Raw genomic sequence first — 72089 nt, 5'->3', positions numbered from 1 at the left:
GAGTGGCCATCATTACTTTAAGAAATAAAGGTCAGTCAGTCAGCCGAAAAATTGGGAAAACTTTGAAAGTAAGGGCTATTTGACCATGAAGGACCATGAAGGAGAGTGATGGGGTGCTGTGCCAGATGACCTGGCCTCCACAGTCACCGGACCTGAACCCAATCGAGATGGTTTGGGGTGAGCTGGACCGCAGAGTGATGGCAAAAGGGCCAACAAGTGCTAAGCATCTCTGAGAACTCCTTCAAGACTGTTGGAAGACCATTTCAGGGGACTACCTCTTGAAGCTCATCAAGAGAATGCCAAGAGTGTGCAAAGCAGTAATCAAAGCAAAAGGTGGCTACTTTGAAGAACCTAGAATATGACATATTTTCAGTTGTTTCACACTTGTTTGTTATGTATATAATTCAACATGTGTTAATTCATAGTTTTGATGACTTCATAGTCATGAAAATAAAGAAAACTCTGGTCTGTACTATATATAAATATAAATATATATATATATATATATATATATATATAAAATCATACTTCTGATATATATAAATGCATAATATGTGGGAAACTACTACTGATGTTTTAGCCATAATATATTTATATATATATATATATTATATATTCTAAATATATAATAATATATGTAAATATTACGGCTAAAAACTTATATATGTTTAAAGGGCTTCTGTCAGCCCACTAAACCGTTTTTTTTTTTTTTTTTAATAATAATCCCTATACTGCGATCTCTGCATACATAAGTAAAATAATAATTTTTGTTCAGTAGAATTTGATAAAACGCTATTTTTATAATATGTAAATTACCTTGCTACCAGCAAGTAGGGCGGCTACTTGCTGGTAGCAGCCGCATCCTCCAATCCTAATGACGCCCCCTCCGCATTGTGATTGACAGGGCCAGGGAACGGAATAGTTCTCTGCTGGCCCTGCCTGTTTTCATTCAATAGCTGGTGCCTGCGCCGCGGCCGTACCTATCTTCAATCTGCGCAGGCGCACTGAGAGGCGGCCACTCACTCGGCCGCTCCATCCTCAATGCGCCTGCGCCGATGACGTCACATCTACACCCGGCGCAGGCGCATTGAGGAGCGAGCGGCCGAGTGAGTGGCCGCCTCTCAGTGCGCCTGCGCAGATTGAAGATAGGTACGGCCGCGGCGCAGGCGCCAGATATTGAATGAAAACTGGCAGGGCCATTAGAGAACTATTCCGTTCCCTGGCCCTGTCAATCACAATGCGGAGGGGGCGTCATTAGGATTGGAGGATGCGGCTGCTACCAGCAAGTAGCCGCCCTACTTGCTGGTAGCAAGGTTATTTACATATTATAAAAATAGCGTTTTATCAAATACTACTGAACGAAAATTATTATTTTACTTATGTATGCAGAGATCGCAGTGTAGGGATTATTATTAAACAAAAAAAAAAAAAGGGTTTAGTGGGCTGACAGAAGCCCTTTAAATTAAATCTAGCCTCTATTTCTGATGGGATTCAAACTCACAACCTTCTACATTACAGCCCAGAATGTTAGCCACTACACTATAGAGCTGCATTGCCAGTTACAAAAAAAAATAAAAAATCTGAGACTTCTGCTGTATGGGAATACTTACTAGTAAGTATTCCTATACAGAGGAAGTCTCAGCTTTTTATATATTTTTTTTACTTCCATTGACTTCTGTAGAGCGCCCGAGCATCGGTAAGTGTTCTACTCGAGCACCAGAGCACTCAAGCACTTTGGTGCTCTACCAACACTAGTCAGCAGCATGAGGAGTCCACAGAGTAGCACGACGATGAGAGATTGTGAAGGTGGAAGCAGCATGAGGAGGCCACAGAGTAGCACAATGACCAGAGATTGTGGAGGTGGCAGCAGCGTGAGGAGGCCAAAAAACAATTTCTCTCCACCTGGAGACGAATCCTGTCAAGATTGATGCAAGTGCGGTATCGGCTGCTCATCGAGCCAGATACTCCTGGGGAACCTGCCTGGCATGAATAGGCCTCTAGTAGCTACAGACAATAAGAAGACAAAGCTTCAAGGTTGCTTAGAGACCGGAAGAGTCGCAAAGTTCATCAAGATTCAAACCATAACTACCAGCCCCTGGTCTCTTCATCAGGGAAACATCACGAGTTCCCAGTCATCATGGATGAGAAGGAGGACATCCTGTGGTGCACGGAGATGGAGAGGATCTTCGGATTCCCCCCACACTATACGGACGTCTCATAAATGAACCGCTGCTCCTGACAGAAGCTCCTGGGAAGGTCATGGAGCGTCCTGGTCATCCAACATCTATTCGCCCCACTGAAGTATTATTTTGAAAGTGTGTAGAAACCACACGGTGCCTCACTCTGCAGATTTAACCTGGAGACACTGGACTTTATAATATTACATTATTATATAAATGAAAAAAAAATTAAGCCGGCTCTTAAGTGCGATCAGCTACATCTTTATCATCATCAAGTACTGTCTGCATGTCACTGATGTCCTCCTCAACCGTGTCTGGGTCAGGAGCCTGACCGCTCGCAACACCAGCACCCATGCCACTCTCCTCATCACTACTTCCCCACCTAGTGGAGGAAAGGACAGAGGCAGGTTGAGGACAGGAGAGGGCACAGGGCCTGCTCCCGGGCCATGCCAACTAAGGGTTGTGTTTGACGAACCCACTGGCTCTTGGCTGGGGGTGTCTGATGTAAGTTGCGACGAAGAGCGAGTCAACCATTCAAGAACCGCAGGGTTGCTGGTCACGACAAGACCGCTAGCTGACACTGGGAGCTCAGGCCTCTCGAAGTGACTCCTACTGCCACGGCCCCTTACTCTGCTGCGATCTCTGCCTGTGCCAGAAACATTTAGGCCTCTGCCATTCCCCTGTGCAGGACCTGGCACTTCTCTGCCTGACAAATAACCAAATGTTAGATCAAATATTTTTTATCCTATCCTTTTCCTACACCTTGAATAATCTTTCCCTGCACTTATAAATCCTTTTTATTTTTTTTTAGCACAATGATGATTTTTTTATCACGGTCCCTAGCACCTGCAGACACATCTCTCCCTGCACTAAGTACGCTGGTGAATGGCAGAATCTAAGATGGCTGCCGTATTTATATGGCTGGGACATCACAGGGCTGGCTGGCTGCTGATTGGCTGCATGCATGTCAGTATGGGATATCCCGCCTTTCCAGACTTCCTTTCTCCATGTCCTCACACGTGCAGCAGCCATTTCAAGAAAAATGCGATTTGTTACTACGAAGCCCGAGGAAATTCACATTCAGTGCAAATCTAATTTTTCCAGAAATTCGTAACGAATTCCACTTTGTCAGCTTTGCTTCGCTCATCTCTAGATATCACCACCCCCTCTGACAGTTAGGACTTAGATTTTCAGAATCACCTTGACGTTCCTAACCCCAGGACTATAAGTGACAAAGAAATTGAATCTGGTGAAAAACAAAGACTATCTGGCCTGCCTCAGGTTTAGTCGTTTAGCCGACTCCAGGTAAGCCAGATTTTTGTCATCTGTGAACACTGTGATCGGATGAATCGCCCCTTCCAAACAGTGACGCCACTCCTCAAAAGCCAACTTAATGGCCAGCAACTCTCTGTTACCCACATCATATTTTCTCTCTGTGGCAGAGAGTTTTTTTTAGAGAAAAATGCATATGGGCGCAATTTACCAGGTGACAGGCCTTGCGATAAGACACTCCTACCCCCACCTCGGATGTGTCAACTTCCACAATGAAAAGATGTGAAACATCCGACTGCACCAATATAGGGGCAAAAGCAAAGCACTCCTTAACTGCAGAAAAGGCTTGCAACGCAGAATCAGACCACACTGAAACATCCGTCCCTTTCTTAGTCATGTCAGTTAAGGGTTTCACCACTGTCGATAAACACCTCAATCCCCACAGTATTGGACTCTAGCGCCACCTCAGCAGTCAAAGACAAATACACGTTCTCTGACTTCCCTCTCACTCCTGCTAGAATTAGATGTCCCTCTTTTTTTTTCTATTTGACGTTGAATGCATGGACATACATCGATAAAATGTCCCTTTAGTCCACAGACAAAACACACTCCCTTCCTCCAACTAATACGCTTAAAAGCACATCCAGGAGTAGTTCCCCCTAATTGGTTCATCCCCAGACATAAACCCAGGAGTATCTTCACCCAAAGTTTCAGAGGAAGACAATACATTATGTGATAGTACGTCCTGAGAGTGGGGCCCCTAGATCTCTCTCTCTCAGGCTTCTATCAATGCGTACTGCAATAGACATAGTGGCTTCCAGAGACTCAGGATTCTCATGAAAGGCCAAAGCATCCTTCAGCCTCTCTGATAATCCCTAACAGAACTGACTGCGGAAAGCCGTATCATTCCACTCAGTATCCGTAGCCCACCTCCTAAACTCAGAGCAATAAATCTCAGCAGAACACTTTCCCTGATGAAGGCCACGTAGTTTGGTCTCAGCCAGGGAGGTCCGATCCGGGTCATCATAGATGGGACCCAGAGCTTTGAAAAATTCATCCACCGACTGGAGAGACTGCGATCCGGTCGCAGAGAAAAAGCCCATGACTGAGCGTACCCCTTTAAGCAACGTAATAACCACACCAACTCTTTGAATCTCATCCCCAAATGAGTGTGGACGTAGCCTAAAACACAATTTGCATGCCTCCCTAAACAAAATGAAATTATCACTTCCCCCAGAGAATCTGTCCGGGAGGGCAACTTTAGGTTCGAGAAAGGCCTGGCAACCACCCCCAGGACCAGCAGCCTGTGGTCTCTGGATCTGCGAGACGGTCGTGCGGAGGTCAACTTCGTCCAAAGACAGCCCCTGCAGCTGTCCTGCCAGTGCAGCAATAGGATCCATGGCGGTTTATAATGTCACGTTCGGGTGTGGAAGGGAAACACCAAAAAGGACATAGGCGGGAAAAGGGTGAGGGAATAAAGCCTGGAAACTAGGGAATGGAGATGGACACCTCCTAGTAAAACCCTAATCAAAGTCCTGACTAACTACCAGTATGAACAGACCCCAGAGGTATGTTAGTTCATACACAGAAATACCTAATGTCCTAACTCACCTTATAGGACCCTGGTACTAATGTCCGGACTGAGACAACCTGTTCCTCCAAAAGGAAGGACGAACTGGAGTCTCCCTCAGGCCTTAAAGGGGTTGTCCGAGTTATATCTATATATGTTACAGTGGCTCATAACATTGTTAAAAATACATTTGTAATTATATCCCATAATTTATTCTGCCGTGTTTCTGTACAGCCGATGTGGGTCACGTGACCTCTGACATCATCCACCAGGCTCCAGTGGTGATGTTTCATGTACAGGCTTCTCCCTGCCTTGGGGAGTAGCCCGGCTCTGTACACGAAACCTCAGAGCCTTGTGTGCCCGCCCCCTCCCTGCATGCGCTATCCTTACCAGTGCCGGCAGCCTTGCAGAAAGATTCAATGGTGTACCCGCTCCCTCCCTGTGATCCACCAGTGTGCCCATTCCCCTGCCTCTGCGACTGGCCTCAGCAAGTTACCATTACCCTATTCCACTGCCCATCAGAAACAATACCGCACCCAGGAAAATCACAAAGTAAATAATTGTCATATACCGTAGATATAGCTATGATATAGCTTAGATAGATATAGTTGTCATATAGCTTAGATAGATGTAGGTGTCATATAGCTTAGGTACATATAACTGTCATATATCTTAAAACAATATCTGGGCAGCACCGCAATCCCACTTGTGTGTGTAGCGTGCCAGCAGCTGTGGGGACGATCCACCCCCAAAGTAATCCAGAAAATGAAAATATTTCACGGCACATCCAGGGTGTAAAATTCAAATGTAGACTTTATTCACCAGACAGCGGCGTTTCGGTCCACTTGCTGGGACCTTTCTGCTTATCACTGCTTGAGAAAGGTCCCAGCAAGTGGACCGAAATGCCGCTGTCTGATGAATAAAGCCTACAGTTGAATTTTACGCCCTGGATGTGCCGTGGAATTTTTAAATTTTCTGTCATATAGCTTAGATACATATAGCTGTCATATAGCTTAGATACATATAGCTGTCATATAGCTTAGATACATATTGTTGTCATATAGCTTAGATACATATAGTTGTAATCTAGCTTAGATACATATAGCTGTCATATGGCTTAGATACATATAGCTGTCATATAGCTTAGATACATATAGTTGTCATATAGCTTAGATACATATAGTTGTCATATAGCTTAGATAGAAATAGCTGTCATATAGCTTAGATAAATATGGCTGTCATATAGTTTAGATACATTTAGCTGTCATATAGCTTAAATACATATAGCTGTCATATAACTTAGATACATATAGCTGTCATATAGCTTAGATACATATAGCTGTCATATAACTTAGATACATATAGCTGTCATATAGCTTAGATACATATAGTTATCAAATAGCTTAGATACAAATAGTTGTCATATAGCTTAGATACATATGGCTGTCATATAGCTTAGATACACATGACTGTCATATGTCTCTTGTCCTGTGTGTCAGGGTCAGAGATAGAAAAAATATAAGCTAAAAATAGTATATTTTTTCCATATTTTTCAATACTTTTTCTATAGAGGATGTCTGCAGTGACACGTGTCATCTGTGCAATACCTTCTGTGTTTCAGGGCCAGAGATAGAAAAAATCTATTTTCCTTTTTCCATACTTTTCCATACTTTTTCCATATACTGTGCTTGCTGCGAACTGTGACATCCGTGTCACATCTTGTGTGTCAAGTGTGCATATAACATTTAATATGAAAAAGGCAAGCATTAAGGGAGGGGGAAGTGGCCGTGATGCTGATGGTTCACGCAAAGGCCGTGGCCCTGGGCGCGTTGAAAATTTGCCTGCTGCCAGAGCACAAGAAAAACAATCATCCACGATACTTAGCTTGTGGAGGCCGGGAGCAAGTCGGCTGCTGGCACCAGACTTGCCCTCCAATAGATCCTCATTAACAGAAACTGTACTCATTCCAATAACATGGCCTCTTATTATTTATCGTCACTACCTCCCCCAGTCAGGAGTGGGTAATTGCTGCGCGCCTGCTGCCTTCCTTGGACGCTTGTGCTTTAATAACTTGACCCACGCTCTCTAGGTGGTACACAATTAGGAAAAAAAAGGGGCAAGGCAACAACAGCCAATCTGATTTCAGCCATTGATCTCCCTTGGATGTGGTAGCCCTTTCTCTGGCTCCCTCTCCGGCATCGAACCCTGATTCCCCATTACCCGTGATCACCATGGTAGGCGCAGAAAAGAACACCGAAAGTTGATAGGGCATACATCCGGGGACGTGCAATCGCCCAGAAGTTATCTAGAGTCACCAATTCGGCAGCAGGCCCTCACCCCTAATGGTTTAGATGGTCAGATCAGCAGGCCCTTGCTCCAAATGTTTTTGAGGGTCACCAGCAGGCCATCATTCATAATTTTTCAAGAATGTTTATGATGCCCTCCTTTATGTGTAACAAGGGGTGTTTTGGAGTGCTGGTTCCTTGTAACTTTTGGCAGCCCTTTCACTTAGTGCATAGGCTTTATGAGTGTAGGAGTCCCACTACCTGAACTATTGTACCACAATGTGAATGAGGCCCTCCATTATGTGATATACAGGTTGAATCAGACTGCCTCTTCCTTGTAATCTTTTGGCAGCATTTGCACTTTATATACAAGTAAATATACAGGAAAGAATGTTTCTTAACAATTTTTCCTCTAAATTTTTTTTTTCCGGTTTTGTGCATATTAGTGTCAGTCTGTAAAAGTGGCGTACTACTCGGATAACATGGTTCCCAGCAGCGACCTGGGAGTACAAGATGCATCCATACAATCCTCCCCATGCTGTTCCAGAACGATTTCAGTGGTGTTTCCATCAATTTCTGACCTTTTCCTATGAACCAGGCACCCTCCCCTCTTCAGAGCAGGGGGTGCCTGATTTAATACTCGGGCTCTCCCATTGACTTCTATTATACTCAGGTGCTCAGTAGAGCACCCGAGCATCCCGATGTGTTCGGCCAGAGCACCCGAGCACTTTGGTGCTTGATCAACACTAATAGATATAGCTGTCATATAGCTTAGATACATATAGCTGTCATATAGCTTAGATACATATAGCTGTCATATAGCTTAGATACATATATTTGTCATATAGCTTAAATACATATAGTTGTCACATAGCTTAGATACATATAGCTGTCATATAGCTTAGAAACATATAGCTGTCATATAGCTTAGATACATATAGCTGTCATATAGCTTAGAAACATATAGCTGTCATATAGCTTAGATACATATAGTTGTCACATAGCTTAGATACATATAGCCGTCATATAGCTTATAAACATATAGCTGTCATATAGCTTAAATAGATATAGCTTAGATAGATATAGCTTAGATAGATATAGCTTAGCTATAGATATAGCTTAGATATAGATATAGCTTAGATATAGATATAGCATAGATAGATATAGCTGTGATATAACTTAGATACATATAGCTGTCATATAGCTTAGATAGATATATCTGTCATATAGCTTAGATAGATATAGCTTAGATATAGATATAGCTTAGATACATATAGCTGTCATATAGCATAGATAGATATAGCTATGATATAGCTTAGATACATATAGTTGTCATATAGCTTAGATACATGTAGCTGTCATATAGTTTAGATATAGCTGTCATATAGCTTAGATACATATCGTTGTCATATAGCTTAGATACATATAGCTGTCATATAGCTTAGATACATATAGTTGTCATATAGCTTAGATGCATATAGCTGTCATATAGCTTAGATACATATAGCTGTCATATAGCTTAGATACATATATATAGCTGTCATATAGCTTAGATACATATGGCTGTAATATAGCTTAGAAACATATAGCTGTCATATACCTTATATAAAACTTAGATATAGATTAGATACATATAGCTGTCATATTGCATAGATAGATATAGCTGTCATATAGCTTAGATACATATAGCTTAGATACATATAGCTGTCATATAGCTTAGATACATATAGCTGTCATATAGCTTAGATACATATAGCTGTCATATAGCTTAGATACATATAGCTGTCATATAGCTTAGATGCATATAGCTGTCATATAGCTTAGATACATATAGCTGTCATATATCTTAGATGCATATAGCTGTCATATAGCTTAGATGCATATAGTTGTCATATAGCTTAGATACATATAGCTGTCATATAGCTTAGATATAGATATAGCTTAGCTATAGCTTAATAAATCCAAAAAACGAGGCAGCACTCCGACTTTAGGTGAAAGGGTTATGATGACCCAATTTATTTCCCAGGAAACGTTTCGGCCCACTCAATTAGTCCTTTGTCAAGCAAAGCAATAGTGTCACAAGTCAATATCAATACCCATAAATCACATGATACATACTAAGTGGATAATTGGACACATGATGCACACATCAAGTACTCATTTAATCACATTATATCCAAGACTATTACAAAGTCATCAAATTAAAACAGTACATAAATGTGATAAAACCATACAATTTATAGTATAGAATCTCCATAATTGTAGTGAATACATAACAAATATGACACATAATCAAAAAATTGACTAGTGAGCATGTGCATTAGTGCTAAAGTGCGAGTGCATAGTATCTAAAGAGTTAAAATGACATTATCAGCTGATTCAAATACAGCTGTATTAAGTTAATACATTTCAAAAACTAAAACCAGCTTACTATTAGTGGCTCAGTGTGGCCGCATGTACCTGGCATCCCTGTGTGTGCACTGCGCAGGCACAGGGCCCGACAGTCCGCCCCATCCTCCCAGACACGAGCGGCGCGGCACCAAACACCTGCCCACGTAATTGGGACGTGATGATGGCGATCACATCACCCGCTCCATGAGGAGGAAAGGAGCGGACCATGTGACTCCACCCAGGTCAATCCACCACAGGGGTGTGTCTGGTCACCATAGCGACCAGACCAGTTTATAAAGATTTTAAAAAATAACAAATGTAAATAATTGGAGGCATCAGTGGGGTCATCTTAACAAGTTTAGTCAGCAAAGAATGTGATTGTGAAAACTTGGAGGGCACATCTAGTGTTGCGGCAGCATCCATCATGGTGACATCGCGGCACACTTTAATGCGATGTGTCGCCCAACATGTCAGTGTCGGGTGACCAGAAGCACGGTGACGTGCCATCCACTATCACAAAAGGCGAGATGCATTGTGAGGTGACTGAAAGGAGAGTGGAAACCATTCCCACCCCCTCGGGAATACAATGTAAAATGGTGCAGCGTGAGACAAGGGCCACTTTGGTGGACCCTTCGGCTCTCGCCTTTATGACAACCGGAAATGGTACACGCCTAGGATTGCAGAACAGGGTGAGGGGAAGGTCAGATTATTCACACCCACAAATATTCATGAGGGAGAGCTCAGGCATTGTTGTTACACTCCCCCACAGCTTCGCTGCAGCATGCAAACAAAGCAATAATAACAGAACCATGAAAAGGTGTACGTATGTTTTTTTTTTCTTAAGAAATTAAGCTTAACTAATGTATATGTATGTCCTGCTGAGTTCTATACGTTTTTTTTTTTTTTTTTCATAACTCGGATAACCCCTTTAATACAAATGACAGCGAAATGTAACCCAAACAAAATACAAAAGGGAAAGAAAACACTTAACTTCAAGTGGCTATGGCAGCACCATGAACTCAGCCGAGATCCACACACCAGCTATTCACAACTCAAACTGAAGCTATAAACCGCATAGCATAGTGGGAGAAACAAATAAATAGAGAAGGTTAAATGACCATAATAGCCACACTTGAGGAAAGAAGGTGTGGTAAGCACCAGAAACCACACAGACGTAATTTGATGCAAACAGAAAACATGTCAGATCAAACCACGCGTTGGCAGTCTCACTGTTATCCTACCACGTGTCACGGGAACGTCTGTGACAATACTCTTTTCTCTGGGTGCTATTAAACATCATTGAAAACTGCATGAACATGACAAAAACACCACTAGTGGTATCACTCTCTGCAGCATCACAAAACATGGACAACTCCTTTAAGAAATGACTTACTATGTTAAGTCATAACAACGCAGTGCAGTAACAGGTGAGCTATTGCAGCTCATACAGATTTGTATGAAAAGCACAGTAGGTTCGATTAGCTGTAAAACTTGCAACAATACCATTATATATTAACAAAGAACTGACTTTAAATGACTTTCAATTAGTAATTCATCTCTGGCTTTTGATAAGGTTTATCTTACACAATTATACAACCCAACTCATGGTATTTTGAAGATTAGAAAGCTGCTATTCACAATGCCAACAACTATAGTACAAGAGCTTAAACCACTAAAGACTGTCTAGAAGATTGACCTTATTGTAGATTAAAAAGAATATGATTAAAGAAGTGCATGAACACCAGAAAGATTGTACAATATATTATATAAAACCACTGCCATAACTATACTGCTCGCTGGGATATAGTTTTTTACGAAGTTCTGAACGCCAGCTTCAAAAGAACCTCAGACTGTATGGCTTATTCTAATCATCTTGTTAGAATAATCACCAGTGGTTCTCTTGTATGTATACTGAATACTCAGTCATGGTTGCCTAAAATTATAAAAATTTCTTTAGAATTACACACAGCATGCGCAACATGAATTGCTTTTCAGTAAAGCTGGGAAACTGAATGCAAATTGTTAATATAGTTAATTCTATCTAAGTTAGGAAAGAATAAATAAGTAAAAGATGTGTCTCCTTTATTTTATAAATATATTGTAGGTTTTCTGACAGCAGCTTATGGCACAAAACAGCAAATATGGACATACCCTTTAAATTCACTGCTGTTGCAGTTTTGATGGTTCCGGGGTTGGCTACCATCTTGTAGATTGCTTACTTTATTGTCTCTAAGGGGCAGTAAGCAGTGGAGTTGGAAAAATGAATTTAATTAACATATTTGTTATTTTGTACCATAAACACTTCATTATATATTATTGCATATTAGGAAATGCAGCGCAAATACTTTGAAATTGGAGTATGTACAGTAGTAGTCAATAGTTTAACCAAACCTAATCATAGAAGAGGTTTCCTTCTTGTCCATTTGTTGCACATTTTATAATAAAAGTATAGTTAAACTGCCGAAGGGTCCTTTTACCAATCAACACTATAACAAGTCAATTGGTGCTCGTTTAAAGGGCCTTTTGCAGTGACTGTTTATCCCCATACTACAATTGTTCATCCCCATACAGTTTGCATATTATTGGCAGCACACCCCTTCTTTACGTGAAGAAATGTGCTGTCACCAAGGACAAGTCATCTCCAGGCAGTTTATTGGTTGGTGTGGGGTACAAAAATCACAATACAAGGGTGCAGCACATGTTTTATAATCCAGCGAGTATTGTTTTAAACCTCTGAGTGAAACACCTGAAAGAGTAGGCCGAAATCTGTGATAGGGCATCTCCAGGCAATTCAGGTGTTGGTGTGGGATACAAAAATGGCAATACAAGGATGCAACGTATGTTTTAAAATCCAAAGAGTACCGTTTTAAATCTTTGAGTGAAAACACCTGAAATAGAAGGCCGAAATCTGTGACAGGGCATCAGTTTAAGTTGTGATGTGGTGGGGAATAATCTCATAGTAGGTTGGCAACTTGTATTTTACACTAGAGAAAGCTTTTTTTCTGAATCTGCGTATTTCAACACACATAACATATTATGCCCTAATCTATTACTGACACCGATACTGCATTATTGTCTAAGAGAAATGTCAAAAACAGTGTCTTCAGTGTGTTTGTAGAAAGGGAAGGACATTTTATTGCGCCTCTCTATCTCTAGGTTCCATAAAATACACTTGCAAACCGTTCCATACTTTGCGTGATTGTGTACATTAGACCAAATGTCTGGAATATGAAAGGGTTCCAAAGGAAAGATGCAGGGTCAATACTTGTCCTCCCAAAGCCAGATTGTGGTTGATAGAAGAACCAGCTATCCGGCCAGAAGTAGTAACAGTGGTAGTAGCAGGCCACAGTTCTCCCTGGCTTCTGAAAGGTGCAACATTATCACTGAGGAGAAAGAAGATGAGATTGGAATGTGGATTGATGGCTCCTCCTCAGTCAAAGCAGTATGATATTGAGTTGACTTCTGAGTCTGACACTGTGCCTTGGAGCCAGGGGTCGCAGCCTCCTGCTTCTCCTCCTTGCAGCCCCATAGAAGCCTGTCAGTGGCATCATATTCACTGCCCTCTCTAAGTGGGGTGCTATCTTTTTTCCAAAAAAGAGGCAAAGAAAATCTCACCACGCACTATGACTCATAGTCAAGAGAGTCTACAGTACCTGATGGTGACTTGTGTGAGAGCTGTCAGTAGCACTACTATTAGATAAAAGTGGCAGGGAGGGTGAGGACTCCAATGATCATTGTGAGTTGTACAGGACCTAGGAGCTAGACCGGGTGCCAAAGAGGAGTAGGAGACATCTGATGAGAAAGGTTGTGGCCGTGGTGGCAATAAAGAATGGTGCCAATATACGGCCAAAACCTCCAAAAGAACTACCAGGGCCAGATCTGCTTATATTGTGATCACTCAAGAACTGGTGATGCCACTAATATTGTGATCACAGGCTGAAAATGTGTCAGACCTATGCCAAGCTTTACTTTCACTATGTCTGTGAGGGTACCAATGAGCGATAAAACACTAAACAGGAATACGGTTGTACAGCACAATTAAAACGCAAGTGTCATAAATAGCTCCTAGATGAGACAAACCCAGGCACTAAGCATATACAAAAATATAATACAAAAATATATCTTTATTGAAATCGATAAAACAAATAAATAGATGCATAAATTGGCAAAGACAAACACCCACATGGAGAGTGCACAAAACACGTTGGCATCAAGTTATAGCATTGCAAGTAGTGGAAAAGGTGGGATGGAGAAACAAGTATAAATAAATACAAAATCAAACCATGTGGCTCCCCCACCTAGATAAAAAAAACATGATTCACAACATATACACAATACAGACCCAGAGAAGTGGCACCTCCAACAGACCTATGCCAAGCTTGACTTCCACTAGGTCCGTGCAAGCAACTCCTGTATGGTGTTTTTTCTCCATAAGGCCGGCACACAAAACTACAGCCATGTGCAATATCTGCAGGATTAAAGTAAGACGTTCAAACACAAATATAGATACCAAAGCTCTTTTGTAGCACATGAGATGGCATCACCGAATCCTTTCGAAAAACAGAACTGGCTAGTATTCCTGATCAGAACAAATCTGTCCTCCTTCTCCTGGTCTTCTTTGGGGCAGACAGTCCGCATCCTAAAGCAATGATGATGTCCTTGTCATCATCATTAGTTTCTTCTTCTCCTTCTTCTAAGGCTCCTCCTCCTCCTTGTCCTCTGCTCCATCATGGGTTATCTATAAACAGAATATGTGGCCATGAAAAAACTATTATCGACCAGCAGTTAGCTTCTCTATAAGCTGAACCGCGACCTGGCCAAGTTGCCGAAGTGGGGGTTCAGCCGTACAGTTGATGCCTTACGACTTGTTGTGGTAATGGTGGTGCAGAAAATGCAAAATGTAATTCTGCTGTATGATATTCATGCTTCTGCTTAGCTATCCATTTTTTTTTTTCAAAACAATTGTTTGAAATTGCAATTATTACTGGATTCCCTTTTTCCAGTTACAAAGCAAGGGTTAACAGCCAAACCAAACTCAATATTTATGGCCCAGATTCTGTAGTTTACAGAAACACCCCATATGTGGTCGTAAACCGCTGTACGGGCACACGGCAGGGCGCAGAAGGAAAGGAATGCCATACGATTTTTGGAAGGCAGGTTTTGCTGGACTGTTTTTTTTGACACCATGTCCCATTTGAAGCCCCCCTGATGCACCCCTAGAGTAGAAACTCCAAAAAAGTGACCCCATCTAAGAAACTACATCCCTCAAGGTATTCAAAACAGATTTTACAAACGTAGTTAACCCTTTAGGTGTTCCACAAGAGTTATTGGCAAATGGAGATAAAATTTCAGAATTTAAATTTTTGGGCAAATTTCCCATTTTAATCCATTTTTCCCAGTAACAAATGAAGGGTTAACAGCCAAACAAAACTCAATATTTATGGCCCTGATTCTGTAGTTTACAGAAACACCCCATATGTGGTCGTAAACAGCTGTACGGGCACACAGCAGGGCGCAGAAGAAAAGGATTGCCATACGGTTTTTGGAAGGCAGATTTTGCTGGACTGGTTTTTTTGACACCATGTCCCATTTGAAGCCCCCCTGATGCACTCCTAGAGTAGAAACTCCAAAAAAGTGGCCCCATTTTAGAAACTACAAGATAGGGTGGCAGTATTGTTGGTACTAGTTTAGGGTACATATGATTTTTGGTTGCTCTACATTACACTTTTTGTGAGGCAAGATAACAAGAAATAGCTGTTTTGGCACCGTTTTTATTTTTTGGTATTTACAACATTCATCTGACAGGTTAGATCATGTGATGTTTTTATAGACCAGGTTGTCACGGATGTGGCGATACCTAATATGTATACTTTTTTTTTTATGTAAGATTTACACAATGATTTCTTTTTTGAAGCAAAAAAAAAATCATGTTTTAGTGTTTCCATAGTCTGAGAGCCATAATTTTTTCAGTTTTTGGGCGATTACCTTGGGTAGGGTATGATTTTTGCGGGATGAGATGACGGTTTTATTGGCACTATTTTGGGGTGCGTGTGACTTTTTCATTGTTTGTTATTACACTTTTTGTGATGTAAGGTGACAAAAAATTGATTATTTAGCACAGTTTTTATAAAAAATTTTTTACAGTGTTCATCTGAGGGGTTAGGTCATGTGATATGTTTATAGAGCCGGTCGATACGGACGCGGCGATACCTAATATGTATACTTTTTTTCCCCCCTATTTTTCACAATTTTTTTTTTACTTTATTTGGGGAAAATGACATTTTTTTTTTTTTTTACTTGAAACAATTTTTTGGGGGAAAACAATTTTTTCTACTTTTTTTTCACTTTATTTTTTGTCCCACTTTGGGACTTGAACTTTTGGGGGTCTAATCCTTTCCAATGCATTCCAATACTTCTGTATTGGAATGCATTGGCTGTATGAGTAATACTGTGTGTATTACTCATACAGCTTCCTGCCTGTGAGTAGAGATGTCCCGAACTATTCGCCGGCGAACAGTTCCCAGCGAACATAGCTTGTTCGCGTTCGCCAAGGCGGGCGAACATATGCAATGTTCGGTCCCCCCCTATTCGTCATCATTGAGTAAACTTTGACCCTGTGCCTCACATTCCAGCCAATCAGCATCATACCCTCCCTCCCAGACCCTCCCACCTCCTGGACAGCATCCATTTTAGATTCATTCGGAAGCTGCATTCTTAGTGAGAGGAGGGACATTGTAGCTGCTGCTGATTTAATAGGGAAATCGATAGCTAGGCTAGTGTATTCAGTGTCCACTACAGTCCTGAAAGACTCATCTGATCTCTGCTGTAAGGACAGCACCCTAAAAAGCCCTTTTTAGGGCTAGTACATCAGTCTGTTGTTTTTTTTTTTCTTTTCTGTGTAATCTAATTGCAGTTGCCTGCCAGCGTGTGTGTCAGGCTCACAGCGTATACTGTACCCACTTGCCCAGTGCCACCACTCACATCTGGTGTCACAGTAGCTTGCATTTTAAAAAAAAACTAACTTTTTTGACTGTAATATAATAGCAGTCAGTTGCCTGCACGCGTGTGTGTGTGTTTCAGGCCCTGCAAGTGCATAGTGTCACCAGCGCAACTCATATCTGGTGTCACAGTAGATTACATTTAAAAAAACAACAACAATTTTGACTGTAATAGATTGAATAGCAGTTAGTTGTCTGCAAGCGTGTGTGTCAGGCCTACAGCGTCTACTCTGCCAACTGCTGCCAGTGCACAGTGCCACTTATATCTGATGTCACAGTAGCTTGCACGCATAGTACAACTAAACTAATCTAAAAAAAATGACAGGTAGAGGCAGGCCACCCTGCAGGGGCCGTCGTGGTCGTGGTGCTGTGATTCCCTTTGGCCCTAGAATAATGCCCAGTGTTCAAAGGCCACTTCTACAGCTTCCGCTCGAAACCTTGACGCACCATCCTCCTCCAGCTCAGCTTCGGGCACCTCTCAAGTTACCACTCGCCCGCCTGCCGCCACCACCAACACTAGCACCACAGCTGCTTCACTTGATCTGTCAGAGGAGTTATTTACACATCAGTTGGAAGAAATGAATGATGTGCAACCATTATTGCCAGAGGATGTAGATAACAGGGATATGTCTCAGTCAGGCAGCATTACACACATGGACGTACGGTGTGATGATGATGATGTTGTACCCGCTGCTGCTTCCTTTGCTGAGTTGTCTGATACAAGTGAAGCGGTTGATGATGACGGTTGATGATGACGAACAGGGGGAAAGTTCAGATGGGGAGACAGAGAGGAGGAGGAGACGAGTTGGAAGCAGGGGGAGGTCGTCGCAAGGAGCTAGTGGCACAGTCAGACAGCATGCATTGGCACCCGGGGTCACCCAGACAGCACGCCAATCAACGGATGCTGTTGCCACCACCAGAATGCCGCCATTGCAGAGATCATCAATGTGGCTTTTTTTTTTGTGTGTCTGCCTCTGACAACAGCGATGCCATTTGCAACCTGTGGCAAAAGAAACTGAGTCGTGGGAAGTACAACACCCACCTAGGTACAACTGCTTTGCGAAGGCACATGATCTCACATCACAAATGCCTATGGGATCAACACATGAGTACAAGCAGCACACAAACTCAAAGCCGCCATCCTCCTTCTGGTCCAGCATCTTCAGCCACGTCAACCACTGCTGTCCTCCTTGCCCCCTCTCAACCATCCGCCACTCCGTCTCTCGCCTTGAGCAGTTCCTGCTCATCTGCCCACAGTCAGGTGTCTGTCAAGGACATGTTTGAGCGTAAGAAGCCAATGTCACAAAGTCACCCCTTTGCCCGGCGTCTGACAGCTGGCTTGTCGGAACTCTTGGCCCGCCAGCTTTTACCATACAAGCTGATGGAGTCTGAGGCCTTCCAAAAAATTTTAGCTATTGGGACACCGCAGTGGAAGGTACCCGGCCGAAATTTCTTTGCACAAAAGGCAATCCCCAACCTGTACTCGATTGTGCAAAAGGAAGTGATGGCATGTGTGGCACACAGTGTTGGGGCAAGGGTCCATCTGACCACTGATACCTGGTCTGCAAATCACGGTCAGAGCAGGTATATCACCTACACTGCGCATTGGATAAACCTGCTGACGGCTGCCAAGCATGTAATGCGTGGCTCTGCAGAGGAGTTGGTGACACCGCCACGACTTGCAGGCAGGCCTGCTGCCACCTCCTCTACTCCTCCTACTCCATCCTCTTCCATAACCTCCTCAGCTGAGTCCTCTTCTGCTGCTGCGTCTTGCTCCACATCAACTGCACGCCCCAGCTCCCCAGGGGCTATTCCACATTCCGGATACGACAGTTTCACACCGTCTTGGGGTTGACTTGCCTGAAAGCAGAGAGTCACACTGGACCAGCACTCCTGTCTGCCCTGAACGCACAGGTGGATCAGTGGCTGACTCCGCACCAACTGGAGATCGGCAAAGTGGTGTGTGACAACGGAAGCAATTTGTTGGCGGCATTGAATTTGGTCAAGATGGCACATGTGTTGAATCTCATTGTACAACACTTTGTGCATAAGTACCCAGGCTTACAGGACGTCCTCAAGCAGGCTAGGAAGGTGTGTGGCCATTTCAGGCATTCCTACACGGCCATGGCGCATTTTTCAGATATCCAGCGGCGAAACAACATGCCAGTGAGGCGCTTGATTTGCGACAGCCCGACACGTTGGAATTCAACACTCCTAATGTTCGACCGCCTGCTCCAACAAGAAAAAGCCGTCAACGAGTATTTGTATGACCGGGGTGCTAGGACAGCCTCTGCGGAGCTGGGAATTTTTTGCCATGTTACTGGACGCTCATGCGCAATGCCTGTTGGCTCATGCGTCCTTTTGAGGAGGTGACAAACCTAGTCAGTCGCACCGAAGGCACCATCAGCGACATCATCCCATTTGTTTTTTTCCTGGAGCGTGCCCTGCGAAGAGTGCTGGATCAGGCCATAGATGAGCGTGAAGAGGAAGAGTTGTGGTCACCATCACCACCAGAAACAGCCTTATCAGCATCGCTTGCTGGACCTGCGACAACGCTGGAAGAGGAGTGTGAGGAAGAGGAGTCAGAGGAGGAATGTGGCTTTGAGGAGGAGGAGGAAGACCAACCACAGCAGGCATCCCAGGGTGCTAGTTGTCACCTACTGTATCTGGTACCCGTGCGTTTTTTCTGGAGCGTGCCCTGTGAAGAGTGCTGGATCAGGCCGTAAATGAGCATGAAGAGGAAGTGTTGTGGTCACCATCACCACCAGAAGCAGCCTTGTCGTCGTCGATTGCTGGACCTGCGACAATGCAGAGAGAGGAGTCTGAAGAAGAGGAGTCAGAGGAGGAAGGTCGCTTTGAGGAGGTGAAAGACCAACCACAGCAGGCGTCCCAGGGGGCTTGTTGTCACCTTTCAGGGACCCTTGGTGTTTGTACGTGGCTGGGTGGAGGAAGAGACCTTCAATGACGTCAGTGAGGACAAGGAACGGGACATGGCTAGCTTGGTATCCAACCTTGTGCAAATGGGGAGTTTACGGTTGTGCAAATGGACTGTTTGCGGTTGTTTGCGTTAAACGGGGAGTTTGGTCTGTCACTGTGAAGCGGGCGTAACCTTTACACTACCTGATCGATACAACATCATACCTGATGTTTTAAAGCACATTATTCCAAACAATTTAGGAATGTTAGGTGATTTATGCCCTATATAGATTAAAACCCGACTCTGCGTCAACTATGTAATTTTCCATGGGAGTTTTGCCATGGATCCCCCTCCGGCATGCCACAGTCCAGGTGTTAGTCCCCTTGAAACAACTTTTCGATCACTATTGTGGCCAGAAAGATTAAAATTCGCCTGCCTATTGAAGTCTGTGGCGGTTCGTCCGTTTGCGAACATTTGCAAAAATTCGCGTTCGCCGCTCGTGAACGGAAAATTTTATGTTCGTAACATCTCTACCTGTGAGATCCAGGGGGCTGGATCTCACAGGCTCCTCACCGGAAGGCAGCGCGATGCCTCAGGAAGGCATCGCTCTGCCTTCCATGCCATCGGGTCCCCCCTACAGCCGCATAGGGACCCGATGGCACCGCCACACGCCGCCGCAAACCGCAGGTAAAGCCGCAGGTCTGAATTGACCTGCGGTTTGCGGCGATCGCCTACACGGGGGGGTGGTCACGGGACCCCCCCGCGCATTTAGCCAAGGTGCCTGCTCATGTCACCGCCAGCTCTCTGAGAAGTTCTGGCAGACGTTCTTCTGTACCTCTTGCATGACGTTCTTTGTTTTGGTTTCACTTTGTCATCTCTTTTCCTTCTCCCAGCTCTCACCTATTTACACTGATTGCCTCCCTTTATATTCCCTCCCATATTGCCTCACTTTGCGGTTTATACTACTTCCTGGATTGTGTTCACTGCCAGAGGCTGCAACTGCTGGTTCCTCAGATAAGTCTTTTTCCTTTATTTGTGTTTCCGTTCTGGCTTGATTCTAGGTGACCCTGACTATTAAGTGCAGGGAGCCGGTGGTCGTGTCCCCTCACTATTATAGGGTTTTCAGGTGTCACACAGTCTAGCTACCAGGGCATGCGATGCTCTATCATAAAGATCTTTGCATGGGCATAGCAGTCAGGGAGAGCTCTAGGGGTTTTATAGGGCTCACCCATATGTTCTTTAGTTTGGGATCAAGTCAGTCGGATGTTTATTTATAACTTCCAGTTTTCTGCAACACCATCCGTGACATTATAAACCGCCAATACCATCTTAAGTATGGATCCGGTTTCAGCCTTGATTGACCGCATGCAGGGTCTTTCACTGGAGGTAGCAGATCTCCATAAAACTGTGTCTCAGTTTTAGGTGACCGGTTCTGCTTGTGTTCATGGAGTTTGTTCCGAGCCTAAGATCTCGCTTCCGGATACGTTCTCTGGGGGTAGTGAGAATTTTGTTCGCTTTAGAGAGGCTTGCAAACTCAATTTTCGCCTACTTCCCCATTCCTCTGGTGATGAGGAGCAGAGGGTGGGGATCATTATCTTGCTGCTCAGGGATAACGCTCAGTCTTGGGCCTTTTCGCTGCCGGTGGGGGCACCGCCCCTCCGATCGGTGGATGAATTTTTTGTAGCCCTGGGACAGATATATGATGACCCGGATCGTATTGCTCTGGCTGAATCTAAACTGCGTCTTTTATGCCAAGGTAAACATTCCGCAGAGATATATTGTTCAGAATTTCCGAGATGGGCAGCTGATACTGGTTGGAATGATGCTGCACTCCGAAGTCAATTTTGCCATGGTCTTTCGGAGGGATTGAAAGATGCATTTGCCTTTCATGAGAGACCTGCCTCGTTGGAGTCTGCCATGTCTCTAGCTGTTCATATTGACAGGCATCTTAGAGAGAGAGGGGAGACCACTCCTTCCTGTCATATTCAGTCCAAGGACAGTGGGGCGGTCTCATTCATTCTCTCTCAATCCCCTCTGAGTAGGAGGCCATGCAGCTGGGTTTGCTTGCCTCTGATAGTAGAGGATTCAGCTCTCAGAGGAGGGTTTGTTTCTGTTGTGGGGGTATAAATCATTTGGCAAATGTTTGCCCCTCTAGAAGATTCAGGGAGTTTTCTGAGGGTAATAAAGAAACAAAAAGAAAAAACCCTCTAAAAACTTTCCATCTGTTACTATTGGCAAGGTTGATGCGGAAATTGAAGGTTTGCCGTTTGCTTGTAGTTCCCGTTTTGTCCTACCTGCCAGGGTGGCGCTAGAGAGCAAGAACATTGGTTTGTGAGATTTTTGTAGATAGTGGAGCAGCTGTCAATCTCATTGATAATCAATTTGCTATAACACATGGTTTCCAGGTATGCACTTTGGGAAAGGATATACCTGTTTTTGCTATCGATTCTGCTCCACTTTCTCAAAAATCGTTAAAGGGCATAGTTCACAATATCCGTTTGACTGTGGCTGATGCTCATGTTGAGGATATGTCATGTTTCGTCCTAAGTGGCTTTCCTACTCCTCTAGTGTTGGGGCTACCCTGGTTCACTAAACATAACCCCACCATTGATTGGCAAGCAAGGCAAATAAATGGTTGGAGTGACTTTTGCAGAGAGAATTGCCTCACGGCGTCTCTTTCAGAGGTTTCTACCAAGACTGTACCATCTTTTCTCTCTGAATTTTCGGATGTGTTTTCAGAGAGTGGTGTCCAGGAGCTGCCCCCTCACCGGGAGTACGATTGCCCTATTAATCTCATCCCAGGCGCCAAGCTGCCAAAATCACGTTTATATAATCTCTCCCAACCTGAAAGAGTCGCTATGCGTACTTATATCTCTGAGAGCCTGAGAAAGGGACACATCTGACCATCGAAGTCACCTGTTGCCGCTGTTTTTTTTTTTGTTAAGAGAAAAGATGGTTCTTTAAGACCTTGTCTGGATTTCAGGATGCTGAACTGTATCACAATTCGTGACCCTTATCCACTTCCTCTGATCCCGGGCCTGTTTAACCAGATTGTTGGGGCTAAAGTTTTTTCTAAGTTGGATTTAAGAGGGGCATACAACCTAGTCAGGGTCAGGGAAGGGGACGAATGGAAGACGGCCTTCAATACCCCTGAGGGCCATTTCGAGAATTTGGTTATGCCCTTTGGTTTGATGAATGCTCCAGCCGTCTTCCAACATTTTGTGAACAGCATTTTTTATCATTTAATGGGGAAATTTGTACTGGTGTATCTAGATGACATTTTGATTTTTTCTCCTGATTTCAAAACTCATAGGGACCACCTACGTCAGGTCTTGCTCATTCTGTGGGAGAATAAATTGTACGCTAAACTGGAAAAATGTGTGTTTGCAATTCCGGAGATTCAATTTCTGGGTTTTCTTTTCTCCGCTTCTGGTTTTCGCATGGACCCTGAGAAGGTCCGCGCTGTGCTTGATTGGGAGCTTCCTGAGAATCAGAAGGCGCTGATGCGGTTTTTGGGTTTTGCCAATTATTACAGGAAGTTCATTTTGAATTATTCCTCTGTTGTTAAGCCACTCACTGATATGACTAAAAAGGGGGTAGATTTTTCCTCCTGGTAGGTAGATGCGCTTAACCCCTTAAGGACTTAGGACGTATCGGTACGGCATGGATCCCGAGTCCTTAAGGACCCATGACGTACCGGTACGTCATAACTTGAAATCTGTATTCCGGCGTCCGAGGGGTTAATCGGAACGGGATTTAGCCGGCATCCCGTAACAATGCAGGGGGGGGTCATTTGACCCCCACGCATCGGCGATCGCAGAAAACCGCAGGTCAATTCAGACCTGCGGTTTGCTGCGCTTTGTGCAGTTTCTGATCCCCGCGGGCCCTGACCGCGGGGATCAGAAGCTTTAGTGTCCCTAAAATATATATTTTACACCCCCCCCCCCGCACCCCTGCATGATTTTTTGCCGGCGGGTGGTGCAGGGGGGGAGTTGTGGGCGGTGGGGGCGGTGCGGGAGGCGGGCGGTGCGGCAGGCGGGATCGCGATCCCCCGCCCGCCTCCCCTTGTATAATCGTTGGTGTAGAGTGGGTATACCAGGGTGCCAGCACATTGCTGGCACCCTGGTATAAACGGCTGACATCGATGATGCGATGTCAGCCGTTTAACCCTTTCCATACAGCGGTCCGTACGGACCGCTGTATGGAAAAAGTTAACAGTAAGAGGGAGCTCCCTCCCTCTCCCATCGGGGGGCTGCTGTGCCTTTGCAGCCCCCCGATGGAGAGGGAGAGAGCCCCCAGACAGCCCCCCGACAGATTCCCTCCTTACCCTTCCCCGTCTGCGCAGTTCTGAGCAGACGGGGAAGGTTCCCATGGCAACAGGACGCCTCTCAGGCGTCCTGCTGTCCATGGTGCTGAACAGATCTGTGCTAAAGGCAGAGATCTGTTCAGACAAAGTGTAAGTAAAATACAGTACAGAACAATATATATTGTTCTGTACTGTATTATACAGACATCAGACCCACTGGATCTTCAAGAACCAAGTGGGTCTGGGTCAAAAAAAATGTGAAAAAAAGTGAAAAAAAAGTAAAAATCCAAAAACACATTTATCACTGATTAAAAATGAAAAAAATAAAATTCCCTACACATGTTTGGTATCGCCGCGTCCGTAACGACCTGATCTATAAAACGGTCATGTTACTTTCCCCGCACGGTGAACGCCATAAAAATAAAAAAATAAAAACTATTAGGAAATTGAAATTTTGCCCACCTTACTTCCCAAAAAAGGTAATAAAAGTGATCAAAAAAGTCGCATGTACGCCAAAATAGTACCAATCAAACCGTCATCTCATCCCGCAAAAATCATACCCTACCCAAGATAATCGCCCAAAAACTGAAAAAACTATGGCTCTTAGACTATGGAAACACTAAAACATGATTCTTTTGGTTCCAAAAATGAAATCATTGTGTAAAACTTAAATAAATAAATAAAAAGTATACATATTCGGTATTGCCGCGTCCGTATCGACCGGCTCTATAAAAATATCACATGACCTAACCCCTCAGGTGACCACCGTAAAAAAATAAAAATAAAAACGGTGTAAAAAAAGCAATTTTTTGTCATCTTACGTCACAAAAAGTGTAATAGCAAGTGATCAAAAAGTCATATGCACCCCAAAATAGTGCCACTCAAACCGTCATCTCATCCCGCAAAAAATGAGACCCTACTTAAGATAATCGCCCAAAAACTGAAAAAACTATGGCTCTTAGACTATGGAGACACTAAAACATTTTTTTTGTTTTAAAAATGAAATCATTGTGTAAAACTTACATAAATAAAAAAAATTGTATACATATTAGGTATCGCCGCGTCCGTGACAACCTGCTCTATAAAATTACCACATGATCTAACCTGTCAGATGAATGTTGTAAATAACAAAAAAAAAAACGTGCCAAAAAATCTATTTCTTGTTACCTTGCCGCACAAAAAAGTGTAATATAGAGCAACCAAAAATCATATGTACCAACAAAACTGCCACCCTATCCCGTAGTTTCTAAAATGGGGTCACTTTTTTGGAGTTTCTACTCTAGGGGTGCATCAGGGGGGCTTCAAATGGGACATGGTGTCAAAAAAACCAGTCCAGCAAAATCTGCCTTCCAAAAACCGTATGGCATTCCTTTCGTTCTGCGCCCTGCCGTGTGCCCGTACAGCAGTTTACGACCACATATGGGGTGTTTCTGTAAACTACAGAATCAGGGCCATAAATAATGAGTTTTGTTTGGCTGTTAACCCTTGCTTTGTAACTGGAAAAAAAATATTAAAATGGAAAATCTGCCAAAAAAGTGAAATTTTGAAATTGTATCTCTATTTTCCATTAAATCTTGTGCAACACCTAAAGGGTTAAAAAAGTTTGTAAAATCAGTTTTGAATACCTTGAGGGGTGTAGTTTCTTAGATGGGGTCACTTTTATGGAGTTTCTACTCTAGGGGTGCATCAGGGGGGCTTCAAATGGGACATGGTGTCAAAAAACCAGTCCAGCAAAATCTGGCTTCCAAAAACCATACGGCGCACCTTTCCTTCTGCGCCCTGCTGTGTGCCCGTACAGTAGTTTACGGCCACATATGGGGTGTTTCTGTAAACTACAGAATCAGGGCCATAAATAATGAGTTTTGTTTGGCTGTTAACCCTTGCTTTGTAACTGGAAAAAAAATATTAAAATGGAAAATCTGCCAAAAAAGTGAAATTTTGAAATTGTATCTCTATTTTCCATTAAATCTTGTGCAACACCTAAAGGGTTAACAAAGTTTGTAAAATCAGTTTTAAATACCTTGAGGGGTGTAGTTTCTTAGATGGGGTCACTTTTATGGGGTTTCTACTCTAGGGGTGCATCAGGGGGGCTTCAAATGGGACACGGTGTCAAAAAAACAGTCCAGCAAAATCTGGCTTCCAAAAACCATACGGCGCACCTTTCACTCTGCGCCCCGCTGTGTGCCCGTACAGTAGTTTACGGTCACATATGGGGTGTTTCTGTAAACGGCAGAGTCAGGGCAATAAAGATACAGTCTTGTTTGGCTGTTAACCCTTGCTTTGTTAGTGGAAAAAATGGGTTAAAATGGAAAATTATGCAAAAAAAAGAAATTCGCAAATTTCATCCCCATTTGCCAATAACTCTTGTGCAACACCTAAAGTGTTAACGAAGTTTGTAAAATCAGTTTTGAATACCTTGAGGGGTGTAGTTTATAGAATGGGGTCATTTTTGGGCGGTTTCTATTATGTAAGCCTCGCAAAGTGACTTCAGATCTGTAGTGGTCCCTAAAAATTGGGTTTTTGTAAATTTCTGAAAAATTTCAAGATTTGCTTCTAAACTTCTAAGCCTTATAACATCCCCAAAAAATTAAATATCAATCCCAAAATGCTACAAACATGAAGTAGACATATGGGGAATGTAAAGTAATCACAATTTTTGGGGGTATTACTATGTATTACTGAAGTAGAGAAACTGAAAGTTTGAAATTTGCTAATTTTTCTAAATTTTTGGTAAATATGGTATTTTTTTATGCAAAAAAATTAACTTTTTTGACCCAATTTTAGCATTGTCATGAAGTACAATATGTGACGAAAAAACAATCTCAGAACGGCCTGGATAAGTAAATGCGTTTTAAAGTTATGAGCACTTAAAGTGACACTGGTCAGATTTGCAAAAAATGGCCAAGTCCTTAAGGTGAAATAGGGCTGAGTCCTTAAGGGGTTAAGGCCTTTTCTAGTATCAAAGAGAGTTTTGCTTCCGCTCCCATCTTGGTACAACCTGATGTCTCTCTGCCTTTCATTGTTGAGGTGGATGCTTCTGAGGTGGGTGTGGGTGCGGTCTTGTCTCAGGGTCCCTCTCCTGCCAAATGGCGACCGTCTGCCTTTTTCTCAAGGAAACTCTCCTCTGCAGAGAGAAATTACGATGTGGGAGATAGGGAGTTGTTGGCCATCAAATTAGCTTTTGAGGAATGGTGCCATTGGCTAGAGGGAGCCAGACACCCTATTACCGTGTTTACCGACCATAAGAATCTGGCCTACTTGGAATCAGCCAAGCGTCTGAACCCGAGACAGGCCAGATGGTCTTTATTCTTTTCTAGGTTTAATTTTGTTGTCACGTTCCGCCCTGGGGTTAAAAATGTGAAGGCTGATGCCCTGTCACGTTGTTTTCCGGGTGGGGGGAACTTTGAAGACCCGGGTCCCATTTTGGCTGAAGGGGTGGTTGTCTCTGCTCTTTATCCTGATTTAGAGGCAGAGGTTCAGGCAGCCCAGGCAGGGGCTCCTGATCTTTGTCCTCCTGGGAGGTTGTTTGTGCCTCTCGCTTTACAACACAAGGTTTTTAAGGAGAACCACGATACTGTCCTTGCTGGGCACCCGGGGAGTAGAGCCACAGTGGATATCATTGCTCGGAGATTCTGGTGGCTAGCTCTTTGTAAGACGGTTGAAGGTTTTGTGGCAGCCTGCGAGACCTGCGCTCGTGCCAAGGTCCCTCATTCACGGCCATCGGGTTCTCTCCTCTCGTTACACATTCCTTCCTGTCCTTGGACGCATCTGTCCATGGACTTCATTACAGACCTGCCTCGTTCCTCGGGGAAGACTGCGATTCTGGTATTTTAGCAAAATGGCGCATTTCATTCCCTTTCCTGGGTTACCCAATGCTAAAACGCTGGCGCAAGCATTTGTTGATCACATTGTCAAATTGCATGGCATTCCTTCAGACATAGCTTCTGATAGGGGCACGCAGTTTGTTTCCAGATTCTGGAAGGCCTTCTGTTCTCACTTGGGGGTTCGGTTGTCGTTCTCTTCTGCTTTTCACTCGCAGTCGAATGGCCAGACCGAACGCGTCAATCAGAATCTGGAGACATATCTGCGATGTTTTGTGGCAGAGAATCAGGAGGATTGGTGTTCTTTTTTGTCCCTTGCTGAGTTTGCTTTAAATAACCATCGCCAGGGATCCTCTGATAAGTCACCATTTTTTGGTGCATATGGGTTTCATCCACAGGATGAGTGAGAGATATAAGCGTGTGGCGGATAAGAGACGTGTGCCTGGTCCGGACCTGAATGTGGGTGATCTGGTGTGGTTGTCTACAAGGAATATCAAACTGAAGGTTCCCTCCTGGAAGTTGGGTCCTAAGTTTATTGGGCCTTACAAGATCTTGTCCATCATCAATCCTGTTGCCTTCCGTCTTGATCTTACTCAGACTTGGAAGATCCAGAATGTTTTTCACAGGTCCCTATTAAAACCGTATGTCCAACCCACTGTACCCTCCTCTTTGCCTCCTCCTCCGATTGTTGTTGATGGTAATCTTGAATTTCAGGTCTCTAGGATTGTAGATTCTCGTATTATCCGAGGTTCTCTCCAGTACCTCGTTCATTGGGAGGGTTATGGTCCTGAGGAGAGGATGTGGGTCCCAGTGGCGGACATTAAGGCCACTCGTCTCATCAGGGCTTTCCATAGGTCCCATCCTGAGAAGGTGGGCTCTGAGTGTCCGGAGTACACTCGTAGAGGGAAAGGTACTGTCACCGCCAGCTCTCTGAGAAGCTCTGGCAGACGTTCTTCTGTACCTCTTGCATGATGTTCTTTGTTTTGGTTTCACTTTGTCATCTCTTTTCCTTCTCCCAGCTGTCACCTATTTACACTGATTGCCTCCTTTTATATTCCCTCCCATACTGCCTCACTTTGCGGTTTATACTACTTCCTGGATTGTGTTCACTGCCAGAGGCTGCAACTGCTGGTTCCTCAGATAAGTCTTTTTCCTTTATTTGTGTTTCCGTGCTGGCTTGATTCTAGGTGACCCTGACTCCCTACGTATTAAGTGCAGGGAGCTGGTGGTCGTGTCCCCTTGAAACAACTTTTCGATCACTATTGTGGCCAGAAAGATTAAAATTCGCCTGCCTATTGAAGTCTGTGGCGGTTCGTCCATTTGCGAACATTTGCAAAAATTCGCGTTCGCCGCTCGTGAACGGAAAATTTTATGTTCGTGACATCTCTACCTGTGAGATCCAGGGGGCTGGATCCCACAGGCTCCTCACCGGAAGGCAGCGCGATGCCTCAGGAAGGCATCGCGCTGCCTTCCATGCCATCGGGTCCCCCCTACAGCCGCATAGGGACCCGATGGCACCGCCACACGCCGCCGCAAACCGCAGGTAAAGCCGCAGGTCTGAATTGACCTGCGGTTTGCGGCGATCGCCTACACGGGGGGGGGTGGTCACGGGACCCCCCCGCGCAATTAGCCAAGGTGCCTGCTCATGTCACCGCCAGCTCTCTAAGAAGTTCTGGCAGACGTTCTTCTGTACCTCTTGCATGACGTTCTTTGTTTTGGTTTCACTTTGTCATCTCTTTTCCTTCTCCCAGCTCTCACCTATTTACACTGATTGCCTCCCTTTATATTCCCTCCCATATTGCCTCACTTTGCGGTTTATACTACTTCCTGGATTGTGTTCACTGCCAGAGGCTGCAACTGCTGGTTCCTCAGATAAGTCTTTTTCCTTTATTTGTGTTTCCGTTCTGGCTTGATTCTAGGTGACCCTGACTATTAAGTGCAGGGAGCCGGTGGTTGTGTCCCCTCACTATTATAGGGTTTTCAGGTGTCACACAGTCTAGCTACCAGGGCATGCAATCCTCTATCATAAAGATCTTTGCATGTGCATAGCAGTCAGGGAGAGCTCTGGGGGTTTTATAGGGCTCACCCATATGTTCCTTAGTTTGGGATCAAGTCAGTCGGATGTTTATTTATAACTTGCAGTTTTCTGCAACACCATCCGTGACAGCTCAATGATTTGAGCAGGCACCGAGTTCCGATCACCGCCCGCTGGGCGGCGGTGATCGGAACTATACATGACGTACCGGTACATCATGGGTCCTTAAGGACTCGGGAAACATGCCGTACCGGAACGTAATAAGTCCTTAAGGGGTTAAGTGTGTGACTTTAGATTACGTGACTTCAGATTCAGGGAATTTAGGAGGGGACTACAGTAATTTAGATTCTTATCACTGCACTATATTGTATTTTTCTCTTTTCTTGTGTAATCCCCATTTAGTATTAGTGATGAGAGGCAGGAGCAATATTTGAATTTGCGATATTTCGCAAATATTTGGCAGAATATTTGTCATATATTCACGAATTCAAAATAATTTTCTTGATTGCGAAAAAGCAACAATGTAATATTAGCGTAATGCGCGCGAAATACAGGTGTGAGTCACTAGAACTACATTTTTCAAGCTGCTAGAAGTTCCCCGAGACTGGAGAAAATGGTTGGCTTGGCAGAACATTACAATAGCTTTATATGTTGCTAGAGTGCTCCAATATATTCACGATTGCGAAATCGGCACTAATGATGCCAATATTTTGGTGTAATACGTGCAACTTTACATTTCAACAGGTCTGACTAATTAGTGATTGGTGCACTAAGTATTGTTGTGAACTTGTGACATCACAGCACTATGTATGTACAGTATGTATGTAGCATACATCCATCACTATGTACTGTATGTAGCATGCATGTATGGACAGTAGAACCTATCAGCTACACTATATCACTATCTAACCTACACTGACTCCCACTAACTATCTGTATTATATATATATAAGCTAACTAACTATCTAATGTAATGACACAGGAAAGCAGAGAGCACAGCAATAACACTGCTGTATCTCTCAGATCTGCAAAATATTGCATACAAGGGCTTCTGGGGAGGTTCTTATATAGTAAGGGGTAGGCAACTTTCCTATTGGTTGCTAGGGATGTTGCTAAGCTCAGACAAAGACATTGCAGCCTTCTCATTGACCCACAAGCAAGAAGTGAGGTTACTGATGAAAACAAAATCTAGAATATTCGAAATTGCGAATATATATCACTATATTCTAAATATTTGAAAATTCTCAACGTACCAATATTCCCGATTAATATTCGCTATTCGAATATTCGCGCCATACACTATTTAGTATGTGTTCCATTATTGACAGCGCAATCAAGTGCACATCTTGTCTAATTTATGCAGTCCTGGAACAGCCATTTGAGAGTGCATATCTTTGTTAAAAAAGTGAGAAAATTGCTCGTTTGGATTCGCACATTGAGTATCTAAATGGGCGAATTTCAAAACTCAGAAGATATGACAATTTGGAAAAGAGTTTGCTGCTCATTTAGCAAGCACTTTATGTGGTAGATGTGGGGGAGGATGGTAGCGAGGAGGCTCAGGAAAGTGAGGTAGCTAGCTGGATAACAGTTAGAAAGCGGGGCAGAGGGAAGAGTGCCAGGGAGCCTAGCCCTGATCTGACACACCCCAACAAGTTTGCACGATTGGCAGATAAGGGGGATGTCAGTTCAGGGAGAGCACTACTGCAGCCAGACACTTCCTCTGCCAGTCATGGGAATGTCATCTCCAGTAAGCAGGGGACCAGGAGAGCAGGGCAGGCCAGACAGGTGCTGGTAGTGGGAGACTCAATTATTAGAGGTACAGATAGGGCGATCTGTCACAAAGACCGGCATCGTTGAACGGTGTGTTATCTTCCTGGCGCTCGAGTTCGACACATCACGGATCGGATTGACAGATTACTGGGAGAACTGGAGAAGATCCAGCTGTCATGGTCCATATCGGAACCAATGACAAAGTTAGAGGTAGATGGAGCGTCCTTAAAAATGATTTTAGGGATTTAGGTCAAAAGCTTAGGGCAAAGACCTCAAAGGTAGTATTTTTGGAAATACTACCGGTACCACGAGCCACACAATAAAGGCAGCGAGAGATTAGGGAGTTTAACAAGTGGTTCAAGAACTGGTGTAGGAAGGAGGAGTTTGGGTTCCTGGAGAACTGGGCCGGCTTCTCTGTTGGCTACAGGCTCTATCGTAGGGATGGGCTGCACCTCAATGGGGATGGGGCAGCTGTTTTGGGGGAGAAGATGGCTATAAGGTTGGAGGAGTGTTTAAACCAGGGACTGGGGGGGGATGGTAATTACATTATAGGATGGGAAGATAGTGCAGATAGAGACCGGGGGCAAGGTAATGGGACTGGGGGAGGAATGGAAGGAGGGACTAGAACAGTTTAGAAGGAAAAGTGTAGGGTAAAAAATATACATAAACCTCTTAAATGTATGTATACTAATTCCAGAAGCCTGACTAATAAAACTGGGGAACTGGAATTAGTGATATGTGAGGAGGACTATGACATAGTGGGAATAACTGAGAAATGGCTGGATGATAGCTATGACTGGGTTAATGTACAGGGTTACACACCTGTTTACAAAGGATTGTCAAAACCAGAGAGGAAGAGGGGTCTGCCTTTATGTAAAGTCCTGTCTAAAGCCCACAGTCCGAGAAGAAATAAGTGAGGGACATGAACATGTGGAGTCACTGTGGGTAGAAATTTGTGATGGATGAACCTCAGCCGAGACGGTTCGCGAAGGTGATCAAATGTTCGCGAACCGCAAGTTCGCGGCGGGCCCCTCAACTTTAATGGCAGGCGAACCTGAAAAACCTTCAGCTCATATTTGCAGCCACCAAATACTTAGTAGAAGTGTACAAATAGTCCCACAACATGGACAGTGACATACTAGAGGGGGATCAATGACAAAAATTCCAACAAAAAATATGTATCTTAATCAGGGGACATTTTTATGCGTTTTAAAAGGGAAATTCTCAGAAATGTGCCCTGTTGGAGTCTAGAAATTTTTTATTTCAGGCCACGTTAGTACAGGCCTTAAAAATTAGGCATTCACCTGACATAAAAGAAATTCTGATTATGTGGCTCGAGGTACATTATGCGGTCAATGGATAAAAATTTTACTGTAGGCCACTGGACTACAGGCCCCAAAAATTATGTATTCAGCGTACAAAAAAGAACAAGTAAGTATGTGGCTGGAGGTAGATTACACGGTCATTGGATATCAATTTTACAGCAGGCCAGTGGACTACAGACCCCAAACATTAGGCATTCACCGGACAGAAAAGATCAAGTGAGTATGTGGCTGGAGGTATATTACACGGTCAATGGATATCAAATTTTACTGCAGGCAGATACAAATACAGGTCAAATACATATATTTAAAAGAACTAAAAATATAAAATTTGATTAAAAATATGGTGTCACGGATGGTGTACAGGAAACAAGACAATACAATATAAACAATGACTCACTGGATCCACAACTAATGAACAAAAGGGAGACCCCTGCATGAGACCTGCCGCTATCCCTTATTGCTCAGCCTATGCGACCACCCCAAAGGTGGATGGGCGCATATCCACGTACCTAGACTATCTTACACCTGAAGACCCTACAATAGTGAGGGGATACGACCACCGGCTCCCTACACAGACACGGAGGGAGTCAGGGTCACCTGGATCCAGAAAACAGAAAATCATAAATACATAAACAGCACTTATCTTGCAGACGACTGGGGACTGTGGACTGTGGACTGAGAACTAGGAACAGCATGCACACACACTCCAGGAAGTTGTATAAGCCGCACACTACTGCATTCTGGGGAGGAACTTAAAGGGCAGCAATCAGTCCAACTGCATGACAGCTGAGATAGACTAACGAGATGAGGAACTCAACCAAAAGAAAGAAATTCAAGGAGGAGGATCTGAAAGGCTCCTGTCAGAGCTTCTCAGCTGTCTGGCTGTGACATATGGCTAACGAAATCTCCCCTCTTGAAAAAAGCCCTAATGATAAAAGTTGAAACACATGGTCGTCACAGAAGTTGAATTCCTCCGAGGCCCAAAACATTAGGCATTCAATGGACAGAAAAGGCCTTTTATGCCGCTGTATTTACCTAAGACAGTGATCATTATTTGTTCTGGGTGGTGGCGGATATTTGTGGGCTGTCATGAGGAAATTCAATTAAACGCAGTCGTCTCGTCACATATGTTGAATTCCTCCGAGATCCATGCCTTATTTATTTTTAGAAATGTGAGTTAATCCACACTGTCGTGAGCTAGAAGAGTGTGCTTATTGGTCACGATACCCCCTGCTGCGCTGAATGTTCTTTCGGACAGGATACTGGACGAGGGGCAAGCCAAGAGTTCCATGGCAAATTGTGCCAGCTCTGGCCACAGGTCAAGCGTGCACACCTAGTAGTCCAGGGGTTCCTCGCTTCTTAGAGCGTCCACATCGGCCGTTGACCCGATGTAGTCCAGCCCTGAGGCTGGATCCGAATGGCGGCTGTCGATGGGTTGGCTGCAAGAATGATCTCCTATCCGAAGTGACCAAAACAACTTCAAACCGCCCTCTTCTTGCACGGGCTGTTGGATCGGTACCTGCAACTGTTTTTCTGTGAGTGGAAATTCCTCTGCCAGTGCCTGCAAAAGCTGAATGCAGCATTTCTCGAAGTAAGCCCTGGAAGTGCTGCATTCTGACAGCCCTCTGTGATGCAGGTAACATGTCTGCCCTTTTGTGTTTGTTCCGGGGGTCTAAGTACGTTGTCACCCAGTACAGGTCCTTGACCTTTATGCTTTTTAAACAGGGGTCCCTCTTCAAACACTGGAGCATGAAGGCCCTCATTTACACTAAATTGGAAGATGTAGAGCGCCCTGGCTCCTGCTCATCGCCCAGGAGAATGTCGTCCTCGGTCTCCTCCCCGCAGCCACGCACAACACCAGGGATCCCCAAAAAGTTTAAAGCTTTCTCTAATTGCTCCTCCTCCTTCTCCCCCCAGCCACCATCCTCCTATGACTCCTCTTAAGACTCCTGCTGACTTGTCTAAGATGGAGTAGCCCCCCTGGGAATTCATTCAACATTGCGACTTCATCATCTTCCAGCTCCTGCTCGTTGACAGCTTGATCAATGACACGACGCAATGCACACTCCAGAAAGAATGTGTAAGGTACGATGTCACTGATGGCACACTGGATGCGACTGACCTCTTTGGTGATCTAATTAAATGGCTGCAGAAGACTGCATGCGTCGCGCATGAGCAGCTACTGGCGTGGAGAAAAGAAACCAAGCTCCCCAGAACCTGTCCTGCCGCAGAGGTCGTACAGGTAGTCCTTAACGGCACGTTTCTGCTGGAGCAGCCTATCAAGCATATACAGTACAAGGTGGAGTTGCAGCGCGTCGGCCAGTCACAAATCAGACGTCTGACAGGCAAGTGGTGTTGCTGCTAAACATCAGCAAGGCGAGCCATGGCCATGTAAGATCTTCTAAAATGGCCTGAGATTTTCCTGGCCTGCCGCAAGAAGTCCTGGACCCCGGGGTATTTGGCAACGAATCGCTGCACGACTTAGTTCAGGACGTGTGCCATGCACGGCACATGTGTCATTTTGCCCTGTTTCAGCTCGCTCAGCAGATTGGCACCGCTGTCGATCACCACTTTACCAACTGTCAAATTGAGCGGGGTTAGCCACTGATTAGCCTGTGGCCGCAGAGCTGAAATCAGTGCAGAACAGGTGTGGTTCTTGGCTTCCAGGCACAACAGCTGCAGCACAGCATGGCAACGTCTCACCTGGCGCGTCGAATAGGTTCTGGGAAGCTTCGGAGTTGCAGCGGAAGAGGCGGTAGCAGTGGAAAAGGAGGAGTCAGCCAAGGAGGAGACGGAGGATGGTGTAGGAGAAGAAAAAGAAGAGGCACCGACACTGTGTGCTAGAGATATATTAACTTTCCACTGAACGTGGCCATATAGTTCAGGGATGCCCTTCTGGGAGAAATATTTCCTTCCAGGGACCTTCCATTGCAGTGTGCCAATGGCCACAAATTTTCTAAAGGCCTCTAAGTCCATCAATTTATATGGCAGTAGTTGGCGGGCTAGCAGTCTGGTAGTCACAGTTGGTGGACAAGCCATCGGTCAGTCGTTGGGCAAGAGGATTATCCGACGTCATCATTTTTTTACACTCGAACATTTGGGCCACGGAAGCCTGCCTTGTGCCAGATGAACGAGACAACGGCACGGTGGAAGGTGGAGTGGAGGACAAATGGGAGGAGAGAGGAGAAGGAGAAGAAGCAAGACGTGGAGAGCCGGGAGTGTGGCTTTGTGGGTTCTGACGGCGTTGCTCACTCTGGGCTCGGTGATGGGAGGCCAGTTGCCTTCCTAAGGCGCTCGTCCCTAGGTGAGTGTTGGGCTTACCGCGACTTATGCGTTGACAGCACAGGCTGCAGATGGCAACACTATTGGAGCCATGTGCCGGCGTCCTGGGATGTGACCGTGCATGGTGGATGGCTCACTCCAGATACATTTGCAGTCTGATTTTTGCCTCCTGTGCACTGTAAGTTCTGCCTGCTTCTCCTCCTCCTCCTCCCTATCTGCTGCTCCGTCTCTCCCTCTGAACTCCCCTCCTTACCCTCTCTTGTGGGCACCCACGTGACGTCCATCGACACGTCATAATCATCACCTTCACCACCACTGACAGAGATCTCGGAGTAGGCAGCAACAGCGGGGACCACCCTCCTAGGGCTGATTTGGGTACTGTCGTCAGACCGCTGGGTGGCGGCCGTTGCTACCTCCTCTTCCTCATCCGATGGCAAGAATGGCTGCGCATCGGTAAGGTCTGGGGATGCATGGGAAAATAATTCCTCTGACTTGAGTGGAGGGGCTATGGTGGTGGTGTCTTTAGGGGTGCACACAGCAAAGAGTGAGGAGGGTGCAGATACAGAGGATGAGGAGGGTGCAGAAGCGGAAGGCTAAGTGAGCCACTCAAACAACTCGGGTGGTCCTTTGACATAATCGCACACACCGTCTCCAACTTTCCACTTAGACTCCGGCCTGGTACACCTTCCCGACCTTTACCACCACTGCGGAACAGCCTGCCTCTTCCTCTGCCTGTCATTTTCAAATTGACCCTGTGCCAAAGTCCCTAGAATAGAGCAGTATTTGTTATTTGAAGCTGGTATATCACCCTCAAACAGTAATTTTGTGGACGCAGGTATATGGAAAACCTCTATCAGTATTTTGTGGAGGCTGATATACGGCACGCCTCAATCAGTTGTTAGTTGAAGCTGGTATATCACCCTCAAGCAGTAATTTTGTGGACGCAGGTATATGGAAAACCTCTATCAGTATTTTGTGGAAGCTGATAAATCGCAGCCCTCCATCAGTATTTTCTGGAAGCATGCAAATGCACTATAATATACTTTCTATGTTAGAAAGTATATTATAAGTATATCACACCCCTTCGTGTATCACACCTATCGATAGCACAATGTTACTAGTCCTTAAAAGGACTTTTGTGGCCCTATTAGCTAGCGTTTGGTGTCTTTAAGTTCCTAACAGCCTGTCCCTGCTTTAAAATGCAACCTCTCCCTACACTGGAAAATCACATAATGTAAAATGGCTGCCAGATCGGGCTCTGTTATAGGGTTGGGGGTGTGTCCATGTGCTGAAACGTCTCAATCGGCTTTCATGTCCCACCTGATGGATGTGTAAAATTTCAGTGCAATGCAAAAGAATATGGCGCGCGCGGACATTGCCATATGATCGCATGTTAGGCGGATCGCGAATGCACAAAGTTCGCAGTGAACCGACAGCCGGGCGAACCGCAAGGCCATCTCTAGTTATTAACGGTACACACTCAGATTGGGTCACTGTCACTAGTGGGGTACCTCCCTCAGGGGTCAGTATTGGGCCCTATTCTCTTCAATATATTTATTAATGATCTTGCAGAAGGCTTGCACAGTAAAATGTAAATTTTTGCAGATGACACTAAACTGTGTAAAATAATTGACATGGAAGAGGACAGTATACAGCTACAGATGGATCTGGATAGATTAGAGGCTTGGGCAGAGAAGTGGCAGATGAGGTTTAACACTGACAAATGTAAGGTTATGCACATACGAAGGAATAATGCAAATCACCTGCACATACTAAATGGTAAAACAATGGGTAACACTGACATGGAAAAGGACCTAGGAATTTTAGCAAGCAGCAAACCAAACTGTAAAAACCAGTGTCAGGCAGCTGCTGCCAAGGCCAATAAGATAATGGGTTGCATCATAAGGGGCATAGATGCCCATGATGAGAACATAGTCCTACCACTTTACAAATCACTAGTCAGACCACACATGGAGTACTGTGTACAGTTCTGGGCTCCTGTGAACAAGGCAGACATAGCAGAGCTGGAGAGGGTTCAGAGGAAGGCAACTAAAGTAATAACTGGAATGGGTGGACTACAGTACCCTGATAGATTATTAAAATTAGGGTTATTCACTTAAGACTGAGGGGAGATCTAATAACTATGTATAAATATATATAGGGTCGGTACCGAGATCTCTCCCATTATCTATTTATCCCCAGGACTGTGACTGTGACAAGGGGACATCCTCTGCGTCTGGAGGAAAGAAGGTTTGTACACAAACATAGAAGAGGATCCTTTACGGTAAGAGCAGTGAGACTATGGAACTTTCTGCCTGAGGAGGTGGTGACGGTGAGTTCACTAAAAGAGTTCAAGAGGGGCCTGGATGTATTTCTGGAATGTAATAATATTACAGGTTATAGTTACGAGAGAGGGGTCGTTAATCCATGGAGTTATTCTGATTGCCTGATTGGAGTCGGGAAGGAATTTCTTTCACCTTAAGTGGGGAAAATTGGCTTCTACCTGACAGTTTTTTTTTGCCTTTCTCTGGATCAACTTGCAGGAATCAGGCCGAACTGGATGGACAAATGTCTTTTTTCGGCCTTATATACTATGTTACTGTGCAGCAAAGTGCAGGACCAGCTATTATGGCCAGGGACACTACATGTCTTTCATAGGTCACTGAGTTAATATTTTTCATGGCAATGGTGAGGCAGCATCCCAGCAACAAGGATAGGTCCTATTGACACCTCCACATCTGTGTCAGTCTGGTCCCCCCATGGACATCCTCCTGTCCCCAACAGCACCAGGGATTAATTTTGCTCCCACTCCCCCTCCCCACTAACACATGTAAAGTCAAGTGTTGCCATGAGTAAAGCCTTTTTGTCATGCACCTATCCCCCTCATATTTATCGTAGAATAGATGCTCAGGCTCATATAGTAAGGGAAATGGATGACAACAGAAGAAAACAGTTTACATGCCTTGTTGTCCACCCTGTAGCTGTTGGGGATCCAAAGAGAAACTCCCATGGAGGAGAAGTATGAGGAGCTGCCACTGAAGGAGGTGGAGCCAGAGATGGAGGTGCAGGAGTATGATGATGACGAATACACTGGCCACAACAACCAATCATCTTAGTGGGAGACAGACACGTAAACAACTGGGTCCTCGGGCACACTGGCCAGAATGGTGAGCTGTATGCTTGCTTGCTTACGCACTGACAGATGTGTCATTTACATGAAGTAGTCTGATGATTACTGGACAGCCAAGTGTTTAGATCCTCGCTATCATACTAAAACGAGGGAGAGTTTTTCTCCCGTGAAAGGGATGCTAAATTATTTTATTAGCAGGAAAAACTGTGTATGCAGCTTTCGGTGAGCAGACACCTGCACCTCTGTGACCCCTATAGGGTCACCCACCTCCTGCTCTCTCCGCTGCCACACATTTTACGATATTTTGCTTTTTTACATCACTCATTACAGTTTTGAAAAGTGGGTGGGAAAGTGGCTGTGGTTAGCCTATGGAGAGGATTTAACCAGATTTATCAACTGCAATATAATTAGGTCACAAAAATTGGTGCCATCTTACTCCACTAAAGAGGTGTTATAGAAAGTAGAGTAACATCTCCAGACAGCAGCCTTAGAATTAAAGATGCACCACATTTATCAAACATTGTGAAATACACACTCCTGCAAATTTTACAGTTCCAAACTGATGGTATGTTAATTTATAACATGCACTTAGAATGATGCATATGAACATGTGTAGTACCCCAGAGGGGGCACTACTATCTTTATACCCAGCTACTTTCTCTATTGGTTAACAATGCATGCCATCTTTGCATTCTTGTCCAGGTCCTTTCATACTGTGCCTTAATAATGTATTTATGCAATGTTGTGCGACATGTAATGTGCCTGGCTCTCCAGCAGATGACATATGTTCTGGCAGATTTCTTTAGATAGGATGGAATTCATCATTCCATTTTCCACCTTTGGGCAGAAGTGGGCAAGTCCTGCTTCCTACCAAGGTAATAGTTTCAGGAAGCTGAAGGAAGTTGAGGTTTGGAGGTAGACTGGTAAGGACACCAGACAAGGTACAGTGAGGTAGTGCTTACCTTCAATGCTGCTGAGAGCACCACGACCCCAGGTAGTTCACAGATAATTTCAAGGGGTCATCGGCCAAAGTCACCTCACTCAATGGTACAAGAACGGATAGAAAGAATAGAAACCAGACTAAAGCCAGAGACTCACACAGAAGAGAGAGAAAGCAAAGTATCCAAGTTCACCTGTTCACTTACTGTTTAGCTGCTGCAAGTTTATTCAAGAAAAAACAATTTAAACTTCACAAAGTCTGGACTCTACTGCATGTACTGACTCCTCTCATCAACTCGTTGACTGAAGTGGAGAATGGCTCCCTTGAGGCAACCGCCTAAAGGTAGGAGCACCATGACACAAACTATTAGGACTACAACATACAACTTGGCATCCTACACTCCAGGACTACTCCCCCTGAGGGGGTAGTACGCTGCAATTTCTGATGTCACAAACAGGAAATTTACTTCTGAGCCTTACTGCTAAAGGCCCATAACATCTGTAAAACCCCCTACAAGTGACATTATTGCATTTATTTGCTGCTGAAGATTGTACATCTGCATCAGTTGCAACACTGTGGTAAAATAGGGGTTAATCAGCCAGCTTGGATTTGTTCCCCATGTACTGAGGGAAAAGACTGTTCCACACAGCAGAGCCGGGAAGGGGGGGGCTGGGGAGGGTCAACAAACTGCTCACCTCCATAGAGGAACCATCCTTGCAGCAGGAGGAACTAGCTAGAGTTCAAGTTCCCAGGGGGACAAAGAAACTAGCTTTACCCCTACAGGCATTAGTCATCTTGGAAAAGGGAGTGCAGAGCTGCAATACAGTTCCAGCTTCACCGGACCCTGAGAGTCAAAGCCCAAAGAGTGAGTACTACTGGGAAAAATAACCTTAATAGGGACTGTTTGGGGCCATAATCTGTGTTACAGAGCACGATACTCCTCAATATTGGGCTGTCACTGCAACTCTTAAAGGCCACTGCCACGAACCTATTCTACTGCTGTTGCCCATAGCAACGTGCTCCCAAATTGCATTATTGCTTTCCGCTGACCTATCTAGTTGGGAAAACATATCTAAAACCAAGAACTTTTGAAGGGTCATCTGAAAGACTGCCAAAATGCCAGGATATCGTTTGAGCGGAAGGAGGAGAGAAAGGCCACTTTCCAACTGCTGAAATAAAAACTAATGGAACCACCAATCCTGGGTCACCGTGACTATGGCCAACCGTTCTGTCTTTATACAGATGCCAGTAAGAAAGGGTGGGAGCCGAGCTATCTCAAATACAAGCTGGGACTGAGAGAGTTATTGCCTATGCCATCAGATCCTTGAGGGAGCCAGAGCAAAATGACCAAAATTACAGCTCTTTCAAATTGGAGTTCCTGTCCATGGTGTGGGCTGCAACTGAGAAGTTAAAGGATTATCTGGCAGCCACGCCTTACACTGTTTACACCGACAATAACCCACTGGCTCACTTGACCATGGCACACCTGGGAGCCCTGGAGCAAAGATGGGCCTCTAGATTCTTTGACTTCACCATCAAATATTGTGCTGGCAAAACTAATGACAACGCCAGTGCCTTGTCCAGGCTACCCACCGAGAAAGAACTAATTTCTACTGATGATCTACAGTCAGGTCCATAAATATTGGGACATCGACACAATTCTAACATTTTTGGCTCTATACACCACCACAATGGATTTGAAATGAAACAAACTAGATGTGCTTTAACTGCAGACTGCCAGCTTTAATTTGAGGGTATTTACATTCAAATCAGGTGAACGGTATAGGAATTACAACATTTTGCATATGTACGCAAAAACACAAATGCAATAGCACTCTCCAACCAGCACTCTGCCCTGCCTTTATGCTGGATGTTGAATGAGGCATTGGTGTACATTTTGGCCAAAGCGTAATAAGCCACTCACCACGTCAAGGTCGCCTCTATGAGTGGTCCCTAACTAGAAAGTATGGTTCCTTACATAACAGGGCCTGGATTTCTCCTACGCGTCTAGCAGAAGTAATCGCTATCAGGAATGTTAAAAGGAGAGATGTTTTAGGGAGATTTCCGATAGTGGGGAAAAAGGCAGATTTGTTAATCCATTAAGGACTAAATTTAGGTCCCATGGCGGAGTATTTGCCTTTAAGAATGGTCTGAGTCTAGACGCGGCCTTAAAGGGTTTATTTTTCACCTATTTAGCTGTCAGACACTAGCGATCTGCTAGTGTCTGCTGTACCTAACCATGCTATTGTAATCCCTTTCTGTGCAGCGGTTACCCTAAAAAACGTAATTTTATTGCTATGCTAATGAGCCTCTAGGTGCTATAGGGGCATCTTTTCAGCACCTAGAGGCTCCGTCCACTCACCATTTCTGCCACCCAGCGCGCTCCAGCCCGCCCCTCTCCACTAGATTGACAGACTACTTCTCTGCATCTCGGCCGAATTCTCGCGCCTGCGCCGTGTGCTTCTGTATTTGGCGCAGGCGCAGTGACTGTCTCCCTGCGCCGGCATCTTCACTGTGCCTGCACTGATTACGGCGCAGGGAGCAGTCCAACATTCACTGCGCCTGCGCCGAATACAGAAGCACACGGCGCAGGCTGCGAGTGGGCTGTCAATCTAGAGGAGAGGAGAGGGGAGGGCTGGAGCGCGCTGGGCGGCGGAAATAGTGAGTGGGCGGAGCCTCTAGGTGCTGAAAAGACGCCTCATAGCATCTAGAGGCTCATTAGCATACCAATAAAACTACGTTTTTTAGGGTAACCGCTGCACAGAAAGGGATTACAATAGCATGGTTAAGTAGAGCAGACACTAGCAGATCGCTAATGTCTGACAGCTAAATAGATGAAAATGTGGTGGTAGAAACCCTTTAATGAATCTTCTAACCCATCTATGATTTGAAAGGTTGGTGTTGTAGAAGGCCCCCAAGGCTGAGATTTGTACTTTTAAAAGGTACTAGGCCTAAGGCCTAAGGCCCAAGTCTAGGCCCCTTTGTAAAAATTCTAAGATTTTTTGTATGGAGAGGGATGATATGTCAGTACAATCTTTCCCCAGCCATGAGCAGTATCTTCTCCATATCTTTAAATAGATGGCGTTTGTGACTTTTTTCCTACTTGCTTTTAGGGTACTAATTACGGAATTTGAGAGGCCCCTGCTTCTAAGGATCTCGCTTTCAGGATCCAAGCTGCCAGTTTGAAGAGTCCCGGATTTGGGTGTAAAATCGGGTCCTGTGACAGAATGTCTTTCTGGAACGGAATCAGCCATGGATCTTCCAAGGATAGATTTCTCAGGATGGGAAACCAGGTTCGCTTGGGCCAATAGGGGGTGATTAGAATCACTGTAACTGGATCCGTGAGGATTTTCTGAATGACCTTGGGAATTAATGCCCATGGAGGAAATGCATAGGCTAGGTACCAGTTCCATTTTATTGAAAGTGCATCTACTGCCCATGGGCTTTCCCTGGGGTTGAGTGAGCTGAGTCGGTCGACCTTTGCGTTCTTTTTGGATGTGAATAGGTCTATTTGTGGTTGGCCCCACTTTCTTGTTAGTTTTTGAAACATGGCTGGATTTAAGGACCATTCTCCTGGATCTAGGGTTTGTCTGCTTAGAAAGTCCGCCTCGGTGTTCTCGGAACCTTTCAAGTGGATGGCTGTGATGGATAAGACGTTTCTTTCTGCCCAAAAAAAGATTTTTCTTGCAAAAAATTAAAGTTTTTCAGATTTGGTGCCTCCTTGGTGTTTCAGATAGGCGACTGTTGTTGTATTGTCTGAGGATATTTTAGGTGTTTGCCATTTAATAAAGTTGGGTTTGATTTTAGAACCTCCCAGACCACCCTTAACTCCCTGTAGTTTGAGGATTTGTTTTTTATTTGTTCTGGCCATTTTCCTTGCCGGTTTGAGGAGCCCACTAATGCACCCCATCCTGTTGCGCTTGCATCCGTTACTACCTAAACTCCCGGTTCTTTTTGCCAGAAGACCCCCCTGGTAAGATTGGATTCTATTTTCCACCAATTTAGGTCTATTTTTATTTGCCTGGGGATTTTTATTATCCTGTCCAGTGATGACGGATGTTTGTTCCAGGTGTTTAGAATCCAGGATTGGATTGTTCTTGTGTGGGCTTGGCTCCAGGCGACCACTGGTATACAGGAGGTCATGAGACCTAGGATACCCATTGCGTTCCTGATTGAAGTATTGTTTTGGGTTTAAAACCTTCCCATTTTTTTCTTTTATGGCCTTTACTTTTTCCGGAGATAGTAAAAAGTCTTTTGGGCCTCTGAGTCTAGGATTAACCCCAGGAATTTCTTGCTGCGTGATGGTATTAGGGAAGACTTCTTTATATTTATCAGCCAACCCAGGCTGGAAACTTTCTGTAAGAATGTCTCAGTGTTTGAGACGGATTCTACTACTGAGTTTCCAAATAGAAGAAAGTCGTCTAGATAAGGGAAAATTGTAAGTCCCGCTTCTCTTAGGGAGGGCAACATTTCTACTACAAGTTTGTAAAAATCCTTGGTGCAGAGGAAATGCCGAAAGGAAGAGCGCAGAATTGGAAATTATGAATTTGATGATCCGGACCTGGCAGGGCAAACCGTTGAAATTTTTGCTGTATCGGAACGTGATAGTATGCGTCTTTGAGGTCTACCGACGTCATGTATGCTCCTTTTCTTATTAGGGGTACGATTGAGGAGATGGATTCCATTTTGAATTTTTTGTATATTATGGACCTTTATGATGGTTCTGGAGGAACCATCTGGTTTCTGGATTAAGAAGAGACTTGAGTAGAACCCTTGTTTTTTTTCTTGTATTGGTACTCATTTTATTACCTTCGATTCTTAATTCTATTATGCCCTGCCAGATCTTTGAAAGGGTATGTGGAGCGAGAGATGTTACCTGGAATCTTTTAGGTGGGGTGGAGGTAAATTCTATTTTGTATCTGTTCTTTACAATATCTAGAGCCCAAGGGTTTGATGTTGTAATGTTCCATTGGGCTAAGACATTTTTTAACCTCCCCCCCACTATGGCGTCATTGTTTTTCGCTTGGCTTGTTTTGGGAGTTGAGGAGGAAGCCCCGGCCTTTGCCGCCCTTCTGGTAACTCCAGCGACCCGACTTGCCTTTGCCTCTGTAGGATTCGGATTGTTGACCGAAGGGGCGAAAAAAATTTCCTTTTTTGTTCCTCCGGGAAGCCTTTCGTTTTTGTCGGCGGCTTTTTCTAATATTTTATCCAGTACTGGTCCAAACACATATTCTCCCGAGAATGCTATGGAACACAGCTTGGATTTAGAAATTTTATCGCCTCCTCCCCAAGATTTCATCCATAGAGCGCGCCTGGCCGAGTTGGAGAAGGCGGCATCTTTTGCGGCAAACCTAACCTATTCCGCTGAAGCGTCTGCTAAAAACACCGTGGCAGATTTTAAAAGGGGGATAGACTGAAGGATCTCTTCCCTAGGAGTCTTATTTTTTATATGACCTTCTAATTAGTTGAGCCAGAAATACATGGCTCTAGCCACTGAAGTAGCCGCGATATGTGTTTTAATTCCAAACATCGAGGTTTCCCAACACTTCCTTAGGAGGGAATCAGCTTTGCGTTCCATGGGGTCACGTAGTTGGGACGGGTCTTCAAATGGTAAGGAAATCTTTTTTAGGACTTTTGCCACTTGAACGTCGATTTTTGGGGTCTCGTCAAAGATTTTTGATTCAGTTGGGTCAAAAAGTAATCTTTTCCTAAATTCTTTAGAGACCTCTAGTCTTTTTTCGGGATCTGACCATTCATCAATAATCATTTCTTTTATGTTTTCGTTAATGGGGAAGACTGTAGCTTTTTTGGTACGTAAACACCCGAGCATTTCATCCTGAACGGATCTAGTTTTCTGGATGTTTTCAATGCCCATGGTTTCCCTGACGGCTTTAATAAGCTCATCCATGTCTTCAGAGGAGAAAAAATATTTTTTCCCTTACTCTTCCTCAATTATCTCTCCCTCTGATAATTGATCCTCATCCAGATTATGTTTAAACGCAGATGCTCCTTCTTCCATGTCCTCAGAATCTGAGGAGGATGGAACCGATATCCTCAGTTTTTTTATAGGAGGTGCATTTTGAGGGGGTTGGAGGGAGGCCAAGGATGATCTGATCTCGTCCTGAATCATAGACTTTAATTTCTGTCATAATAGACGGTTGCTCTTCTTTCAGAAGGTCACTAATGCAAACTTTGCATAGCTTTTTCTTATGTCCATCCGGCAATTTTTGGGAGCAGGTAATGCACTTAACATATTTAGTTTTTTATTTTATTTCTTTACCGTAGGCAGAAAGAAGAGCACTCTAATTAGGCCTATGGACTAAGGAGGCAACATATATAATAAACTGTGCAGGCTTTTCCCCCCTGGGAGACTCACGGTTGGAGTTACCGAAGGTGGGTCATTGCAGTCACCGCGGGTCCCAGGCGCTTCCGGAGCCGACATCGCTGCTGGAGAGGCTGGGGGGAGACGCCGGCTATGCGCTCCCGTGCTTATTCGAAAGTCCGGCGTCTGATGTCATCAAGGGCCGCCCGCCGGCGCGATGACGTGTGCTCCAACAAGCTCCGCCACCCCGGAAGCGAAGAATGCCTCGAAGACTCTGGCCCGTTCGGTGTCCTCTCACCTGCCAGTCTGCTTTCACTAAGGGATGGGAAGGAAGACCGCCTCTGGCCCCAGTGAAAACCAGGCCTCCCAAGATGGAGACGAGGTCCACGTTAACCTCCCCAGCCCAGCTTTGGCATAAGCTGCGGGAGGGCTGAGGAGGAGATTGGTAAGCCAATCATTAGTTTTTTAAGGAAAATAATAATAAAAAATAAATAAAAAAAGGAAGAACTCTCCTAACCCCCGTAGGAGTTACTCTGTGCTTCTAACCCCTTAGGGACAGGAAAAACACTGAGAGTGAGAGTGGGTGGGGGCATTTTAAACTCTCTCTCTGTGTTTTTCCTGCCCCTATAGAGGTCCAGAGGTCAATCTCATCCGTAGCCGTCATGGTGGATAAAACGGAAAAGTATGTGAACCCTTGGATTTAATAACTGGTTGAACCTCCTTTGGCAGCAATAACTTTAACCAAACGTCTCCTGTAGTTGCAGATCAGACATGCACAACGGTCAGGAGTAATTATTGACCATTCCTCTTTACAGAACTGTTTCAGTTCAGCAATATTTTTGATATGTCTGGTGTGAATCGCTTTCTTGAGGTCATGCCACAGCATCTCAATCTGGTTGAGGTCAGGACTCTGACTGGGCCACTCAAGAAGGTGTATTTTCTTCTGTTTAAGCCATTCTATTGTTGATTTACTTCTATGCTTTGGGTCGTTGTCCTGTTGCAACACCCATCTTCTGTTGAGCTTCAGCTGGTGGACAGATGGCCTTAAGTTCTCCTGCAAAATGTCTTGATAAACTTGGGAATTCATTTTTCCTTCGATGATAGCAATCCATCCAGGCCCTGACGCAGCAAAGCAGCCCCAAACCATGATGCCCCCACCACCATACTTCACAGTTGGGATGAGGTTTTGATGTTGGTGTGCTGTGCCTCTTTTTCTCCACACATAGTGTTGTGTGTTTCTTCAAAACAACTCAACTTTGGTTTCATCTGTCCACAGAATATTTTGCCAGTACTGCTGTGGAACATCCAGGAGCTCTTGTGCAAATCCATTCTTGTTTAGTGTTTTACGTATCGTAGATTCGCTAACAGGGATGTTAGCATATGCCAGAGACTTTTGTAAGTCTTTAGCTGACACTCTAGGATTCTTCTTCACCTCATTGAGCAGTCTGCGCTGTGGTCCTGCTGTCATCTTCACAGGATGGCCACTCCTAGGGAGAGTAGCAGCAGTGCTGAACTTTCTCCATTTATAGACAATTTGTCTTACCATCGACTGATGAACAGCAAGGCTTTTGGAGATACTTTTATAACCCTTTCCAGGTTTATGCAAGTTAACAATTCTTAATCATAGGTCTTTTGAGAGATCTTTTGTGCGAGGCATCATTAACATCAGGCAATGCTTCTTGTGAAAAGCAAACCCAGAACTGGTGTGTGTTTTTTATAGGGCAGGGCAGCTGTAACCAACACCTCCAATCTCATCTCATTGATTGGACTCCAGTTGGCCGACACCTCACTCCAATTAGCTAGAGATGTCATTAGTCTAGGGGTTCACATACTTTTTCCACCTGCACTGTGAATGGTGTGTTCAATAAAAACATGGTAACATTTAATTCTTTGTGTGTTATTAGTTTAAGCAGACTGTGATTGTCTATTGTTGTGACTTAGATGAAGATCAGATCACATTTTATGACCAATTTGCGCAGAAATCTATATCATTCCAAAGGGTTCACATACTTTTTCTTGCAACTGTAGTATTTTCTGCGTAAGTGTATATACAGGGATAGATGTCAGTTACTGATGGTTGTAAACAGAGGAGGTGTTATCAGTAATTGATAGCATTCTCTGTGTAAGTGTGTATACAGAGATAGCTGTCAGTCACTGGTAGCTTTACACAGGGGAGGTGTTATCAGTGATTAGAATTCTCTGCGTAAATGTGTATACAGAGATAGATATCTGCCGCTGTACACGGGGGAGGTGTTATCGGTGATTGATAGCATTCTCTGTGTAAGTGTGTATACAGAGATGGCTGTCAGTCACTGATAGTTGTACACAAGGGAGGTGTAATCAGTAATTGATAGTATTCTCTGTGTAAGTGTGGATACAGAGATAGCTGTCAGTCATTGATAGCAGTACACGGGGGAGGTGTTATAAGTAATTGATAGTATTTTCTGTGAAAGTGTGTATAAAGAGATATATGTCAGTCATTGATAATTGTACATGGGGCATTAGGTATAGAAAGAGCAGAGCTTTAAACTGTAAATATATAAATTATGCATTTTACTGAATCTTTTCACACAAAACTATATATCAATCTGCTCAACTCCTCCTTCTCTATAACATGATATTCACAGATTGCATTGTACACTGCTCAAAAAAATAAAGGGAACACTTAAACAACACAATGTAACTCCAAGTCAATCACACTTCTGTGAAATCAAACTGTCCCCTTAGGAAGCAACACTGAGTGACAATCAATTTCACATGCTGTTGTGCAAATGTGATAGACAACAGGTGGAAATTATAGGCAATTAGCAAGACACCCCCAATAAAGGAGTGGTTCTGCAGGTGGTGACCACAGACCACTTCTCAGTTCCTATGCTTCCTGGCTGATGTTTTGGTCACTTGAATGCTGGCGGTGCTTTCACTCTAGTGGTAGCATGAGACGGAGTCTACAACCCACACAAGTGGCTCAGGTAGTGCAGCTTATCCAGGATGGCACATCAATGCGAGCTGTGGCAAGAAGGTTTGCTGTGTCTGTCAGCGTAGTGTCCAGAGCATGGAGGCGCTACCAGGAGACAGGCCAGTACATCAGGAGACGTGGAGGAGGCCGTAGGAGGGCAACAACCCAGCAGCAGGACCGCTACCTCTGCATTTGTGCAAGGAGGAACAGGAGGAGCACTGCCAGAGCCCTGCAAAATGACCTCCAGCAGGCCACAAATGTGCATGTGTCTGCTCAAACGGTCAGAAACAGACTCCATGAGGGTGATATGAGTGCCCGACGTCCATAGGTGGGGGTTGTGCTTACAGCCCAACACCGTGCAGGACGTTTGCCATTTGCCAGAGAACACCAAGATTGGCAAATTAGCCACTGGCGCCCTGTGCTCTTCACAGATGAAAGCAGGTTCAAACTGAGCACATGTGACAGACGTGACAGAGTCTGGAGACGCCGTGGAGAACGTTCTGCTGCCTGCAACATCCTCCAGCATGACCGGTTTGGCATTGGGTCAGTAATGGTGTGGGGTGGCATTTCTTTGGAGGGCCGCACAGCCCTCCATGTGCTCGCCAGAGGTAGCCTGACTGCCATTAGGTACCGAGATGAGATCCTCAGACCCCTTGTGAGACCATATGCTGGTGTGGTTGGCCCTGGGTTCCTCCTAATGCAAGACAATGCTAGACCTCATGTGGCTGGAGTGTGTCAGCAGTTCCTGCAAGACGAAGGCATTGATGCTATGGACTGGCCCGCCCGTTCCCCAGACCTGAATCCAATTGAGCACATCTGGGACATCATGTCTCGCTTTATCCACCAGCGTCACGTTGCACCACAGACTGTCCAGGAGTTGGCAGATGCTTTAGTCCAGGTCTGGGAGGAGATTCCTCAGGAGACCTTTCGCCACCTCATCAGGAGCATGCACAGGCATTGTAGGGAGGTCATACAGGCACGTGGAGGCCACACACACTACTGAGCCTCATTTTGACTTGTTTTAGGACATTACATCAAAGTTGGATCAGCCTGTAGTGTGCTTTTCCACTTTAAGTTTGAGTGTGACTCCAAATCCAGACCTCCATGGGTTGAAAAATTTGATTTCCATTTTTTTACTTTTGTGTGATTTTGTTGTCAGCACATTCAACTATGTAAAGAACAAAGTATTTCAGAAGAATATTTAATTAATTCAGATCTAGGATGTGTTTTTTTTGTGTTCCCTTTATTTTTTTGAGCAGTGTATTTCATGGTGACAGGTCCTCTTTAACAGTGGTGTACACAATTACTGGGCTTTAAAGGGCATCTGTCAGCAGATCTGTACCTATGAAATTGGCTGACCTGTTGCATGTGCATTTTGCACTTATGCACCCCAGACAGAATTTTGGCCCATTAGAGTTCCATATGGTAGAACTAACTAAACTTTGCTGAATGGTATTGCTCTACAACATTTTGGAACATATGATGGTACAGTATAACTAGAGTGATGGCTTTTGTGTTACAGCAAATACTTTTTGGGCTATGTTTACTTGGGTGAGCTGCAGCATGAAAGACTTGGGATGGGATGGCAAAAAAAGTCCACTTTTGACCAGGGTCTCTTATCGCAGCAGCACCCTGATGGAAATATTGACAGAGATCCTGTTTTTACTTAAAGTATGTCCACACATGATATAAAAGGAAAAGGAAAATTCCACAATGAACACAGACAAATCTGCATATGGATGCTTTGTTTAAATCACATACATTTTACTGCTACAGTAAAATGTTGCAGATTTTTCACCTGTAATTCTGTATCCTAAGTGAGAAGATGTTTCATCTGTCTAGTGTTACTGGCCTCTTAACTAACTGCAAACTCCTTTCTCCTCATAATCTCCAATGCACAGTATACCCAGGCAGTAAGTTTAGACCAGTGTTTACCTCCATACTTTTGTTTTGCCAGCTTTCTTCTAGAGACAAGGAGCACGACTTGACAGTAGTCCCAGCTTCCATCAGCTAAGATCAGGGCTGCTGCTCTACACTGCCAACACTGTACAGGACACAGACATCAATGACAATACAAGAAAAAGAAAGGGCAGAGAAGATTTGGAAAATAAGCTTAAGTCTCGATGGCAAAATCAGAGGGTCAGTCCAGTTCCTCTATGAGATACAGCCAGGGCCGGTGCAAGGATTTTTGCCGCCCTAGGCAAGATAAAATCTGCCGCCCCCCCACTTTATCAGATGATCAGCCCATATCATGACATCACATATGTTCCACCCCTTTCTCAGCATTTAAATGAAAAGAACTGCTATGTTTCCCTTAGGGTTAATCCAGCTTCTTGTAGATGTCTCCCTGACAGCCGCTAGAGGTGCTTCTGTGATTCTCACTGTGAAAATGACAGTGGGAAGACGCGGAACATAGTTTTGAATGCGTGCGCATGCGCATTCGCAGCTGAGAGGAGGATCGGGAGAAGAGTTCCCAGTGCCTGCGCTGGAGAAAGGTAAGTGGCTGAAGGGGTTTTAACCCCTTCAGCCCAGTGGGAGGGGGACACGAGGGTGCCCCACTCCTAACAACTATATAGTGCCAGGAAAATGAGTTTGTTTTCCTGCACTATAGTGCTCCTTTAACACCAGTACTGCACAGTGTCTTTTCTCTGCAGGAACAGGCTATAGACACCAGTACCACTACATTAAACTGTAGTGGTTCTGGGACTAAAGTGTCCTTTTAATGTGAGGTAAATTAGTTTCCAATGTAGTATTAATAACTAAACAATTACATAATAAACATATTGCATAGTCTACTTACCACCAGGACAATAAGATGATCTGGTCTCTGGCTGCAGTCTGGCTCTGGGGACTCCCTTGTCACTCTCTTCTCCCCCCCTCCCTCCCTTGTCACTCTCTTCTCCCCCCTCCCTCCCTTGTCACTCTCTTCTCCCCCCCTCCCTCCCTTGTCACTCTCTTCTCCCCCCCCTTCCTCCCTTGTCACTCTCTTCTCCCCCCCTCCCTCCCTTGTCACTCTCTTCTCCCCCCCTCCCTCCCTTGTCACTCTCTTCTCCCCCCCTCCCTCCCTTGTCACTCTCTTCTCCCCCCCTCCCTCCCTTGTCACTCTCTTCTCCCCCCTCCCTCCCTTGTCACTCTCATTCCCCCCCTCCCTTGTCACTCTCATTCCCCCCCTCCCTTGTCACTCTCTTCTCCCCCCCTCCCTCCCTTGTCACTCTCTTCTCCCCCCCCCTCCCTCCCTTGTCACTCTCTTCTCCCCCCCTCCCTCCCTTATCACTCTCTTCTCCCCCCCCCCCTCCCTTGTCACTCTCTTCTCCCCCCTCCCTCCCTTGTCACTCTCATTCCCCCCCTCCCTTGTCACTCTCATTCCCCCCCTCCCTTGTCACTCTCATTCCCCCCCACCTCTAGTGTAGCATGGCTGAGCTCTGTTCGGTCCGCGGTACAGTGAGCACTTCCTGTCAGTCCGGCCGGGTACAGAAAACAAAAGCTCCTGTACCGCGGACCGAATAGAGCTCGGCCATGCTACATTAGAGGTGCTTCCCTCCTGTCAGTCCCTCTCTTCAGGCTGCGCCCGGGCGGTGCACAATCATAGACGCGCCAGCCCGGGCAGTGCGGCAGCCGCCCGGTGTGGGGGAGGGCCCGCCGTCGTACTTTAAAAAAAAACTTGCGGCAGGACCGGCCTGGCCGCCACTTAACCAACGCTTTTTTTTTTAAACTGCACGGGGCCGGCGCCCCCTGCTAAATTGCGCCCTAGGCGGCTGCCTAGGTCGCCTTACAGGTGGCGCCGGCCCTGGATACAGCAATATATTAAAGGGGGAAGACCATTGAGCAAACCAGTTTACCTTTTGCAATCCCAATTCCAGGATGGTGCATGGAAAATAAAGGCCGCTCCAGTAACTCTAGTAAACGTAAACTTGCATGACAAATCCAACACAATGTCCATAAAAAGTTTACTTTTTATTGGTTTCTATTAAAAAGTTTCCATAAGGTGCATATTCAGAAGCTACGTGTTTTGGCTGACATGCATTATTCTGAAATGCTTAGCTTCTGAATATGCACCTTATGGAAGTTTTGAATGGTGATCAATTGTCTTAAAAGTTTTCACTACCTACATATATCTTAGAAGGCATATTTGTAAAATTCTTTTGACACCTTTCTGATCTCATTACCTGGTAAACAGACAGTGAAAATGGTTGCAACTCATTTGTGATAGCAGGTTGTACATAATAGTTCTACAGATCACACAAAAAAGCTCATAAAGAATTACTAGACTCTGTGCACTTTGAGTTGAGTAAACACTTTAACAATTTGTACCCAAAGCAATGGATTATGAGTAGGGATGAGCGAACCCGAACTGTATAGTTCGGGTTCGTACCGAATTTTGGGGTGTACGTGACACGGACCCGAACCCGAACATTTTCGTAAAAGTCTGGGTTCGGTGTTCGGCGCTTTCTTGGCGCTTTTTGAAAGGCTGCAAAGCAGCCAATCAACAAGCGTCATACTACTTGCCCCAAGAGGCCATCACAGCCATGCCTACTATTGGCATGGCTGTGATTGGCCAGTGCAGCATGTGACCCAGCCTCTATATAAGCTTGGGTCACGTAGCGCTGCATGTCACTCTGCTGATACAAGTGTAGGGAGAGGTTGCAACTGCGACGTTAGGGCGAGATTAGGCAGTGATTAACTCCTCCAAAACACTTAAGACAGTGATCGATCTACAGCTGTGGATCATTGAACTGCTGCTATTGAATTGCTCACTGTTTTTAGGCTGCCCAGAGCGTTTTTCAGTCACTTTTTTCTGGGGTGATCGGCGGCCATTTTGTGGCTTGTGGTGCGCCAGCACAAGCTGCCACCAAGTCCATTTAACCATCAATAGTGTGGTTATTTTTTGGCTATATCCTACATCAGGGGCAAGCTGCCACCAAGTCCATTTAACCATCAATAGTGTGGTTATTTAAATCTATCCCTAAAAGGGTATATTAGATTCAAGGTGCTGATAGGGTCATTCTCAATAACTTCACACACACGCTACTGTGCATATCCAAGTCTAATTCTGTCCGTAAACGTATACCTGTCACCCAGCGCCTAAATAATAGGCCTCAAATTTATATTCAGCTAAATCTCTGGCTATTGCTGTAGCTGGTGAAGTTATATTGTGTCCGTCAAAGCACAGTTTTTGTTCTGGTTTGAAATACAATTCCCAACGTAGCAATTTCCTAAATTAGTGGTTTCTGCTGTATCAGGCCTAGTTTAAATCTATCCCTAAAAGGGTATATTAGATTCAAGGTGCTGATAGGGTCATTCTCAATAACTTCACACACACGCTACTGTGCATATCCAAGTCTAATTCTGTCCGTAAACGTATACCTGTCACCGAGCGCCTAAATAATAGGCCTCAAATTTATATTCAGCTAAATCTGTCATTACTGCTGTGCCTGTATTAGTGTAATACGGTACCTAAATAGATGGCCAGATAGTGTTAGGTGTCTGTAAAAAAAGGCCTGAATTTGAATTCAATACATTGGGCCAAATAATATTTTTCTTATTGTGGTGAACGGTAACAATGAGGAAAACATCTAGTAAGGGACGCGGACGTGGACATGGTCGTGGTGGTGTTAGTGGACCTTCTGGTGCTGGGAGAGGACGTGGCCGTTCTGCCACAGCCACACGTCCTAGTGAACCAACTACCTCGAGTCCCAGTAGCCAGCAGAATTTACAGCGATATTTGATAAGACTGATTCTCTGCTGAGTCGCTGACATGAAGCCAGATTCTATGTTATGGGACCTCTCTCCTCTGTCTGGGTGCCGGGGCCTAAATTATAGGACAATGGACTGTTCCAATGTTGGGTGACGTGAAGCATGATACTCTGCTATGACATAAAGACTGATTCTCTGCTGACATGAAGCCTGAATATCTGCTATGGGACCTCTCTCCTCTGCCTGGGTGCCGGGGCCTAAATATCTGACAATGAACTGTTCCAGTGGTGGGTGACGTGAAGCCTGATTCTCTGCTATGACATGAAGACTGATTCTCTGCTGACATGAAGCCAGATTCTATGTTATTGGACCTCTCTCCTCTGCCTGGGTGCCGGGGCCTAAATATCTGACAATGGACTGTTCCAGTGGTGGGTGACGTGAAGCATGATTCTCTGCTATGACATGAAGACTGATTCTCTGCTGACATGAAGCCGGATTCTCTGCTATGGGACCTCTCTCCTCTGCCTGGGTGCCTGGGCCTAAATATCTGACAATGGACTGTTCCAGTGGTGGGTGACGTGAAGCATGATTCTCTGCTATGACATGAAGACTGATTCTCTGCTGACATGAAGCCTGATTTTCTGCTATGGGACCTCTCTCCAATTGATATTGGTTAATTTTTATTTATTTTATTTTTATTTTAATTCATTTCCCTATCCACATTTGTTTGCAGGGGATTTAACTACATTTTGCTGCCTTTTGCAGCTCTCTAGCCCTTTCCTGGGCTGTTTTACAGCCTTTTTAGTGCCGAAAAGTTCGGGTCCCCATTGACTTCAATGGGGTTCGGGTTCGGGACGAAGTTCAGGTCGGGTTCGGATCCCGAACCCGAACATTTCCGTTAAGTTCGGCCGAACTTCTCGAACCCGAACATCCAGATGTTCGCTCAACTCTAATTATGAGTGCTACAGGAACATCTGGAACATTGCATCAAATAAAATACAAAAGTGGACAAAGATTAGTTACAATTTTAGATAAAACCATTCTAAGCTGGATGCTAGACTATACCTCAATTTGGTTTTATTAAAAAAAAGTTTTCTGGAAAAAATAAAAACAATTACCAAAAACCTGTTTTATATTAAAACAGGTTTTTGGTAATTATTTTTTTTCCAGAAAACTTTTTTTTAATAAAACCAAATTGAGGTATAGTCTAGCATCCAGCTTAGAATTGTTTTATCTAAAATTGTAATATTCTAATTATTCATGACTGCATTACAACTTCTGACAAGTAGGTGGCACCCCAGTGCAACAACTGTAACTTTGGTTATTCGTAATTACATCTACAGTACATCCCATCCCCCTCAACTACTATTGAAAAGATATTGTAAATTATAGCCAATTACAATATTTGTCATAATATTATATTTTTATGAGTTGTTGTAGACTGAAGATAGTGTGCAACCTTCTAAACCCTAGAAAAAGAACTCTTGAAGATATATTTGTTTGTAATACAGTAGATTGAAGAAATGGATGTAAATCTGTACAAACACATATTTGTATATTAACAAAATGTTGAATTTGTTCAAACTACAGAGTAAGAGTAAATTATGTGTAAAGGGCATCTGTCAGCAGGATCAACTACATTAAACCAGCTATAATGCCTGATAGGTATGTTTTTAATTAGCAGGGTTAACCCTATCTTCCCCTGATCCATTAGAGCATTTAGGAGAAATACATTTTTTACAAATATGCAAATTACGGCTTAAAGATCACCTTTTAGCAGAATCAACACTATTAAACTTGGCATACTATAATATTTTTCCCAATATCTGACCCTGACACGCTATTGCAGCACAGATGTGAAAATTCACTGCAGACACCGTTTATGGGCAAAGTGTGGATAAATTATGGAAAAAATATAATTGTTTTCGTTAATATTTTTCCCAAATCTGGCCCTGACACACGCTATTGCAGCGCAGATGGGACAATTCACTGCAGACAACGTTTATAGGCAAAGTGTGGATAAAATATATTTGTTGTCACTGGTCAGTAATATTTTTCCCAATATCTGGCCCTTACACCCAGAAGGTATTGCAGCACAGATGTCACAAGTCACTGCAGAACCCTCCATCAAAAAAGTATTGCAAAGTATGGAAAATAAAAAATTGCTGGCTAAATTATATTGCTGCCAGCCTGCCACCATATTATTGACAACAAATATATGTTTCCCATAATTTATCCACACTTTGCCTATAAATGATGTCTGCAGTGAATGGTCCCATCTGCGCTGCAATAGCGTGTGTCAAGGCCAGATATTGGGAAAAATATTAGCGAAAACAATTATATTTTTTCAATAATTTATCCACACTTTGCCTATAAACAGTCCCTTATAACATATTTAATTTAATATGAAGAAGGCGAGCATTAAGGGACAGGGAAGTGGCCATAATGCTGATGGTGCACGCAGAGGCCGTAGCCCTGGGCGTGGTGAAACTGTGCCTGCTGCCAGAGCACAAGAAAAACAATCATCCAAGATACCTAGCTTCATGTCCCAGTTTGCAGGGCGGCACAAGACACCACGCTTGAAGTCAGCCCAGTGCGAGCAGGTGGTCGGTTGGATTGCAGCCGATAGTGCTTCCAGTCGGTTAAGCACCACCCTGTTTTCCACCAAGTCCAGTCTCAGTAGCCAGGAGTCTGGTCTACACAATCCTCACCCTGATCCTCCTTTTTCCCACCATTTATAGTCTGGCCAAACTAGTGATCCCACACTTGGATATTCCGAGGACCTCTTTGCATCGCCAATAATTGAAGAGGGACCTGAGATCTTTTGCCCCGATTCCCAACCTCTTGAGCACAGAGTCATAAGAACATGACGCTGGGGAACGGCAATTAGTGTTTAATGAGGCGGATGATAAGACACAGTTGCCAATGACTCAACCGCAATTACTGTCTCAAGAGGTTGAGGAAGAGGAAGACACATAGTCGTCAATCACTGAGGTTGTGGTTAGGTCAACAAATCAGGAGGATGATCAGAGTGAGGAAGTGGAAGAGGAGGTGATGGGACAACGAGGTCACTGACCCAACCTGGGAAGGCGGCAACAAGAGGGGAAGGGATCTGCAGCACTGCAACAGGCTGGAAGAGGCAGTAGGGTGGCAAAATGTAGAAGGCGGGCACCACCGAACAGGCCCACAACTGTTCCACGGAGCAGCCCCTTGCGTAAATCTCCCTTGCCAAGGGGTAGGTGTTCGGCAGTATACCGCTTTTTTGAGGAAAGTGCGAACGACAAATCGTTTGCAACCTGTGCCACACCAAAATGAGCCGGGGCGTCAAAACTAGCAACCTCACCACCACCAGCATGATCCGCCACATGGCATCAAAGCACCCTAATAGATGGGCCGAACACCTGGGTCCACAATCTGTGTCTGCGGGTTACACCACTGCCTCCTCTTCCCCTGTGTTACATGCTGGCCAATCCCCTGTCCAAGACGTAGGCCCAGATGCCTCCCACCTTGCACCTGGACCTTTGCAAGCACCATCAGCGACCACATCCACTTCCCTGTCCCAGCGCAGTGTCCAAATGTCATTACCCCAGGCATTTGAACGCAAGCGCAAATACCCAGCTACCCACCCACCCACCCACAGGCCATAGCACTAAATGCGCAGCTTTGCAAATTACTGGCCCTGGAAATGTATCTTTTACAGGGTCAGCTCACCTGCAGGCCCGCAACTCAATGTGAATGAGGCCCTCCTTTATGTGATATACAGGTTCTATCGGAGTGCCTCTTCCTTGTAATTTTTGGCAGCACTTTCACTTTATATACAAGTTAATATATAGGAAAGAATGTTTTCAATCAATTTTTCCTATAAAATCGATTTTTTACTTTAGTTTTGTGCGTAAAACCTTAATTAGATTATGGGCTTGGTGATCAGTTTAATGCCTTTTAAGCATTATCAGCAGCAGCATGGTGATAAAAATGAGTGGCAAGGTGACATGGTGTGGAAATGGCAGCATGAGGAGGCCACATAGTGGCACAATGACAGAGTCTGGATAAAAGACTGAGGCCACAGATTGTTTAGAAAGATGCAGATGGAAAGAAATCTGTGGAGCTGTATGAAGGTCACCTGCAGATTAATGCAGCCATCAAAATCAAGTTGGGTTTGTCGGTTCCACCTCAGCTCACCAGCAGGCCCACGCAACTCCAATCTTTTACAGGGTCAGCTCACATGCAGGCCCTCGCATATAATTTTTTAGAGGGTCAGCTCAGCTGCAGGTCCTCGCATACAATGTTTTACAGGGTCAGCTCCCCCGCAGGCACTCGCATATAATGTTTTACAGGGTCAGCTCACCTGCAGGCCCCCAACTCATGCTGCCTTGCTTTGAAGTAGTAGCCGTAGCCGTTTATCAGGCTCCCTCTCCGAAATCTAACAATGATTCCCCATTACTGGTGGTCACCATGTTAGGCGCATAAAAGAACATCGAAAGTTGATAGGGAAGATATCAAAATGGATCTTGGACGTCACGGGGATGTGCTATCAGGCAGAAGTTATCTAGAGTCAACAAAGCAGCAGCAGGGCCTCTCCTGTATAACGTTTCCTCATCCAAAATACCGCAGTGACATTCCCTGTAATTTTTTATTACTCATTCCAATAACAGGGCATCTTAAGAGTCCTGAATTGTTATTTATCATCACTACCTCCACGAGTCAGGAGTGTGTGATTTGCGCGCCACCTTTCTTTGGATGTGGTAGCCGTTTCTCAAGCTCCCTCTCCGGAATCAAACACTGATTCCCCGTTACCGGTAGTTTACAATGGTTTTGAGCTGACAATTACATCAAAAGTTGACAGGCCAGACATCTGAATGGATCGTCGCCGTCACGGGGACGTGCCATTGGCCCCAAGTTAGCTAGAGTCACCAAAGCGGCAACAGGCCACCGCCCATAATGTTTTAGATAGTCAGATCAGCAGGCCCTTGCTCCTAATGTTTTTGAGGATCACCAGCAGGCCATCAATCAATTTTTAAAGGGTGTGTATGATGCCCTCCTTTATATGTAACTAAGGCCTCATGCACACGACCGTTGTGTGCATCCGTGGCCGTTGTGCCGTTTTCAGGTTTTTTTTCGCGGACCCATTGACTTTCAATGGGTCCGTGGAAAAATCGGAAAATGCACCGTTTTGCAGCCGAGACCGTGATCCGTGTATCCTGTCCGTCAAAAAAATATGACCTGTCCTATTTTTTTGACGGACAACGGTTCACGGACCCATTCAAGTCAATGGGTCCGTGAAAGAACACGGATGCACACAAGATTGGCATCCGTGTCCGTGATCCGTGGCCGTAGGTTACTTTTATACAGACGGATCCGAAGATCCGTCTGCATAAAAGCTTTTTCAGAGCTGAGTTGGGGACGCTTCAGGTTAGAATATACTAAAAGAACTGTGTACATGACTGCCCCCTGCTGCCTGGCAGGTGCTGCCAGGCAGCAGGGGGCAGCCCCCCCCCCCTGTAGTTAACACATTGGTGGCCAGTGTGGCCGGCCCCCCCCTCCCTCTCCTGTAGTTAACTCATTGGTGGCCAGTGTGGCTGGCACCCCCCCTCCCTCCCCTGTAGTTAACTCATTGGTGGCCAGTGTGGCTGGCACCCCCCCTCCCCTGTAGTTAACTCATTGGTGGCCAGTGCGGCCGGCCCCCCTCCCTCTCCTGTAGTTAACTCGTTGGTGGCCAGTGGGCCCCCCCCCTCCCTACCCTGTAGTTAACTCGTTGGTGGCCAGTGCGGCCGGCCCCCCTCCCTACCCTGTAGTTAACTCGTTGGTGGCCAGTGGGCCCCCCCTCCCTCCCCTGTAGTTAACTCATTGGTGGCCAGTGTGGCTGGCACCCCCCCTCCCTCCCCTGTAGTTAACTCATTGGTGGCCAGTGTGGCTGGCACCCCCCCTCCCCTGTAGTTAACTCATTGGTGGCCAGTGCGGCCGGCCCCCCTCCCTCCCCTGTAGTTAACTCGTTGGTGGCCAGTGGGCCCCCCCTCCCTCCCCTGTAGTTAACTCGTTGGTGGCCAGTGCGGCCGGCCCCCCTCCCTACCCTGTAGTTAACTCGTTGGTGGCCAGTGGGCCCCCCCTCCCTCCCCTGTAGTTAACTCGTTGGTGGCCAGTGGGCCCTCTCCCCTTTTCTTTCTTGTAATTTTTGGCAGCACTTGCACTTTATATACAAGTAAATATTCAGGAAAGAATGTTTTCTATTAATTTTTCCTCTAAAATAGATTTTTCTTTCCTTGGTTTTGTGCGTATTATTGTCATTATGTAAAAGTGGCGTACTATTCGGACAACATAGTTCCCAGCAGCGACCAGCGAGTCCAAGATGCATCCTTACGTCCTCCCCATGCTGTTACAGAACCATTTTGGTGGTGTTGCCAACAATTTCTGACATTTTCTTAGGAACCAGGCACCCTCCCCTCTTCAGAGCAGGGGGTACCTGGTTAAATGCTCAGGTTCTCCCATTGACTTCCATTATACTCGGGTGATCGGTTGAGCACCCGAATATCACAAAGTGTTCGCCCCGAGCACTAGAGTGCTCGATCAACACTACATACTATATGTCTGGTTTAATAGGGTTGATCCTGCTGACATGTGCTCTTTAACCTCTTTAGGACACATGACGTACCATTAAGGCATGTTGTCCCGGTACTTAAGGACACATGACGTACCGGTACGTCATGTGTATTTCCGTTCACCGCCACCCGGCGGGCGGTGATCGGAACAAAGTGCCTGCTCAAATCGTTGAGCAGGCACGTTGGCTAAATGCGCGGGGGAATCCTGTGACCCCCCATGTCGGCGATTGCCGCAAACCGCAGGTCAATTCAGACCTGCAGTTTGCGGCTTTTCAATAGTGCGGCGGTGGCGGGCGCAGGTGCCATTGGGTCCCCGTGGGGCTGTAGGGTGGGATTGCGCTGCCTTCCGGTGACGAGCTTGTGAGATCAGGGCCAGTGCAAGGATTTTTGCCAACACAAGCGAAGCTACATTTTGGCGCCCCCCCCTCACAGCTCACCTGGCCCTGGTTCCGTCTGCAGCAGCTGGCTTCTCCTCTGTGTGGTCCTGGTATCTTCTCTCTGCTTCAGACAATCGCTTGTTTGAGGATTGTATTTTTGCCCTCTAAGACGCACCGAACCATAAGACGCACTTAGGTTTTAGAGGAGGATAATAAGAAAAAAATATTTTCCATTGCACCTCAGGTCAGACCTGCAATCAGAACCCTAATGTTAATCAGACCCCCATGTCAGCCATCATGCCCCCATGTCAGCCATCAATCATGCCCCCCATGTCAGCCATCAGCGCAAATAAAAAAAAAAAAAAAAAAAACTTACCTCTCCTGCTCCTGGACGCCGCCGCTCCTCACCACCAGCGCTCTCTCTCTTCTTCCTGGTTCTCGGCTGTCAGATGTGAAGGCTGCGCACAGTGAGGTCACATAGTGCGCAACCCTTTACAGCAGATAGCCGAGGATAAGGAAGCTGTGAGTACAGATTGCTTCCCCATCGTACTCCTCTGGTACTAATGAAGCGCGTCCAAAATGGAAGCGCTTCATTAGAATTCGCCCAATAAGACCCAGGGGCGAAAAATACAGGGTATTTAAAAAAAAAAAAAAGTTTAATTTTTTTCGCCGCTTGGTCTGCCTTATTATAGCATCGGCCCTATGTGAGATCCAGCCAAAGTGGGACACAAAGGAAAGTGAAAAAAAAAGTTTAAAAAAGAAAAGTTTTCCCCCCAAAAAATTAAAAGTTTCAAGTAAAAATAAACAAAAACGTAATTTTCCCCAAATAAAGTTAAAAAAAATTGGTAAAAAAGAGGGGTAAACAAAAAAAGTAGACATATTAGGTATCTCCGCGTCCTGATCGACTGGCTCTATAAAAATGTCATATGACCTAACCCCTCAGATGAACACCGTAAAAAATAAAAATAAAAACTGTGCTAAATGAACCATTTTTTGTCACCCTACATCACAAAAACTGTAATAGCAAGCAATCAAAAAGTCATATGCACCCCAAAATAGTGCCAATCAAACCGTCATCTCATCCCACAAAAGTCATACTCTACCCAAGATAATCGCCCAAAAACTGAAAAAACTATGGCTCTCAGACTATGGAAACACTAAAACATGATTTTTTTGTTTGAAAAAAATGAAATCATTGTGTAAAACTTACACAAATAAAAAAAAAAGTATACATATTAGGTATCACCGCGTCCGTAACAACCTGGTCTATAAAAATACCACATGATCTAACCTGTCAGATGAATGTTGTAAATAACAAAAAATAAAAACGGTGCCAAAACAGCTATTTCTTGTTACCTTGCCTCACGAAAAGTGTAATGTAGAGCAACCAAAAATCATATGTACCCTAAAATAGTACCAACAAAGCTGCCACCCTATCCCGTAGTTTCTAAAATGGGGTCACTTTTTTGGAGTTTCTATTCTAGGGGTGCATCAGGGGGGCTTCAAATGGGACATGGTGTCAAAAAACCAGTCCAGCAAAATCTGCCTTCCAAAAACCGTATGGCATTCCTTTCCTTCTGCGCCCTGCCGTGTGCCCGTACAGCGGTTTACGACCACATATGGGGTGTTTCTGTAAACTACAGAATCAGATCCATAAATATTGAGTTTTGTTTGGCTGTTAACCCTTGCTTTGTAACTGGAAAAATAATATTAAAATGGAAAATCTGCCCAAAAAAAGTGAAATTTTGAAATTGTATCTCTATTTTCCATTAATTCTTGTGGAACACCTAAAGGGTTAACAAAGTTTGTAAAAATCAGTTTTGAATACCTTGAGGGGTGTAGCTTCTAGAATGGGGTAATTTTTGGGTGGTTTCTATTATGTAAGCCTCACAAAGTGACTTCAGACTTGAACTGGTCCTTGAAAAGTGGGTTTTTGAATATTTCAGAAAAATTTCAAGATTTCCTTCTAAACTTCTAAGCCTTGTAACATCCCCATAAAATAAAATGTCATTCCCAAAATGATCCAAACATGAAGTAGATATATGGGGAATGTAAAGTAATAACTATTTTTGTAGTTATTACTATGTATTATAGAAGTAGAGAAATTGAAACTTGGAAATTTGCAATTTTTTACAAATTTTTGGTAAATTTGGTTTTTTTTAAAATAAAAATTTACAATTTTTTACTTCTTTTTACCAGTGTCATGAAGTACAATATGTAATGAAAAAAACAATGTCAGAATGGCCTGTATAAGTCAAAGCGTTTTAAAGTTATCACCACTTAAAGTGACACTGGTCAGATTTGCAAAAAATGGCCAAGTCCTTAAGGTGAAAATGAGCCCGGTCCCTAAGGGGTTAAGCAGGGCCGGACTGGGGATAAAAACCAGCCCTGGAAAAGTTGCATACCAGTCCCACAGAGGGGGGTGTGTCTTTACTATTTGGTGGCATAGAGGGGGGGCCTGTACTTTATGACGGCACAGAGGGAGAGCCTGTACTATATGGTGGCACAAAGGAGAGTCCCCCAGCGATCTCCAGAATGGGGCCCATATTTGTCTTGGCAGACAGTGGTGGACCACTCAGCGCTGTCCCGCTATAGCCAGCGATTGGCTAAGCGGACTCCACACAGATTTGCATGTAAGATTCATGAAGTCACTATAAACGCATAATGCAAGCAAGATGCAGCGCGTCCGGGCCTCCGCTACATAATGCACAAACATACAGCGCAGCCGGTTCCTAGAGCCCTGACAGCCGGTGTTCTGCCAGATTCCTATACCTTAGCAGAATACTATACCCGGAAGGGACTCGGCCGCACCGGAAGTGACGAGGCTGCACCGGAATCAGCTGGAGGAGGGTGTGTGTGGATCTGCGCAATCCACTGGATTCGTAAAAATAATTGCACCGCCGCGGGAGAAGCACCTACTTAATTTGCATGTGCAAAACCATACACCACGCAGGCACACTCAGGGATCGCACTAAGCTCTGCTATGTGGTGATCCCACCACCCCAATATCCTGATATCACCTCTGCTATGTGGTGAGGCTGAACTGCTCCAGATGATGTGTCTGCGCGTGCGCACTCAGGTGTAGGGAGATCTGATGGAACATTTTGCACTGAAAAATCTACCTACCCCTGAGTGTGCACGCGCGGTGTACGGTTTTGCGCATGCAAATGAAGTAGGTGCTTCTCCCGCGGCGGTGCAATTATCTTTACAAATCCAGTGGATCTGCGCTTGCGCAGATCCACACACACCCTCCTCCAGCTGATTCCGGTGCGGCCGCGTCACTTCCGGGTATAGCATTCTGCCAGGTATAGGAATCTGGCAGAACACCGGGCTTAGTCATCAACCTTTTAAAGCTGTTGATAATTTTGGCTGGCTAGGGTTGAGAATTTATATGCGATCAGGATCATTTGTGATCAATGATAGAAAACTGTTGTCTGCCAAAAGTTTGATCTCTCAGGTTGGATTTTTTTTCAGGCATTGTCAGTATGGCAGGACTGCTGAATGTGGCTGATCATTTGATTATATAATTGTGCCTCTAGCCTGTGCATTCTCGATGCTGCTATTGAAGTATTTTTATTAGAAGCATCAGTGTGGCTACTAGACCTGTCCTCAAGACCTCGTCACTCAGCCTCCTTCCCTCACAGCCCTGAACAGCCTGATGACAGCTCCACACAAGCAGCAGGTACCGGGCTAAAGGACCTTCTGTAATGTCATGATCACGTCATCAGTCACATGTGTGGGAGGAGTCAGGCTCCGGGCAATGTCTGTGCCAAAGCCTGCTGTTGGGGGGGTGGCTCCTCTGTTACTGCATCGGCCAAGGAGCCTGAGCCTCCTCGCTGTCGGCACGGCCGGCCATGCGGCAGTCAGGGCTACCGGCCTAACGGGAATTTTCCTGGTATCCCGGTAGGCCAGTCCGGCCCTGTCTTTAAGTGCACCAAATGTGCACCCTATCCACTTGGTGCACTTTAACTCTTCTGCTCTACTTCCCTGGGCACTCTCCTGCCTCTTGATTGGCAGGGTTAGGCATCCAGATGAATGAGGGAGTCTCAAGAGAAGCTAGGGAACTCCCTCAGTGCCCTTAAGTCCTAATTTGCACATTTAAAAAAAAAAATGTTATTTCTCCTAAATGCAGATATGGATGAAAGGTAAGTTTTAATTATTTAGGTCAGCCCTGCAAGGCATCACCCTCCTTGCCATTTTTATCAGACTGTGATATATCATTGTGGGCTCCATGGCCCCCTCCCCATTCCCTGCTCTGCATTTGCCCTCATTGCCACTTTAGCGTCGCTATGGGTACCATTATCACCAACAACAACAAGCTATGCATGGAGTCCCCAGCTTCCTCCTCAACCTCTTCCTCAGGACAATCCAAATGCTGACTGCTGTCACACAACTCGTCAACAGGAAGATTCTCTTAACTATCTGCCGTAGGGCGTGGTGGGTTTTTCTTACCACTTCTTATGGAAAAAAAGGCGCCCTACTAGTAAGGGGCAGTGAATACAGAGAGGATGCCACTTAAAGGATTCTCTGGATCTACAAGAAGGAGGAACAGGAGAACTGCTATGACCCCTGGATCCAAGACACGTTGTCAGACTCAGAAGTTGCCTCCACGTAATCCTTCTGTAATAACGTACTAAGAGGAGGAGTGAGCTATCCAATCCACAATCTCATGTGCTTTCTGTTATGCCTTTCTGAAGGCAGGGAGAACTGCGGCCTACTACTAGTGACCGAATAGCAGTTGCTGCTACTACTCACATTCTGGCTCTGCGAGGACAAGGTTGGGCCCTGGGACTTTCTTTTGGAACCCTTCAATTTTCCTGACATTTGGCTTAATGTACACCAGGGGTCAGCAACCTCCTGCACTCCAGCTGTTGTGAAACTACAATACCCAGCATGTTCTATTCATTTCTAGGTGAGTTCTTAGAAGAGCAGAGCAATAATGCATGCTGGAAGTTGTAGTTTCACAACAGCTGGAGTGTCGGAGGTTACCTACCCCTGATGTACACAGTCACACAAAGTATGTAATGGTTCGCAAGTCTGTTTTGGAGAACTTAAAGACAAATAGGTCCTTTCCTTCCTGCAAACACACTGAAGACACTGCTACTGAAATATTGTGACTTGCAAAAAGTGTTGGCCATGTCCAGGAGATTGTCTGTGCATTTCAGATCTTCTTATGTGGCTAAGAAGGCCCTCTTGCAGCAACATAATGGTCTGCCTTTGCACTACTTGAGCCACAATGTTCCAACTCACTGGAATTCCGCCTTGCATATGTTGGAGCATGTGTACAAGCAGTGTAAAGCAGTCAATGACTACATTATGCACCAGACAACCACAACAGGAAGCAAGAGTTATTTTGAGCTCAGGCAGTGTCAGCTCATCGGGGACTCGTATAACATACTCAGACCCTCTGAAGAGGCCACCAGATTTGTGAGTAGGGACAACAGCAGCATTAACAGTGTCATTCTTCTTATATTTATATTAGAGCAAACGCTAACGCTGATTCAACAGGAGATGGTGGAAGAAGAACAGCGTCCACATCTTTCTGGCCACCCTGTAGCTATTGGGGACCCGCAGAGATGAAGGTGGTAAAGGAGGTTGAAGAGGATGAGAATCTACCACTGGAGTAGGAGGAGGAGTTTGGTGTGCAGGAGGATAAGGCGGATGATAATTATTTTACTGGCCATGACCAATAATCGCAGTGGGGGGCGGAGCCGGAAAGAACTGGGTCCTCAGGCATGCTTGCTTGCTTATGTGCAGTCAGACATATCATTAGCATCAAGCAAAGTGTTTCCCTGATTCTGAAAGGGAGGCAAAACTGTTGCCTGCATGTATTAGTAGGAGACCCCTTTCTGCCAATGGAGATTTTTTTTTTTTTACATGATGTGCCAGGCTGACACTCATTAGCAAACAGATATGCACTGCATGAACAACCAGGTTTAATACTACCTAGACTGTGGTCTTTCTTTGGCACATACCTCGTTCCATGACCCCATGGAGGTCTGGGCAGATTGGAACAGTGGCCGAAACTTGCCCAGTTTGCTATCGCTGTACTGTCTTGTTCAGCCTCCGGTGTCATCTCAGAGAGGGTATTCACTCTGTCCGAGGCTGATGAATAGTTTTGCCATTGCTGACGTTGGTTATTGATAGCTGGCCGGATCATGCCACTGTTGCTGTCTGCCTGCCATCTTGTTCCATACTATATTGCTGCTACTGCTGCAGCCACAGCTGCTACACTCCCTGCTGCCACTTCCACTACCTCTCCATGGCTCCACATGTACTGCCTTGCCACTGCTACTACAAAGCCGCAGATCTACTGGCTTGTCTGTTAGGTTCTATGCTGTGCTGCTACTGCTGCCGTTACTATTGCTGCTACTATTACCCCTAGAGGTGCACATCTCCTGTTTTGTCCTCGAGATTCCACATCCACACTGTGCTGATGATGGTCCCCAAACAATGGGCACTACTACTTCTTAAGATACTATTGTGTGTATATAAACGTGGGCAGGCATTTGCTCCCTGTTAATACATATGTTTATGTTGCTTGTTCAAAGTTTCTTATGAAACTGTTTCTTATGATACTGTCATTTGTGTGTTTGAAAACAAGCAGCTATCTGCCCCCGTTAAGGCATAATTTTTGAACCGTTTGTTCAGAACAAACTACTGTGTTTTCCAATACCACCATGTGTGGTATTATAAAGCATGACAAATCCAAAAGCACAGTGTATTTTTAAACAGCCTCTTACCATCGTCAACCATATGCTTACCTATAGATATATATATATTGTAAGGGATCGTCTCTTTTCAGGGGGTCACACTCACAGATATCTTCGCAGACACGATTATAATGTGCAAACACTTGCTTTTTTTCAGACACTTTAGCAAAAGCACAGGTTAAGAAGTCGCAGCTTCAACTTATCACGTGTGACATCCACACAAAATAACAAACCCTTGCCCGGCTAGGCTCTAACTAAACACGAGTGTATCCCCGACTCACCTAGAGAGCCCTGCTCACACATGGAACACAAATGCGGCTTTCCTCAGCCATTCAGTCCAGCAACCTCCAGGCTGTGACACTTCAATACCTTTTGGGGGATTGTGGCCCAGTAGTCCTCCCGACTCTGGCCTCGTGATTCTTGTTTCACAGGCGTCACTGCGTCCCCCAAAGTTCAGGCTATCGCCTAGCCTCGTGGCCCCTCAGCCCACCCGGCTGAGACCACTCACCAGGACTCTGCTTCACAAGACACTCCAGAGTGAGACACACCCAAGATCTAGTAGCAGGATTAAATAGGATCCCTGGACATGAGCATGCCTCAAGTCCCGGACTGGAACCTTGGGAAACAACACCTCAATGTTCACATTGCCACATATCCCCCCCCCTCTGTTCAAACCTGTGGGGGTGAACACTAGAGATGGCCCGAACTATCCGACGGCGAACAGTTCCCGGCGAACATAGCTTGTTCGCGTTCGCCTCTGCCGGGCGAACACATGCGATGTTCGGTCCGCCCCCTATACATCATCATTGAGCAAACTTTGACCCTGTACCTCACAGTCAGCAGACACATTCCAGCCAATCAGCAGCATACCCTCCCTCCCAGACCCTCCCACCTCCTGCACAGCATCCATTTTAGATTCATTCTGAAGCTGCAGTCTTAGTGAGAGGAGGGAGACTGTAACTGCTGCTGATTTAATTGGGAAATCGATAGCTAGGCTAGTGAATTCAGTGTCCACTCCAGTCCTGAAAGACTCATCTGATCTCTGCTGTAAGGACAGCGTCCTGACAGCACCCCAAAAAGCCCTTTTTAGGGCTGCAACATTAGTCTGCTTTTTTTTTTTCCTTTATATACATATTGCAGTTGCCTGGCCTGCCTGTGTGTGAGGAGCTGCAGGCCCACAGACTGTAGTGTGCCCACTGCCAGTGCCCACCACTCATACCGGCTGGCACAGGACTTTGCATAAAAAAGGCATTTAATTTTTACACTTTAGTGTAATTTCAGCTGCTTGCCTGCTGCTAGTGTGTGTCAGGCCGACTTCAACTGACTGTAGTGTGCCCACTGCCAGTGCCCACCCCTGTCATCCCGTGTGGCACAGGACTTTGCTTAAAAAAAAGGCACTTCATTTTTACACTTTAATCTAAGGTTAGTTGCCTGCCAGTGTGTGTCAGGCCGACTTCAACTGACTGTAGTGTGCCCACTGCCAGTGCCCACCCCTGTCATCCCGAGTGGCACAGGACTTTGCTTAAAAAATAGGCACTTAATTTTTACACTTTAATCTAAGGTTAGTTGCCTGCCAGTGTGTGTCAGGCTGACTTCCACTGACTGTAGTGTGCCCACTGCCAGTGCCCACCACTCATACCGGCTGGCACAGGACTTTGCTTAAAAAAGGCATTTAATTTTTACACTTTAATGTAATTTCAGCTGCTTGCCTGCTGCTAGTGTGTGTCAGGCCGACTTCAACTGACTGTAGTGTGCCCACTGCCAGTGCCCACCCCTGTCATACCGAGTGGCACAGGACTTTGCTTAAAAAATAGGCACTTAATTTTTACACTTTAATCTAAGGTTAGTTGCCTGCCAGTGTGTGTCAGGCTGACTTCCACTGACTGTAGTGTGCCCACTGCCAGTGCCCACCCCTGTCATACCGAGTGGCACAGGACTTTGCTTAAAAAATAGGCACTTAATTTTTACACTTTAATCTAAGGTTAGTTGCCTGCCAGTGTGTGTCAGGCTGACTTCCACTGACTGTAGTGTGCCCACTGCCAGTGCCCACCACTCATACCGGCTGGCACAGGACTTTGCTTAAAAAAGGCATTTAATTTTTACACTTTAATGTAATTTCAGCTGCTTGCCTGCTGCTAGTGTGTGTCAGGCCGACTTCAACTGACTGTAGTGTGCCCACTGCCAGTGCCCACCCCTGTCATACCGAGGGGCACAGGACTTTGCTTAAAAAATAGGCACTTAATTTTTACACTTTAATCTAAGGTTAGTTGCCTGCCAGTGTGTGTCAGGCTGACTTCCACTGACTGTAGTGTGCCCACTGCCAGTGCCCACCACTCATACCGGCTGGCACAGGACTTTGCATAAAAAAGGCATTTAATTTTTACACTTTAGTGTAATTTCAGCTGCTTGCCTGCTGCTAGTGTGTGTCAGGCCGACTTCAACTGACTGTAGTGTGCCCACTGCCAGTGCCAACCACTGATACCGGGTGGCACAGTAGCTTGCCGATAAATAAGGCATTTAATTTTTAGACAGTAGTCTAAATTCAGTTGCTTGCCTGCTGCCAGTGTGTGTCAGGCCCTCTTCCACTGACTGTAGTGTGCCCACTGCCAGTGCCAACCACTCATACCGGGTGGCACAGTAGCTTGCCGATAAATAAGGCATTTAATTTTTACACTTTAGTGTAATTTCAGTTGCTTGCCTGCTGCCAGTGTGTGTCAGGCCCGCTTCTACTGACTGTAGTGTGCCCACTGCCAGTGCCAACCACTGATACCATCTCCCCGTTCGAAAAATCTATTCAATAAATGGCACCCAGATTGGGGACGTTAGAGGGATTAAACTGATGAGAATAGTACTACAGAAAATACCACTCATATCGGGTGTGACAGTAAATTGCACGGCGCAGACGCAGTCACCGTGGATAAAAACAAAGGGGAGGGAGCCAGCGTTTTTTTAACCATCTCCCCGTTCGAAAAATCAATTCAATTGACCTTTCGGGGACCCTTGGTGTTGTACGTGGCTGGGTGGAGGAAGAAACCTTCAATGACATCACCGGGACGTGGCTAGCTTGGTATCCAACCTTGTGCAAATGGGGAGTTTGCGGTTGTGCAAATGAACTGTTTGCGGTGCATTAAAAGGGGAGTTTGGTCTGTCAATGTCTGTGATGCGGGCGTAACCCTTACACTACCTGATCGATACAACATCATACCTGATCG

Source organism: Bufo bufo, chromosome 4 (genome assembly GCF_905171765.1).
Source record: "Bufo bufo chromosome 4, aBufBuf1.1, whole genome shotgun sequence".
In the NCBI taxonomy this organism is placed as follows: Eukaryota; Metazoa; Chordata; class Amphibia; order Anura; family Bufonidae; genus Bufo; species Bufo bufo.
This window is presented reverse-complemented; position numbering follows the sequence as displayed.